The sequence below is a fragment of the Armigeres subalbatus genome, chromosome 1 (assembly GCF_024139115.2).
Source record: "Armigeres subalbatus isolate Guangzhou_Male chromosome 1, GZ_Asu_2, whole genome shotgun sequence".
Lineage (NCBI taxonomy): Eukaryota > Metazoa > Arthropoda > Insecta > Diptera > Culicidae > Armigeres > Armigeres subalbatus.
Genome location: NC_085139.1, coordinates 92,734,899 through 92,806,987, shown reverse-complemented (window position 1 = coordinate 92,806,987; position 72,089 = coordinate 92,734,899). Strand labels below are relative to the sequence as shown.

At 40.1% G+C, this 72,089-nt stretch overlaps 3 protein-coding genes and 1 long non-coding RNA gene across 7 annotated transcripts; 1 reads left to right on the top strand and 3 right to left on the bottom strand.

The window, feature by feature from the left end:
- Window positions 1-14,467: 14,467 nt before the first annotated feature.
- On the bottom strand, window positions 14,468-47,883 carry LOC134202500 (transforming acidic coiled-coil-containing protein 2). Of its 4 annotated transcripts, XM_062677516.1 has the most exons (6): window positions 47,690-47,883; window positions 39,887-40,038; window positions 32,963-33,103; window positions 31,988-32,143; window positions 30,390-31,032; window positions 14,468-15,757 (listed from the first exon to the last, which is right to left on the bottom strand). In XM_062677516.1, the coding sequence occupies exons 2-6, from the start codon at window positions 40,007-40,009 to the stop codon at window positions 14,673-14,675; spliced, it is 2,148 nt and encodes a 715-aa protein (XP_062533500.1). In that variant the 5' UTR covers window positions 40,010-40,038; window positions 47,690-47,883; the 3' UTR covers window positions 14,468-14,672. The 4 variants fall into 4 exon arrangements, with proteins under 4 accessions (XP_062533500.1, XP_062533489.1, XP_062533495.1 ...); XM_062677505.1 differs by lacking the exons at window positions 31,988-32,143; window positions 32,963-33,103 and having other exon boundaries at window positions 30,378-31,032; window positions 47,690-47,881; XM_062677511.1 differs by lacking the exons at window positions 31,988-32,143; window positions 32,963-33,103 and having other exon boundaries at window positions 47,690-47,880.
- A 968-nt stretch (window positions 47,884-48,851) lies between these two features.
- LOC134206350 (uncharacterized) lies at window positions 48,852-49,490 on the bottom strand. The gene has a single exon (XM_062682053.1). It carries the CDS (start codon window positions 49,488-49,490, stop codon window positions 48,852-48,854), a length of 639 nt encoding a protein of 212 aa, XP_062538037.1.
- Window positions 49,491-64,695: 15,205 nt separating this feature from the next.
- LOC134224432 (uncharacterized) lies at window positions 64,696-66,621 on the bottom strand. The gene is made up of 2 exons (XM_062703812.1): window positions 66,387-66,621; window positions 64,696-66,301 (listed from the first exon to the last, which is right to left on the bottom strand). The coding sequence occupies exons 1-2, from the start codon at window positions 66,443-66,445 to the stop codon at window positions 65,152-65,154; spliced, it is 1,209 nt and encodes a 402-aa protein (XP_062559796.1). The 5' UTR covers window positions 66,446-66,621; the 3' UTR covers window positions 64,696-65,151.
- A 41-nt stretch (window positions 66,622-66,662) lies between these two features.
- LOC134224515 (uncharacterized) lies at window positions 66,663-67,789 on the top strand. Its single transcript, XR_009982973.1, has 3 exons — window positions 66,663-66,873; window positions 66,937-67,122; window positions 67,185-67,789. It is a non-coding gene; the product is annotated as an uncharacterized LOC134224515 (long non-coding RNA).
- The last annotated feature ends 4,300 nt before the right edge of the window (window positions 67,790-72,089 follow it).

Here is a 72,089-nt window from a genome sequence, read left to right as displayed (position 1 = left end):
AGGTTCGAGAGGCAGCGTCTTGGTTAACGATCTGTCAATGTTATAGATAGAAAGCAACTGATGAAATTTCTAATTGGATGTAGGAAACGAGCTCTTTAGTTCATTTCCAATTCTAGCAGAAACGGCTAGAAAAGTCAAGTTGAAGGTATAGGAAAAGAAATGGAAATGGTATGGAAGTCCATTTCCAGTTCTAGCGATTGCTAGAGATAAATATAAAGAATGATACAAAGTAGGAGAATGGAACGGACTTTGGATTGAACCCACGACTTCCTGCGTATGAGGCAGAAGCAGTAGCCTTATGACTACCAAGCCCGCTCTCGTCTCCTTCTTTTTTTACTTTGTTAAAAAATATTGTTCACGATTACGCAACTGTTGAAAACAAAATGTAAGAAATGACGATTGCTTCGGGAATTCCGGTATTTCAGGAGGACTTCTTGGTGGCCACTCGGGATCAATGAATGATATTCGCAATCACGCGCTTAGAATCATAAGAGCGTAACTGTATTGATCGATTTATCTTCGACGATATTTTCCTTTTATCAATGTAGTGAATTGCGGTAGTTTGCCGAAGGTTCATTATTGTAATGAAGGATGATTGCATCTTCTACCTGAAGCAAATATAAAATCGATGAAGAGAAATCGATCAATACAGTTACGCTCCTATGATTCTAAGCGCGAGCAAAGACTGTGCTTCTATACTGCTAATACAAACGATTTTCGAAAGTTTCTAGAACGAACTGCAATAATTGACCACTGCTCTGGATGCCTCTGCATTTCTGGGGCACCATTTGGGGACCACCAGGTAGCCCTTGCATTAATTTTGTTCTCAAAACAAATGACGAATTTCAAGAATTAACCACTGCTCCGGATGATTCGGAGCTTCCCAAGGATAACTTAGTGTCCACCTGGAGTCAATTATGGCCCTGGAAACTACTTTACAACGGATTGTTTATAAGAAAAGGCGCAAATTTCTAGAACAAACTTTTTCGTAGTATCAGATAGAGGCCACCCAGGATCGAAGAGTAGTGCATGTATTGGTTTTGATATGAATCGATCATATCTCCGAGTGTCTGGAATCTTATGGTGGGTCTCCTGCTGGTCACCCGGCGTCAATGAGTGGCCATTGCATTTATTTTGCACTCACATTGCTAGATAAATTGATTTAAAAGAATGAGCTCTGAAAATGTTAATGAACATTCTTGACTCCTCGGGGAACCTATTCCGGAATTGGAGATCCGGGGTGAACTTGTTTGATGAACCCAAATAGATCAGAAATAAACGCTTGAGACAATTTCAAGAAGTTTGACACCCATATTGTTGGGCTTTCAATGAGAAATAATTTTGGCCAACCCCGGCGCCCGGGGAACCTGTTCCAGAATGGCCACTCCTGAGTCAACTTGTCTGATCATTAAAGACATACGCAAGAGTTAATTTCATGAAGTTTGATACCCATATTGTTGATGTTCCATTGAACAATGTTCATGGCCACCTATGACCCCTCGTGGAACCTGTTCTGGAATGGCCAATCGAAAATCTGCACTTCTGATGGACCCAAATCGATAAGAATCAATCTACTGATGAAATTTCTAGTATCATTTATGCAGGTCAGTATCATTTATGCAGGACAAGTTCCTGGAAATCCGGATTTTCCAGGAATCGAATTGACCGGATCGGTTCATCCTGGTAACATCTTTATAGAAGAGAAAATTCTGAATCGAATAAGCCCAAAATTGTTGAAATCGGTTGGAAATTTCCAGAGATATAAGCATTTCAGTTTCGTGGGTACCCGGGTACCCTGCCGGCATGTTAAGGGTTTTTTTTTTGCCGGTCACACAACGGTTAATAACTGTGGAAGTGCTTAATGAACACTAAGCTGCGAGGCGGCTCTGTCCCAGTGTGGGGATGTAATGCCAATAAGAAGAAGAAGCACTTTCAGGTGCTGTAAATTAAGCCGAGAATAAAACAGTTTTGCTTGGTAATCTTTTAATTAATTGATTAAGCGATCTACAATTCATATACTTTATCTATGGGTGTAGAAACGTGTATCCTGAAATTTGAAGTATTTCCATGGGTATATACATTACATTGTTACGCTCTCCGTGTAAAAAAAATCAGCTCGTTGTAGAAAAAAAAGTTTTTTACTCGTATCGTGCAGAATGAATGCAACTTTGTTAAACTTTGGAGTTTTTTTCACACAGTTGTGTAAACATAGAATCGAGGGTATTCCATTACCTATGAGATAAAATTGGCCAACCCTTGAAAATATATACACCCGATTAGAACTGGTATGTATTTTCTGCTAGAACTCACATGAAAAATTGATGTATTTTTTTACATTTATGGGCTATTTTACCCTACACTCCCCTAATAAAACATCCTGATTTTTAATTTCTACTTAGACAAAAAAGTTTGAACAGTTTTCACTAGATCGGAAAACATCAACTTAAGTATGCGAACTTTCTTTTGAATAAACAGTGTTGCAGAAAAAAGCGATTTTCTTAGAAATTCTTGAGTTGGCGCTTCTGAAGTATATATGAGATGAAAGATCTTTAGTTCCTTAATTGCCTTACGGGTTTAGTTTTTTATCCTAGATCTGTTGGTGAAAAATATTCCGTTTGGAAAAACGACAATTTTTGTAACGAAAAAGTTCATTTTCTCCTAAAGTAAACCACTTTATAACCATATTAAACACTTGGTATGAAGTACTAATTGAGTAGGAAAAGCGTGCAGAATTTAAACAAAATCGGTCAGTCATTGCCAAAGTTATTGCATTTTTAAGGTTTTTCGATTTTGGAACAATAATTTTTGAAGGGCCGTCTTACCCCACTGCCCATCAATGAAAAAATCTGAAAATTTGCCAAATGTCTTCTCTTGCATATATGAACAAACCCTGAAAATTTCATTCAAATCGGAGAATATCGATACAAGAGGGGGTCGCGCTTCTCGCGAACTGGCTCTTAACCTTCCGCAACTCGCTTCAACTTTCATAACACGAGAACTCGCGTGTTGTAAAAAGTACAACAGTCCTAAAATCCGTTATAATGAAGCCAATTCAAATGATATCAACGTGATTTTTTCGGGAAAATAATAAAGGGGATATATTCTCTCATTGAGGACATTTTTTAAGTCCAATGGATCTTCTGCTGGTCCTCCGGAAGATCCGGAACCAACGGAACACCGGTGAAAATAGTCCATCTTCACAATAAATGGCGCAATGTTTCTTATAAGAATTCTAAAAACTCTAAAAACTCTGAAAAAAATCTAAATCCATCTATAATCCCATGCGGCCCTATGAGTCAAGAAAAAAATGATTTAGAATTCTCCCACTGAGCGGCGCTAGTGTACATGAAAATACCAGTTTGGTTCGATATCTCGAGATCTATGGGATTTAGGAAATTTCCGTATTCTCAGCGCCGTAGCGTGTGGTTGGCTGGGTTGGCCCTCGCCAAGGGCGCCTGGCCTTAGGGGGGCGCCAAAATCCATAATTCCGCTATAGGAAATGATGACAAATTATTCAAAAATTCACCAGTTCAAAGTGATACAAATTTAACCTTTTATTACGATTCTCTCGGGGACTATATACATAATCAATACATTTGACGTCTTTCCAGAAGGCCCTGTTCCATCAATAACTGATACAGGTTGTTACCGAATGGTATCACTTTGTGTATGATGTTGGAATGCAGGGAAATTATTTGTCAAGTTAGTGTCTAAAGCCTGTCCACGTTAAATTTCGGACACCCATCATCCAATGCGATTTTTTTTAAATTTTCACAAACCACTGAGGAGATCAATTTACACGACAGTTGAATCTCTCCGCTTTATGTTATTCTTTCAGCGGGTTTTCCTTTTTGTCCAAAGAGATAAAATGGCTACAAATCAGTTAGACATTTTCTCGGTGTCCGAAATTTAACGTGGACAGGCTTTAATCGTAATTTAAGAACGGGCAAAGTGGGTGGCAAATGAATACGGTTATCAAAAATATGTGTTCCAGTGTCTTCGATGAAGAAAGGAATGAAGCGATCAGTCGAGGTACGAGATACTAAGAACCTACAGCCAACTCGCATCTTTGAAGTTTGTTCCTTTCCTCGTGAAACTCGGAATTTGATGATAAGTGGTTAATCAGCCCAAATAGTCAGTCTGATAGTTTGACGTTCGGGAACGAACTAAGTGGAAATCCAGCTACGTGCATGTGTGGTGATTGCGCTTTTTCTACGCCTCTTAACAACTGTAGGTGTTATTACCACGAGAACGCCATCTTGCAAATCGGCGTCCTGTTGCTGTTAGTTTTCCGCGTGCCTAAGTGCACCTCCGGAGCGAGGAATTACCATTTGGCTGGCCAACGTTTGGTTATTCGTTTCCGGGGTTGGCAACTGTTGGCCCCAGTTCTGTGAGACGACTTCCGTGGACCAAAGCTATCCGGTCGGCAGACGACTTCCAGTGAGCGGTGCGTATTGAAGAAGCCGATCGTCCCCGAGCTTGGCAAGACCTGTCAAGTGAGAATCACCGAGGTTGCCAACATTTTGCCCAGAGCTGCCGGGACTTCTCGTATTCCTGAGGGTACTTTCTCGTCCGGACCGACGGGCGGTACCACGCCACGAACGCCATTTTGTCATACGGAGTCCTGATAACGACAGCTATTATTCGTCCCAGCTTTTCTCACGTATCGTGCCAACTAACGCCGTGTTATCGGCTTCCGTCAACGGATGAAAATTCCGGAATTTACCTCGGCCATAAGATCGTCGAGAGGCAATACCTCGTGGACGCCGCAGGGTCATTCGACGACCATCTGACCAACGACCATCAAGCTACACATCGCGCCAGTACCTAACGCCATCTGCGATAGTGCCATTGCTAACTGACCAAGCCATTGCCACTGTATCTCATCGTCGCCCATACCGCTGAATAAACCATAAAGGTAAAGTGTTAAGAATAAAGTCCTTGGGACCTGGGAGGAAGGAGGCTTGTTGCGCCCACCCCGGAAGCTGCCGTTGCACACTGGTTCAGAAGCCCCCAAAACGTGCGTTTTTTGGTTTTCGACCTGAAAACTACATTTTAGAGTCATGATGTTCTCAGAAGAGTTGAAGGATGTTTCTTGGGATTTCTTTTGATAAGAAAATATCAATGATCTATCCACCTTGAAGGGCGTTATGAAATAAAAAAAATACGCAGATGTACAAAAGCAGTGGTTGTTCTCTACAATGTTATAAAGAATGTGAATTGGAACATCTTTTCTGAAGACACAATATTGGACAAACGGTTTTGTAAGGAATTAGAGCACGTTTTGTCTGAATTAAAATAGTCTTTAATGTACGTTTTTCAGTACAACTGTTATGTAAACAATTAAAAAGTGGCTAACATGATTAGTTATTTATTGCATGGTTACAATCTCGACAAATGACAGCCATTCGTCTTAAATGTGGCTGTTTCGTCTTGATGGAGATTGTTACTGTGCAATAAAAAACCAATCATGTTAGCCACTTTTTAATTGTTTACATAAGAGTTGTACTGAAAAACGTACATTAAGGACTATTTTAAGTTGATTCAAAACAATAGTGGAACACGACGGAACAAAACAAAACATTGTTCATTTGGTACCGTCGTGCGGGGCTTCTTTTGATTCCGGGGCTACTTTGGATTTTAATTTTTGAAAAACTAAACGGAAAAATACCAAATTTGTAACAGAAAGTTGCCGTCCAACTATCAACAAGACATCCGATTGGTGATAATGATAATTTTATAGTAATTTTCGTTATAATTCTTGTTTTAAAATGTCCAAAGTAGCCCCTGATTTTTCAAAAGAAGCCCCGCACGACGGTAGCTTAAAACCGAATCTTTCAGATGGTGGCTGTTTGGCTTGCCGCCTCTTGCCACTTTTCATGGTGTGTTGATGTGAAAATTGAATATTTATTCTAAAGATTCCTTAACAACTTTGACAGGTTTCAAGATAGATCAAAGTAGTCTTCTAGACAAACATGTTTTTTGTCATTATGCACAACTTTCTAGAATAAACCATAGTGCCTAAATCATTTCCAAAAAAGTTATGCTCAAAATATGATTTTTGGGGGTCATTCATATAAAAAGTGCTCTAATTCCTTACAAAACCGTTAGTCCAATATTGTGTCTTCAGAAAAGATGTTCTAATTCACATTCTTTATAACATTGCAGAGAACAACCACTGCTTTTGTACATCTGAGTAAATTTTTTATTCCATACCGCCCTTCAAGGTGGATAGATCATTGATATTTTCTTATCAAAAGAAAGCCCAAGAAACATCCTTCAACTCTACTGAGAACATCATGACTCTTAAATGTAGTTTTCAGGCCGAAAACTAAAAAACGCACGTTTTGGGGGCTTCTGAACCAGTTTGCGTTGGTCAGACCAGCAGCTTGGGATCTAGCCTAGTCCCTTTCTGGGAACTCCCAGGGTCATAATGGTCGGCATGCTCCCCTAATTTGGGAATGTCTTTTTCATTATTTACTTGATGGAGAAGAAAGTGGAGGGAAAACGGAAGGAACAGGAAATGCAAATGAAAAAGGCGCATGAAACAAGCTTCTGGGGAAGGAGCCCCAGATAAGGACTTCAATAAGCCAAAGGTGAAGCGTAAATCAAATAGGGTAAATCACTACTTGGGCCTATGGACCCGGTTCCCGGCTCACTGCACAGAAAACTAATGATTTAAACTGTTTGGAAGTCGTAGGTTTACGGTTGATAATTTTAAAAGTCTCCCATTTATTTTCACAATACTCAATATTTTTCTATCACTTGTTTTACTCCTAATTGATTCAATTGTAGAAAATAAAAATGTAGAAATCAAAATTTCACTCTCCGATGCCACACCACTGAGCCGGAGTGATTCTTTCCACTTTTACAAAACCGTATTATCGAATAAACACCTACCTGAAAATCGTCACAGTGCTCGATACAACCATTGCATGAAGCTGTTAATCACCACACCATAATTCTAAACACCCGCACTTCAATTATTATTATTTGTTCGTTTCACTAGAACTTATTTAAACATACTAGAATACATTTTAAAATGTATTCACAAACCGAACAAAAATTCACCTCGGCATAAGAACTTCTAGCCGCACCGTGCTGCCAAAAGGCCAGGATTATAAAAATGATCCTTCATTGTTAATAGGAAAATTGTCTAATACATTGACGTTATCATGTTATTTATAGTTCTCTCGATTTTAAAAGGTGAAATAAATATTGTTTTAAAGTATTTGGAAGAAATTTGGATGAGTTTATATATCTTCTCAACCAAATAAAAATGATTATGAATAATACCATCTGGCATCTTGTTGTCGTGGAACGTGCATATTTTTGTTTACATCGCATTTTCTACCGTCCTGTGAGAGAATGAGAGAAAAATGTTGAGAGTTTGAGTAACATTTTGCTTAGGCCGGGAACTGGTTTTTGTATGCCGGATTGGGAATTGCTATGACTGAAATGAGTGCTGCACCTCGTTAATTAAAATCAAATAAAAGCTTCTTTGAACGATATTTAGCACGAATAGCTATTTTTAAGCAGAAGGGAACCCCAATGCAGTATGATACAGCCTACAAATTTCAGAAAAAGTTGCTTCCTGTCATAAATATCAACTAAATAATGCAGTCGTACGCATGTTAGGCCGGGAATGGGGTAAGAAACCCTACATATAGTTTTTGTTCGCTACTCAAAAGTGCATACCGTTATCTAATAATAGATGTACGGAAGTCCTGATAAGAAGTTTGTGTGAATTTGAGATAAATTCGCTCATTTTTTGCCGATAAACTATGCGATCGCATTTGATCCAGTCTAATCTTTATAAACTGGTAAAGCTTTTAGCGGGAAATAGTATTTGAAATGATAATATGTTGAATATGAGAGTATGCATCAAGGGATTTCAGTAACGATGGCTAAATCAGATTAGGGAGAGGGAGGGAGATCAGTATCTGACTTTCTTTAAAGTAGAAATTTATTGCCACCAAACTACCGTCAGACCCACTCCAAAAACTCAAATACCTTGATCTGAATAGGGCCCGTTGGTTATTCTGGCCATCAATCAACCCACTCCGCAATTGTATTGTTCTTAATACGACTTGGACCAATCGCTATTCTCATAATCAACCAATTCACTCCAAAGTTGAAGTTCATTGAAAGATCAGTAGTTTTTGCAAACTCCGAAATTGAATTGTTCGTCATCGAAAGGGCTAATGGCGATTCCGATGGTCATCCACTTCATATAAGGGTTCTTCTTGATGTGACTAGGTTCAATAGCAATCAAAATCGAATAGCAAGCAAAAATTGAGAGCTATTTTATTTTCCTAATTAAATCCTTTTTTTGTCGTGAATCCACACACTACTGGATCCTTTTTTTTTACTTGCATTAGTTTATTAAATCTTTCAGAAAATCGTTAAACTTCAGCGGATTTCTAGAAATGTTCTGGTCTTTTAATAATCCTTACTTTCTACCTATTGGAACATATGCAGGTTATAGAGGCTTTAGGAATTCATAAAGCAAAAATTCATTAGACCCTCCTCGCAAAAAAAATTAGATTCTCTGCTCATAGCACGTTTTTTTTAACATCTGAGTAAGGGGCGCCTAATAAAGGTTTCGCCAATGGCGCTGGGAGTCCACGCTACGGCTCTGCGTATTCTACAAAGTTGTTCAAGGATTGGAAACCAATACGTTGAGAAGCTAATTAGTTTGAAATTCATCCGCAATGTGGCGTTACTGTATATGAGAGATGAGTTTGGTTTGATATCTATTGGTATTGGTTTTGGAAAGTTGCCATTTTCTATAAAGTTGTTCGAGCATTGGAAACCCATATGTTGAGAAACTGTTTAGTTCAGAATTGAGCCGTAAAGCGGCGCTAGAGATCAGTTTAGTTCGATATCTCGGGATCTGGATGTGGGATTTAGTAAATTGTCGTTTTCTACAACGTTGTTCGAGTACAGAGAACCAATATGTTGAGAAACTGAATAATTAATAATTCATCTGCAAGGAGGCGTTACTGTATATGAGAGATCAGTTCTTCGATATCTCGGGATCTGTGGCATTCAGAAAGTTACCGTCTTCTACAAAGTTGTTCGAGGATTGGAAATCAATATGTTGAGAAGCTAATTAGTCTAGAATTCATCCGCAAGGTGGCGCTACTGTATATGAGAGATCAGTTTGGTTCGATATTTCGGGATGGTTTTGGAAAGTTGCTATCTTCTATATTCTATAAAGTTGTTTGAGCATTGGAAACCAATATGTTGAGAAACTGTTAAGTTCAGAATTAAGCCATAAGGCGACTATAGTGTATATGAGAGATCAATTTGGTTCGATATTTCGGGATCTGTGAAATATAGAAAATTGCCGTCTTCAACAAGATTGTTCGAGGACTGAAAACCAATATGTTGAAAAACAGAATAATTTAAAATTCATCCTCAAGGAGGTGCTACTGCATATGAGATATCAGCAGTTCTTCGATATCTTGGGACTTGGGGGTATTAGAAAATTGCCGTTTTCTACAACGTTGTTCGGGGATTGGAAAGTTTGTGAAGTTTAAAATTCATCCGTAGAGTAGTGATAGTATATGTGAGACCCCCAGTTTGATTATATAACCCCGGATCTGTGATATTAGAGATTGGCCGTTTTCTTCACAGCTGCTCGAGGATTAAAACCATTATTCTGAAAAACTGTTTAGTTTGGATTACATCCACTGGGTGGTGATATATGGATCAACCAGTTTTGTTAGATGTCGCAGGATATTTCATATATTGGGATTTGAAAACCAATCTGTTCAGAAAAGTGTGTCATAAAACTACCGTTTCTGCCTCATACACAGGATGCCTTGGGTTCGATCTCAGGCCCATTTCATTTGCCTACTTTGTATCTTTTTGTATACTTCTCATGTTACAGCAATCGCTAGAACAGGAAATGGATTTCCGTAGCGTTTCCATTTCAATCGTGTACCTTCAACTTAACTAGTCTAACAGTAACTGTTAGTATTGGAAATGCAGGAAAAACTTATTTCTTACATCCAATTAGAATTCCGTATTTTGCGTTACTATCACATCCCAACAAAGTTTTTTGGCTGAAATAGCTTCTTTTTGGCCAAATAAGACCAATATCTGTCGAATTTTTAATATGGTTATTATCATCAATGACTATTATTTAGGTATTATTATGATAGAATTCATCATTCATTTGTTTGCGTAGTACATATATTTTTGGGCAATTATTATGCCTTTGGCGAAGGTGGAGAACTCTATACAATATTTGATGGTAAAGAGCATTGACTAACTTCCTGGTCACTATCAGAAATAGTTTAGAAGAAAATCGTTGGTCTAGGACGAAATGTACAAAACGACCATTCTCTGACGTTCCAGATTTGCGGAGAGGCCGTCTGATAGCCACCTGCGGCCGTTGCAGAGTAAGAATTGTGAATTAACACTAAGCCCACCATCAAAAATGTCTTAGAAAAAATTGCGCTACTGTAGGACGAACCATCCAAAATGACCATTTTACGGGTTTTCCAAATTATTCGGAAGGCCGCCTGGTGGCCACATGCAGTCATAGCTGATTAAGACTTTGAAATATCTCCAAAATCACCACCAGAAAAGGTTTAGAAAAAAATGCGCTGCTCTAGGAAAAACTTTCCAAAATCATCACTTCTACGGTCGTTTCGGATTATCCCGAAAGCCATCTGGTGGTCACCTGCGGTCATAACAGAATGATGACTGAGAATTTCATCCAAAATCACCGTCAGAAATGGTTTAGAAAAATTGCGCTGCTCTAGGACGAACCTCACAAAATTATCATTTTTAAGGATGTTCCGGATTTTCCGGAAGGCCGCCTGGTGGCCACTGCGGTCGTAGCAGAGTAGGAGCTGTGTATTAACTCGAATATCGCCGTCAGAAATGGTTTGCAAAAAATTACGCTGCTCTAGGATAAACTTTTCAAAATTACCATTTTTACGGACGTTCCGAATTATAAGGAAGGCCGTCTGATGGCCACCTACGGTTATAGCAGAATAAGAACTGTGAAATTTCTCTAAAATCATCATCATAAATGGGTTAGAAAAAATTGCGCTGCTCTCGGACGAACTTTCCAGAATGACAATTTTTACGGATGTTCCGAATTATAAGGAAGGCCGTCTGGTGGCCGCCTACGGTTATATTTAGTAGAGTAAGAACTGTGGAATATCTCTAAAATCACCATTAGAAATGGTTTAGAAAAAAATGCGCTGCTCTAGGACGAACTTCACAAAATGACCATTTTTACGGACGTTCCGGGTTTTCCTGAAGACCGTCTGGTGGCCACCTGCGGTCATAGCAATGTGAGAAATGTGTTTTAGCTCAAACGTCCCCATCAGAAATAGTTTAGAAAAAAATGCGCTGCTCGGAATGACAAGAATGACAATTTTTACAGACGTTCCGGATTATAAGGAGGCCCGTCTGGTGGCCACCTACGGTTATAGCAGAGTAAGAACTGTGGAATATCTCCAAAATCACAATGCGATGCAATTGCAAGAGAGTTCGTGGGGCAGTACCAGGTGGGTTTTATGGGCGAACGCTCCACCACAGATCAGGTGTTCGCCGTACGTCAGGTCAGGTATTGCAGAAATGCTGCGAATACAACGTGCCCACTTATCATCTATTTATCGACCTCAAAGCCGCATATGATACAATCGATCGGGACCAGCTATGGCAGCTAATGCACGAAAACGAATTTCCGGATCAATCGATACGGTTGATCAAGGCGATGGACCGGGTGATGTGCGTAGTTCGAGTTTCAGAGGCATTCTCGAGTCGCTTCGAAACGCGCAGAGAGGGTTACGGCAAGGTGATGGTCTTTCGTGTCTTCTAAATCAACATCGCTTTGGAGGGAGTAATACGAAGGGCAGGGATTGACACGAGTGGTACGATTTTCACGAAATCCGTCCAGTTATTTGGTTTCGCCGACGACATTGATATTACGGCACGTAACATTGAGAGGATAGAGGAATCCTACATCAGCCTGAAAAGCGAAGCTAAACGGATCGGATTATTAATTATTAACGTCGAAGGCGAAGTACATGAAAGGAAGAGGCTCAAGAGAGGACAACGAAAGCCACTCACTACGAGTTTGTAATGGTGGTGACGAAATCGAGGTGGTTGAAGAATTCGTGTACCTATTGTGCTCACTGGTGACTTTCGATAACGATACCAGCAGAGAAATTCGGAGACGCATCATGCCAGGAAATCGTACGTACTTTGGACTCCGCAAGAAGCTCTGATCGAATAGAGTTCGCCGCCGTACCAAACTGACAATCTACAAAACGCTTATTAGACCGGTAGTCCTCTACGGATACGAGACCTGAATGATGCTTGTGGAGGACCAACGCGCACTGGGAGTTTTCGAAAGGAAAGTGCTACGTACCATCTATGGTGGGATGCAGATGGCGGACGGAGGAGGCGAATGAACCACGAGTTGCATCAGCAGTTGGGAGAACCATTCATCATTCGCACCGCGAAAATCGAAAGACTGCGTTAGGCCGGGCACATGGCCAGAATGTCGGACGGTAATCCGGTGAAAATGGTTCTCGACGACGTTCCGAGGGGAATAAGAAGTCGAGGTGCACAGCGAGCAAGGTGGATCGATCAGGTGGAGGACGACGATTTGCGGACCCTCCGCAGACTGCGTGGTTGGCGACCTGCACTGCACAGGCCACTCTGGCCCTGTCTGAGAAAAAAATAGTGAGCCACCCTCACCAATTTAGCATCGATGGGGCTGACGAAATCGAGGCGGCGATAAGTTTGTGTACTTGGGATCACTGGACGATCAGAGTGAAAATCTACGGAGCTGCTGCTATAGACAGAGAAGAATTAAGAAAAAAAACAAATGGTTGCTCTGATGTCGATAGAAAAAAAAACAAAAAGTGAACCGATCTACCAGGTAGGTACATCATATTTGTGGATATTTTCTCAATATATATCAAAGACTCTTAGTTCACAATCAAATATTTTTTTTACATATTTTTTTTATTACCACTAAAATTAGACATTCCTCTTTTCATGTGTATTCGCGACGTTGATGTTTTCCATAGTGAACAGTTGGCATTGCAAAAGTAAATGCTACTATGCATGAATTGATTTATGAAAAAATACACTCTCCGCACATTTGCACTCGTTTACATATTTACGATCATAAAACAACCGAAATAAGGGTTCAAAAGAACTCTGAGTTTACTTTTCGTGTTTTCATCATTATTCATATATTAGACTAACTATTCTCAGCATCGAAATTAATGAGAGGAAATGCCCCAAGTTACCTACAAGTGATCGATACCGTTTCATTAACTTTACAATTTCAAATACAATTGCCGGTTAAGTGTTACAGTCGATACAACTTATTTGTCTTACAAGTTAAAGGATTGTTCAAAATTATGAATCATATCGCGGTAGCGCACGTCGTTATTTCAGCAAGAAAGCTAGCAACGGAGAAGAACACGGCTGTCCGGTGCGCGTCCCCAATCGTTTAAGCTTTCGACTTTGGGCGACCTCGGGGTTTTCCACTGGGTACGTACGGTGGTTGGGGGCCGCCCTTCTTCGGGGGTCGTCCACGGCCGCGTTTCGCTTTCGGCTCGTCGGAGGAGGCAGCGGCGCCCTTCTTCTTCACTGGGGAGGCACTGGCCTTTCGCTTCTGTTGGGGATTAAAGAAAGGGGTGTTTGGCATTTAGATTACAAAGGCGCGGCTTTTATGTGTGCCGACTTACTGGGTCCGATGTGGGTTAGATCGTTCATTTAACAAGTTCGAGTGCCGTACAAGCGTACGTGGTAGATTATATATCATAAAACTTAATAATCTTTAATGTTGTATAATGTATTATAATATGTAGAGTGGTCTAAAAATGTGGTCCAAATTCCAAATTAGCTGTAATTTTACAATCAACATTGACAGTTGATGTTTAAAGAATTTTATTCATTTGGATAGGCTATTATAGAGGAGTCTTAGTAAAAATTAATTTATATAACAGCTAGAAACCTTGAATTATGATACCACAAAATTAGGAAACAAGTAAAGTTTATAGTTCAGACTATGAGTTTCTTCATATGATGGAGTAACTTGATGTAAAAGTTCATACATCTGATTATCACTGCAAAACAATAAAGTCTATTACGTACTTCACACACTATACAGCTAAATCCATCTAACAGACCATTTGTGCAACATTCATACCAACAGTGCATAGGAATCTCACTTTTTTGCCATGATGATGCCATGGCACAACACTATGAGTCATCGTTTTACCGCAACCACGGACGGTCTCATGTTAAAATGGGAAATATCCTTTTTCGTATAGCACCACAAATTCAAATTGCCGTCGCCCCGTTGGGCGCATGGGAGCAAGCCACAAAAGGAAATCGATAAAAGTAAAAGCACACATTCATTTTATCCCACACCGTTCATTCGTTCGTTCGACATTGTCGCATCAAAACAAGGCCATTTGGAAGACATCCATAGTACAGAAGGAAACGCACTTTCCTTGCTTTTTATTGAAGTTGAAGGTTTAACATGTGTATTTCAGTATTGTTTCGAGATTACCGTATAGTAAATTCAATGTCTTATCGCTAGATTAATTCGTTCTGCATTTTTACCGAACTTCGCACACACAATCACTAACATATTCGCGCACCAAAAACCAAACTTCTTAATTCGCAGCCCCATTAATTAACTCTTCACATATCTTCACCAGCTCTTCGTTCTCTCGCGACTTCTGGCTAAGCTGCTCGTTCACCGAGGCCCGATAAATTTCCTCTTTCTTCAGAAGGGCCTTCAGCTTTGTCACCTCCTGGGCATGGTTCCGGACCAGGTCGGCCAGTTTGTTGTTTGCAATGTCTAGCTGCGTCATGGCGTGGCTCTTCATGTTTTCGTAGCGCTTTTCCTGCATCCGGAGGCTCTCCTCAAACCGATTCCGCTCGTTGACAAGTTCCTCCTCCCGTTCCTTGTAATCGTCGGTGATGACCTTCATCCGTTCATACTTGGCATGCAGATCGGAGAAGGTTTTCTCCAAAGACTCCAGGTGCTCCGCGTTTATGTCACTATCCGCCTTAAGGGCTTCGCAAGTTTTTTCGTAGCTTTGCGTCGTCTGTTCCTTCTGGGTGATCAGATCGGCGATGGCACGTTCATATGCTTCCACTACGCCGCTCATTTTGGAGATGGTTTTGTCCTTGTCGGTGATTCGTTTTAGCAGGGCCTCCTCGCGGTGCTCCGCATCGGCGAGTTTTTTCTGCAGCTCTTCGATTTTCAGGGATTCATTTTTACTCTTCTTGCCGACCACTGTCTCACTGTTGGCACTGCCGGGACTAACACCGGTGCCATTTGAATCCTGATCCGGCTCCATGTAGCTCATGTTTCGTTCTGCCAGCGAGCAGGAGCTTTCGCCCCCGTCCAGTATCATCGTATTGTCAACGCTCATTTTTTCGTCCGCTTCTTCGTCATCTGCGCAGTGGGGCTGTGGGATTGTTGCCTCCTCGTCGACGTTCATACTCATGTCAGTCGTGCAGGCGTATGGTGAAACGGCGGCAACGGCTATGAACCCGCTCGTTTCCAGTCCCGTCAACAGAACACCCCCACCTCCAAGTTCGCCCACGACGCTGCCGCTTTCCTGCGGCGACTGCTGCTGCTGTTGTTGTTGTGGTTCGGGGCTTTTGCCTTCGCCGTCCTCAGCTGCGGGAGCAGTTTCTACGATTATTGGCGGCGGTGGATTGCTGCTGCTGTTGATTTCTATGACACCTACACACGTACCGGGGGGAAAAAGTTTGTATGTTCAATATCTCGGGCAGGCTTTGCCATATGCCGGGATAGGGGGACAACAGAATTCCGTGAAATATTCATTATTTTGACACCCAATTTATATTTTTCAAATTCATCTCAATTAGCATTCATTAGGTACTTAATTAGTAAACATTTTCGTACATTACAGAAAGAAGATCTTTTTGGACAGTACTCCAATACCCGTCCGCAAAATTTATTAATCTTCTGCATTCAAATCGAATAGTTGATTCATAGTACATGGTTAATATCTTAACAAAAATCAAATTAATTGGTTGTAATGCGAATGAGTAATAAGAGATAAGAATAAGGGGTGCTGGTGCTACCCAAGTAGATCTGCTCCCTGTTATATAAAAAGTAGATGAAAACCGCCCAAACTCAGAAATTAATAAAACGATTTTTCCTGTGATTGTAACTAGGGTATTTCCAGAACAACTGCAGTTCATCTCCGATCTTCAATGATAATATGTTTGTAAGCTGCGAGACGGCAATGTTCCACTGGGAATGTACTGCCGATTAGAAAAAGAAGATGCTTGTAACCGTATGTATATGCAGGGCTACTACAAACTAATCAAATTTCGATCCACGACTTGCAAAATAAAATTCACGATTGTAAAAATCAAACCGAGCAAATGTTTTTAAATATTTTGCTTTTAATCTATCGCCACATTCATCAACCAAAGAGAAAAGGTCAGAATATTAGCTGATTCATTTAATGTCCATAGTTAACGTCTCAACCATATTATTCTGTTGTTCTGGTAACGTTTCAACCATATTATGCGATATAAAAATTTGAACGGGAGAAACTCATTTTAATTTTTTTCGGGGAACCCTGTTTGCATTATACACACTCGAATTGACTTTGACACCGATGCGCTTTAACCTTTCGTCTATGACCCCAGACCACTTTGAGTGGCCACCATTTTTTTAGTTTTCAACCAATTCTCCTATTTTTTGGTAGTTTAGTAAAACTCGCCGAGATCTGTGCTTTCGGTGCAAATTCGCTTAAAAAATATTGAAAATATTATTTTACTTATATTTGAAAATCCTACCCATTTTGAACTGCACCCTGTCAAAAATGTTATGCAGGAAGGCGTGTGCTTTGACATGAGGCATTGAGGCAGTTTAGATCTTGGTCGTTAGGTGGCGGTATATTTGAATAATTCATTATTTTAGACTACACCCGATTTTTTTTTTACACGGGTGGGTTTTAGTTGATTACGACCTTTAGCGTTGATGAAACTATGAGTTAACCCCATGAAAAAAATCACAAAAAATCGAAGAAAATTCAGGTGGTATTTAGAAAGCTGTGAAAAATCAGGTTACTCGGGAAATTAAAGAATACCAACAGTGTAAAAAAAAATTGGGTGTACTCAAGTAATTCCGATATGTGGAATTTTCCTCATTGTAAATATTCTTATCGCACAAATTTGAAATTTGTAAAGATGACGTCTTCAACAAAGTTCTAGTGGGAATGGACTGTCATGTGACGGAATAAATAATTAGGAAATTTACAAATAGGCGGCGCTAGTGTACTTGCAATATTCTTGCATATTTGAAATTTTGCTTTATACCTACACCCAACTTGTATTCGGCAACATTGTTCAGGATGTCCAGGACTATAAAGCGGTGCTCAATATAATAAGCACTTCTCCCAAGATGCGGCGCTAGTGAGCTGTTATATTTGCGTATATTGTTGGTTTGTAGCATTTTTTGCAAACATGAATGTTGTGGTAGAGTTCATCACAGGTTTTCTTTGTATTCAACCTGCTCCAGCGATGCTGCAAATAATAGAATGTGTTCACAGAATATGTTTTAGGTCCATTTTATCAAAAAAAAAACCTGGAATTAAGGCCTTTGGGTCTACATGCGTAACCAAAGATCAATTTGCCGCCTATTTATAAAATTCCCAATTATTACTTCCGTCACACGACAGTCCATTCCCACTGAACAACCTTTGATCAAGACGCCATTTTAAGAAATTTTAAATTTGTGCGATAAGGATACTTACACTGAGGAGAACTCTATATACCAGAATATCTTGAATAGTCTAAAATAATGAATTCAAATATACCACCTCCTAGCGGCCAAGTTCTAAACTTATCAACGCCTCATGCCAAAGAACACGCCTTCCTGCATACCCTTTTTAAAAAAGGTGCAGTTTAAAATGGGTAGGATTTTCGGATATAAGTTAAAATAATCATGAATAATCACTGTTTTTGTAACTAAAACCCCACCCCGTGATGTACCCGCCCACCAATAGTCAATACTCGGTTACGACCTGACAGATGATTAAATTATCTTTCGAAACAGCCCCAAAAATCCAAAATCGGCCAAACAATAAAAAAGTTATAGCAATTTCAATTTGGGGTCAATTTGAACCAGAGCACAGACAATGTTAGGTTTTTTGAGCACAGACAGAAGGTTATGCAAGGAAATTGTGCAGATGGCAGGCTGCAGTCATATTGTCGGCGTAGCATCAACTTAGAATTCGGAAGTCGGGACTTCCGAACCGAACTTACTTCCGAAGTTTTATCTGTCAAACTAATCCAGCGCACTACTTTCGAGGTTGGGAAAGTTGCATATATCTGGAGAAAAATCCAACTTCGGTATAAAAAGCGTTCTAATTTTGTTCCGGATAGACAATATACAGAGATGATAAGTGAGAAACTTACTCATACATATACTGCCGTCCCAAGCATATCTGTCCCATGTCGATTTTTATCATTTTTGAGTTTTATGCACCAAAAGTTCTAAATTAATGTATATTTTATTGTGAACAAATAAATAGATATAGTTTGTTTAAAAACTAGGCGAAAAAATATCGGGTCATTTTGTCCCATCGTAGAATTTCCAAGCATAACTGTCCCATTGAAACAAATTTCATACAACATGTATTAAATTACTTCGATGAGGCCAATTTTCATTATCAAATCATTCAGAGAAAGAATATGGGTTGTAGTATAGTTTCAATGGGTAAAAAAGGTCAATCCACTTAACATCGTTGATGCCTTTCTTGTGCATTATGAAAATTGAAAAGTAATAATTGAAGCATATTAAGATGATTTATATTAAAATCTGAGTGAGAATAGTCTCTCATTTTTATTCGCATTCTATGTATTCATTTAGACTTTTTCCTCTTTCCTTGTTGGCATTACCATTTTTGCATTCGTATATGATGAGGCTAACACGACAATACTTTTATGCCTAATTGCACCCGAAAATTCCTTTGACCGTGAGTCCAACCAAGCCTCCTAAGCATCGTCGCTTTGTAGTCGTGCTTCTAATCGCATGGCTATAAGGTAGGCCCAATTAATTTACATATATACAAGATTTTTGCAATAGCTTCGGAAGTGACTAATCGATTTTCAATAGCAAACAATGGGGCCGAATTTCCCGTCGAGTGCAACTTATTGCGAAAAAATGGTCCTTAACATGTGTTTACAAATGTTCACACACGCACCACACACAGGTGGAAGTTTCCACTCGACACATCAGATGCTAATTTGAAATAAATTTTATAGGAATCATCAAACACCTTCGCAGTATTGCGGTATTGAGTTACCACGTAATCTGATTTTGATGCTTCTTCCAAAAATCCATCTGCGCTGAAACATAATTCACCTGAACCAGTGGCGTAGCCAGAAAATTGGTCTGGGGGAGTTTTCCGAACATTTTTTCTTCGAAAAAAAAAATCTTCTAAACATTTTGTCTCTAAGGGGGGGGGTTAATGTCCAAAACCACCCCCATGGCTACGCCACTGACCAGAACTTATTTCAGGATTAAATTATGTATAGGAACCAATTCTCACTGTCCTTATACTTATGTAAGATATAATATCTCTGGGGTTTTCAGACACACTCGTCCCCATATCAGCTTTTTAATACATATTTTTTCTATGGAGCGTAAGCCCCCTCCCCCAAAAGCTTACGTTATTAGTGTACGGCCCTTTACTACAATACGCTTTGAAAAGACCTAATGCATCTAATTTGAAACAGGTTGTTATCCAGACCCAACTAAACTTTTGCTAAGCGCAAAGTAATCTGATGATACTTTAGCACTGGGACAAATATGCTTGGAATTATCAATTTTGTCTTCAATTTCGCAGCATAAATGTCCCACTGAATAAATTCCACTAAAAAAACAGTGTTTATCTTTTGAAACATACTAAGCCATTAGAAATACACTATTTTCATCGATATACGTTTATTAATCAAAATTTCATGGGGCAATTTAGCTACAAACTAAAAAATATGTTTCCAACTTCAATCGCATTTTTCTCAGTTGCATATTTTTTGACATGGGACAGATATGCTTGACACGGCAGTATAGGTAAACGCCAGATTAGGCTACCCCAAATGGCATAATGCAGTTTGGTATAACGACCGTTTGGCATAATAACATAATAATCATTAAAAAGAAAAAAAAATGTATTATTTTGCCTTATTCCTGACAAATGTGATTTTTTCAAGAAGTAGTCAATTACTTTTGCAATTTTACGAGCATGGTTTAAATTGAGGAATGATCTGCTCTTCAGAATTCTGTGCTTTTTCCGGGCGATTGCGATTTTTGCCTTTCTCATACAACAAAGTTGTTCAGAAAGGCTGTCATTTCCAGGGGAGAAGGTGGAGTACTGAATCCCTACCCCAACATGTGCGACATCTGGATTTGGTTCTAAACTGTAAACAACAGTGTTAATTCTCTACCACCTTTTTGTTATGGCGAGGCAATTTTTATGCACACTTTTGTTTTCGATATTTTATCAAAATTAAGCACTCAATCATGCAGCAATATAACGATATGGTATGCTTGAGATACCTGCTTGATTATAGGGACTCGAAAAATAATATATTTGCAGTAACTAACCGAATATAAAAATGTTCACATTAACGATTGCGCCCTAACACCGGTTCTAAGCTTCGATGCAGAGTACACGAGCTTTGTTCGCCAGTGACAGGCGTATGAGGCCCTTGGTCATTTCACTCCGAAAACGAACTTTTTATAGAAGCTTATATACCAATCGACTCAGCTCGACGAACTGAGCACATATCTGTCTGTCTGTCCGTATGTGTGTGCACGGAAGCTAAGAAAAACATTGGACAACTTTTTATATACCGTGCACGCACCATACTTTGCGCAGTTAAGGAAATGCAAAATTGAATCAACTTGTACAACTTACAGAAAGTAGCTATCTGTCTGAAATAGTTTCCATGCTGTAGTATTATTATCATATTATTGTTTGAGAACTAAATTTGGTACAAAAATTTGAAATAAATAGTAAATTGAACTTCAAAGCAGACCCTTTATGATATGCCTAACTTTGCGCACATAACATGGAAAATTTCTAACACGAAGCAAGCGTCTATCATACAATTTTCCATCCAAATTTTATTTTTTCAGCTAATACTACTATTACAATTCATGTTCATTCCATTTGTAGGCATATTTGAGCATATTAGAGAATATGAGGATGCCCAGCATTATTTTCTTATGATTCGACATACTTAGTATGTTTTCACGTCTGTTGGTGTATGTACAGCCCCATTCATGTACATTGGCCACAGCTAATAAAAATTTCTTTTTTTAGTTAACTCTTTTCCGTCGAGGTATATCATAAATGTTGAAAATATCGAAGATATACGAGTTGTGCGCAAAATTAGGTACACTGTATTGAAAAATTGTTCCTAACATTGGGCATCATATATTTTAAAGAAAAATGTAAATAACAAACCAAATTCTTAAGAGATGGCTTCAACAATATTATAATTATTGGATCCATGTGTAATCGGTTGTCAGCGAATGTGAAAATTTACAAAAAATAAAGTTTTTCTGGTAAACCGTCACTTGGCATTTCTCGCGTGATTTTTGAAAACGTTATAAGTCCAAAAGAGTTGCTCTCTTTGTTTACTTTCTCTTTGATTATTACAAAGCCATACTAACATTTACATTGGATTTTCCAGTACCGATCTGAAGAAAATAGCTTTGTCTAGTATGCTGAAGTGAAAATGTGGCAACAAATTTTAAACTAGCCTAGATATTATCAAAAGAGAGCGTGATGAAAGAGAGTCTCTCATTTTTACTTACGACGTTTTCAAAAATCACGCGAGATTTGTGCTAAGAATTCACCATTTTGGTCATTTTCACTGTTTTCAGTACAAGTTTCGACTATTTAAATGAAAAATGTGTCATTTAACAGCGAAAAAATGCATGCACTGTTATGATAACATGTATTTTGTGCTGACAAGTTATAATTATATTGTGAAATTCAATTTAAACGCATTCTATTACAAAAATAACTGCAAAATGCGCAAAGTTAGGAGCTGCGCAAAGTTGGGTGCGTGCACGGTAGTAATCTTCAGCCGATTTTCTCGCAACAAGTTTAATTCGACAGGGGGCAAAGTCTAGTTGACCTCTATTGAATTTGATAAGGGGTCGTACACTTATTACGTAAGCAATTTGTCTGGGTTTTTTTACCCCCCCTTCCCCCCATGTAAGATTTTTTCCATACAAATGATTTTTTATTTATATGGAACGTAAGATATTTACCGAGCAAATCCGGAATTCGAGTTAGGATCACAGTGACCATTGCCAAAAGTTGACGTTCTTTCTTTCACTGCTGATTTTCCCCAAAATTTTTCAATTCAATCAAACTAAAATAATTGGGAATTATTTTGATTGTGAAGCAACTTGTACTATGGAGTGTTGAAAGGATGGAAGCAGTAGTGAATCGTTTGATATATCAAGCACGGCGCTGGGGCCGAAGCTATTTTGCGGATGAAGCTTTTGCGAGGAGGATGTGCAAGGGTTTCGGAAGAAGACGTTGAAGGAAATAGCATTCACGAGAATGAAGTCTTATGAGATGCAGGATCACGGTGAGCTCTTTCCAATTTGTTTACTATTAAATGTATAATGAATAAAACTAAATGCGCGCTGAATTCAAAATATATTACATATATTTTGAATCCGGAAGTTTGATTATGTTACCTTTATCCATTTGATAAACGGTAGCATAAACAGGCGGGGCTTACTATTAGTGATAGTGACCTCGGAGTGGACATGAAATACCAGACACTCTGAAATGGGTCACTGGAGCTGCAGTAGAGCTAACGCTTTCTAACTCCCGGATTAAATCTGACTGTTTTAACAGACAGCTTTCTTCCATAACATCACTGCCAGACAGTGGGGGTTAGTTTGTACACACGCACGCATATGGAACGTAAGATATTTACCGACCCACCCAGGGTTGTTAATCGATAAATTATCGTCGTTAATTTAACGCCAACTTCGATAACGATACCGGTTGTACGATGATGCTTCGTTGACGATAAAGTGAGCGTTGAATCAACGTTATCGTTATCGAGTATTCGTTGATTTATCGATAATTATCGAGTTAACTGTAACAGGTACTACAGTTAAAAGTACAAATATTCACTAGTTGTGTTTGCAATATCTATTTTAAATATTGTATCGCCTTAGGAGCTGTACATATACCACGTGGACAGGTTTTGGTCAGTTTTAGACACCCGCCTCTCCCAGCGTGGACATCCGCTCATATAAATTTTACAAAAAAATTATGGATCGTGGACATTTGCCATACACCTCCTCCCTCCTAAACTGTCCACGTGGAATGCGCATCAGTTTTCGTTCGAAAGCGCATTCGAACGTAAACAAGAGTAAGGGTGACTGTCTATACTTAATGTTTAATGTAGCATTATTAACAAAACTTCTATTTGAAGATCCGGAGCATCCAGTAATATGATTATTTTATGACTCACAGAGTAGACCAATCTCCTTAGCCTTACCGAATCATATTGAATAGGTGACAAGGATAACCCACAAATATATTGAGAGTATATTTACTCGGTACTGGTGCTCTATGCCTGGAATGCAGCACTACAGATCGGTGCATCAAATAAATTTCTAGTACTTAGATATATTATATTGCCGAGGGATTCCGATTCCAGCTGAATATTCTGGACAAAGGAAAGTCATTATGTGCTCTCAGTAGATCCGCCTGGGTAGTGCAAATTTCTGTTGCATAGTGAAAAAAAAAATCACTTAACCACCAACAGAACACCTCCTTTCCCTTCGCTTCATAGAGTAGCAGGCATTAAGCAATAATTCTAGAGTGCCCGCTTCAATTAACTCTGGTCAACCAGCTGCAAACAATTTGTTCCATTCTCGGCTTCTGTCAAAATTTTACACCAACTTTGTTTGCGTAATCTAGTAACCCCATTATCGCAAAATTATCGAGTTAACTTACGTTAAATTATCGAACTCCGATAATAATTCAGTTGATTCATCGTTATCGTAGCAAACGATAACGTTGATCATAATCAACTTTATCGGCGATAACGATAAATCAACGATTAACAACCCTGGACCCACCATCCCCCCATAAGTGCTTACGTAATATGTGTACGGCCCCTAACGACCGACAGTTGCAGTTATTTTATTGTGGGCATTACGCCGAATGGTCGTTATGCCAAACGGCCCACTGTATTTGATACATCTTTTCAATAATATGATGCTAAAATATGGTTAGCTGGTTAAATTGAAACGGCTGATACGTGCAACGCTGAACAGATCGAATGGTTATCCGGTGGATGCCGATAAGCGACCGCATTTGCGTGTTAACGAAGGGCAAATTTGTCAAATACAGCATGATCCGCATCTTTACCGGTAGATGACGTGAAGGATGTGTTTAAGCTGTGTAACTCATCAATGTCTTGTTCTAGTATGTTCAATGTATTGTTGTGTGAATGGAACACAACATTATGTTAATCATTCTAAGCCTGTAAACCTTTCAAGGCTCTAATCCAGTTTTCCAGTTTCTGACCAATGTGGCATAAAAGAAGGTGCTGATGAAGTGAATTTAAGCCTTCCTGAATACCACATTGATCAAAATGCTCGGAACCGTAGATGCAGTTGACCTCCACAACCGTCAAATCAAAGACTAACCCGCAGGCAAGCTGGCGGCCATTACCGCTCGCGGAAACTGGATTAGAACATTGAAAGATCTACACGCTGATAAACACAATGTTGTGTTCCATTCACACAGAATTAGTCGTTGAGTCATGAGGAGTTTGCCGAGAAAATTCTGAAGAATTTTTCAAGGAATATTCCAAGAATTCCCTAAAACTATTTGCAGATTTTCTTTACAAAATTCCAAAGTTTTTCCCGAGAGATTTCTGAAGAATTTCTCAACTAGTTTGCGAGAAATGTTTCGAAGAGATATGGAAGCCTCCGAGGACATTACGGATGATTTATCGATAAAAATTCGGACGACATTAGAAAGGATTAAAAACATGTTTTGGGTGGATTTTTATAATTTATCAAATTTTATAGCAGAATTTCCTGAATAGCTTCCGGGATTTTCGAAAGACAAGTTCTGTGCAAAAATTGTGTGTGGCACAGACGTATTTATCACGAGCAGCATCAACTGCTCGGGAGCAATAAGACGCGCGGCTAGGCTGTTATTTATTGCAGTTGAAGATAGCAAAGTCTGAAAACATAATGAGAGCATATAGAAAACATATTTTGATTTTGACGTCAAATTGAAATCATAATTTGTTTTCAAATATGAATCATCATGATTGATAACACATTTTGATCTCATTTTGCTGTAGATTTCTAGATTGTATGATCTGACATCAAAATGAGTACCTATTTTGTTATCGGAACCAATATCAAAATTATTCGATTTGCTCTCATCGATAGCAGGAATAGTTTTCGATTTGATGTCACAGTAAGATTTTTCTGCTATACATTTTGATATTTTAACCGTTAAAATGACCAAAAAGCTTTCAAATTAAGTAATCATTAACTAATCATAATCGGCGATTTCACAACATCAAAAAAAGTTATCGATTTGCTCTCAAGCTTTGCTCGGGCTGAGGGCGCTAAATGTTCAGGGTGACTGGAAACGATTTGCCCAGGATCGAGTCCAGTGGAGAAGGATACTCCATTCGGCGTAGGTTCATCGAAGAGCTGTAGTAGCCCATCAAGTAAGTACGAGATTACACGTTTTTAAGAAATGAAGTAGATCAGCAACTAAATCCCCTCATACTCCCATTACCGGATAATGTTGAAATGTTCGATTACATGTCCAACGGGGATGAAGCAGAGACTGTACATTTCGAGGCGACCTTGCTTTTAGCTCGGAACTCGGAACTCTCACCAAAAGAACTCGGACCAAAGATCGAAAGAAAAAATAAAAGACAAGCGCCAATCAGGAAAACTTTCACAAAAAGAGATCATACGTCTAAAGATCCTTTGTTTGAGCTGTGAAAGCAATTATCCTGCAACCCTTTTCCTTCAGGAGAAATTAAACAGTGCTTTGGAATGCTGCTCATGATAGGAATTGTAAAAATTTCATCTTTTCGAATGTATTGGGCTGCTATGGGGATCAAGTAGCGTAGCGGATGGTCATGGGTTCGGTTCCCAGTACTTCCACCAAACCCTTGTCAGTCGCCGGATGCGCGCCCTAGCGGTAGCGTATTGGTGGCCCAGTAGCGGTTAAGTTAGACAGAGTGCCTATCAAAAAGAAAGGTATAAAAATTTAAAAAAATTTTAGGCTGCTGACACTTGATCGCTCCTATCGCCGATGTTACAGGGGTTAGACAAAAAGGTTGAGATAGGTAAAATTATGTCGAAATTCAAATCATCATAACTTTGCGTACAATAATCCGATTTTGATAAAATAAGGACCATCAGAACCGGATGCTTTTCTAGTATACTACCCCCTTGCAAAACTTAAGATTGGTCCTTGGCCACCGTAGATGTTTCGGGTTTTCCGAAGGTATGTTCAAAATGCATTTTTTCCACTGCTTGGCATTTTATGTGACGTTTACTTTCATCATGTTTTAAGCTTTAGCATAGCATAGCATATGTGATTGTACAAATCGTGGGTGGCTATACAATGCTCAATTGAGCTATCTACTGTATATTGTCGCAAATTGGTACTTGGGATTAGTACCTTTTCTTATACAGTAGCAGTTGTATACCTGGCCACGTCCTTACAATCACGGAAGGAAGGGAAGGAATGTTAGTTCAACATCTACTAGCGAAGATGCAGGGAACCCATACTACCTTCATAGATGTCTCGGGAAGGAAAATTTGTGTTAGTGGGAAAGGTGAATAATAGGGAGCTCTATTCGACAATATAGAGCGTTTGTCAATAACAGTATATGCTGTAAAAATAATAAAATATATTCATCAATTTACTTACGAACCGTCCTAAGGAAAAACAAAACAAAACACAAAACTTCGGCAAATCGCGCGATCGTTCCGCCGTCCGAAACAAGAGGCAACTCGCACTGCACTAATTAACTTTATTACCGACCGCGCAATGCAAAACTCAAAATTTCGGCAAATCGCGTGATCGTTCTGCCGTCCGAAACAAGAGCCAACTCGCACTGAACTAATTAACTTTATTACCGGCCGCGCAATGCAAAACACAAAATTTCGGCAAACCGCGCGATCGTTCCGCCGTCCGAAACAAGAGCCAACTCGCACTGCACTAATTAACTTTATTACCGGCCGCGCAATGCAAAACTCAAAATTTCGGCAAATCGCGCGATCGTTCCGCCGCCCGAAACAAGAGCCAACACGCACTGCACTAATTAACTTTATTACCGGCCGCGCAATGCAAAACACAAAATTTCGGCAAACCGCGCGATCGTTCCGCCGTCCGAAACAAGAGCCAACACACACTGCACTAATTAACTTTATTACCGGCCGCGCAATGCAAAACACAAAATTTCGGCAAATCGCGCGATTGTTCTGCCGTCCGAAACAAGAGCCAACACGCACTGAACTGGTTAACTTTATTACCGGCCGCGCAATGCAAAACACAAAATGTCGGCAAATCGCGCGATCGTCCCGCCGTCCGAAACAAGAGCCAACTCGCACTCTTTCATCATGTTTTAAGGTGATTATACAATCAAGCCATGTGGTGAATTTCGAATTCACCACACGGTTTTCTACTCCTATTATCAAAAGTTCAAATCTAGCGTAATAATTTTTGTACAATGCTGAAATTAAAGTCGATTGTTTAGCATTAGTTAGCAAACGATCTACGGATGTTTCATCGCCATGGGCGTTGTGGTTCTTTCAATTCGTGCTCTTGAAAAACCACTAGAAAAAGCACGTGGTTTCCAAGATGGCCGATTTGTGGCTTTGTTGTATAACCACCTTAAGCTTTCTCCAAAAACTAGAACTAATATGCCGGCCAATGGTGGCTGTAGATCGAGAATCCATCAAAACTAAGCAGAGATATGGCTATTTCCGTAAAAACGGTCCCGGGTACATGATGAAATGATAACAGATCGGAATAATGCAAATATGAGTATCTAACTTCATGGCTTTGCGAGACAATGTTTACAGAAACATTTCCTGAATGATAGTGTCCACTGCCACCCTTATAGCAGGTTCTAAGGGCCTTCCAGGAGGGGCCGGTTTTGGCACCGTCTGGAACTATGCATATATGGGTGTCAAAATTCATGTTTTCCCAAGACGATGAATATAGGATCTTTATTATAGATACATTATGGTGACTGTAAGACTCTCTGGCCAATTTGTAACAGGTTCCGGGTGTTCTGCGAAAGTGACATTTGTTCAGGGTGTATGGCCAATCCCGTACCGATTTTACGAAAATGGCCATATCTTTGCGTATACAACACGAATTTTCGATCTGCAGCCAGCATTGGTCAGCTTATTAGTTCTAGTTTCCAGGGAGAGTATAAAACATGATGGCAGTAAACGTCAGATAAAACGACAAGCAGAAGAAAAAAAATCATTTTTAACATATCCTTGGAAAACCCGGAACATCTCCGGTGGCCAAGTGCCAATCTGAGGTTTTGCATGGGGCCAGTATACTAGAAGAGTTTCCGCGTCGGAAGGTCCCGGTTTCATCGAAATCGGATCATTCTACCTTTTTGTCTAACCCCTGTATGTGTCGCAATCGTTTCAAAGAAATCAAGCGATTTCTTCTTTTCAATGATAGTTTGTCAATGAAACTTCGCGGAGAGCCGGGGATACGATAAGCATTTCAAGATTCGCCCTTTCATTTATGCAGTAAGAGCAAATTTTCTGAAGATCGAACCCGAGCCCGAGGGCAGGTAAAAGTGGATTCCTGCATGATTTTGAAGTGTATGAAGATAAAACCGACAATAACGCTGCGCAGAAAATATCATGGGCGGGAAAGGGTAACTTATAATTATAAGGATTGCTGCAGATCCATTGGTAAAGTTTAATTTTTTTAACAGATATTTAATTTATTCTCACAATTCAGTTCTATCCCGATTTTATAAACCTCCTGGTGAATTCTGGGGTGATAAAAAAGGAAATGTGACAAAATCGGATAAAATATTTATATAGTTTTTAAATTTGTTTCACAAATATGGATCAGTTTACTGCCGTGAATCGCATATCTGTCCCATCTTTGCTGGGTTTCCTATTCATATGGGACAAATATGCGATTCACGGCAGTTTATGTCTTGGGGAGGCAAAATACGTGAACGGAACCCATAATTTCTTGTCGAAAGAGCTTAAAAAATTCTTGACTGATACTAAGAAATGATTCATAATAAACTACAGGCGGTGAAAGTAATTTCATTGAAATCATTGTTGTTTGCGGTATTATTTACAAAAATAATTTTGTTTTTTTTTTGTTGCGGTAGAATTGGGTCGATACTGTAGTGACTTTTACTAGAAAAAGCAAAAACTTGAGCGAAACATTCTTTTAGTTAATTAGAAAAGATCATCACGTCACTAATTTAGTTAAGAAATTTTTTTGTCTTTCTCGTACTCTACTATTTTTGTAAATTGAAATTATAAATTTCTAACTATCAGCGAATTCCGATTGCTAAAATTAAAAAGGTTGTACCTTACTTAGCAAGTAAATATGAACAATAAATAAATAAATAAATAATTAAATTTACTCGCTACTAGCCCTATGAATGATCAAAACAGCATATGCATAAGAACATTATTTAGAGCTTTTTAGTGGAAATGTCTTTACTTGGCACAAGACTTATGCCAAGTGAGAATATGCATGATTAGCAGCAAGTATTGATTTTCTTTATCACCCAGCATCTATTCCAAACTCCAGCTTGGCACATTGATACTAAATTCGCATGTTGCATATCCTAGTAGAGCCAAGCCAATACTTTCATTAGATTGTATTCGAACCGATTTTTTAAATTATAAATCCTACTTCTTAGGCAAGATTTTTTTGTAAATGGTACATCTACAGTAGTAAATAGATTTGTTCAGAACAGCTCAAGCTATTGTCTCTACCTAAGAATTAGTCTTGTCAGGATTCATACTTAATGTGAATTTTGCCGATATTTCAACAGAAATATTCGAAAATCACTTTACCAATTTTCTATGATTTTTTCTTCTTTCATATAGTAAAATTTATAGAAGTTCTGTAAAATAATTACTAAAACATTTTTGCTGCCTCATTTAAAGTGTGAACAGCAACCAAACCCCTTTTTTGATTATTTAAAATGTTGCTTGAAAAAATAGATATTTCACAGAATTCTGTTTGCAAATCCCAATATCAACCAACACCAACCATCTTCACTACCTTCAGCAAAGTCCGGCAACTGCTCCAACTCTCCGGCGCCAACCTCTTCCGGTGTTTCCTCCCGAGTCACACTGAGCCGCTGGCTGCTGATCAGGGGCGCGGCCTTCAGCAGTGGATCGAATTTTAACAGCAAAGAATCGCGCGGTCCATCCACCGCCTGATCATCTCCTACGCCGCCCTTCGACAGCAGAAAGTCGAAATCGGACGCCGCAAACTGGAAGTTTTGCGCTGGCTGGAACTGATCGTCGCCGTCGGTGTCGATTTCGATGTTCGTTACGAACTGATTTTCTAGCTGCTGTTTGGGTAGGTCACCCAGCGCAAAATCCGTCGACGACGATGTCGACGATTGAGTGGGCGATGTATCTGCGATAGGCGACTGCTGCTGGGGTGTTAAGAATAGCGATGCATCGGATACCTTGAATTCGATATTGACTGGTGCTTCGGTTGAGGGTGGGGCCGCGGATATCTCGTTAGTTTGCAGTGATTCCTGCGGGAACTGTGGTGGCTCTTCTTTTATGAACGTTATCGTACGATTTACGGCTGGAGAGTACCACTGCTCGGGGGAGTGTGCCTCTTCTGGAGCGTTCCACGTTGTATCGCTTGCCACCGATCGATGCAGAGTGACGGTGTCCTCCTCTGCGGCCTGTTCCAAAGGAAACAAAATCAGAACACCGTTCTAGAGCACCTCTCGGTCAAAGTGGACATACGTAAAACTACAAAGTTAGAACAGATGGCTCACCCACGCTCGGATTGATTATGTCGCGATGATTGTGTTTTCGTCTTTCCGTGGAACACAAAAAGATGGCGATTTCACATCACACACAACACAAGCTGACTGGATGGGATTACACTACTTGTATGTATATAATTTATTCGAGAGGGTTTCCTTTAGTTTTGTTAGTTTATTGTGTTACACTACGAATAGTTGACATGGCATGACACTATGATGCGTTGCTGTCACAGACTGAACAAATTCCGATGAATGAAGTCAAAGGGGCCAGTAGACCCCACTGGATTGTTGATGGAGTTGGTCACACATCTAATCAATGAAATGAATTGCATGGAAGGTGGAGCTTCATTGGAACTATGATTGTGTGAAACGCAAAAGACTTTGAAAGGCCTGCTGTATGAGTTAGCTAGAAGCTGTTCCACACACGTGCCGTTACATCCACTACGGAATGAACGCCTCTCCACTCGACAAGCGGACTGATATGTTCGAAGCAAACGAGCATTAAGCATAAGGTATTATGTTATGTTGCTATCTACACTACACAACCAGAACTGGTCGCTTGTGGAACGTGTATGAGTGAGTCGAGTGTGCCGACCGAATGGAGAGACATGAAAACATCACACAGGCCAAAGCACCGCACATTCCAACGGTGGAATTCCATGCGAAAGCAGCACAACATTCGACCAACCCTTTTCAATTAATATGAAACTTGTTAATGTAGCGGTCCATGATAAACGGATATCTAATAGTCAAAATTTAATAACAATCTAAACAATCTATAAAAGATTCTATTTTTTTGAAAAAGAACAAGTTTCATACCAATCGATCTTTTCAGGTGATCTGGCGGCAGTTTTGTAGCCATACTCACTACTGCAATATCACACGGTGGAGTAGAAAAACGCTCGACCAAAGAAGGGATGGCGTCGCTGCTCTGCTCGGCATTGGTTGAAGCGGGGGTGGCAGCAACACCAGCTACTACAACAGTGGCTGGGCCTGGTAGTGGTGGTACTTCATCATGTTTTGGCTTTTGGCAAATCATGTGGTAAGTTCGAAAGACAGGGAAATCAAACAAAAGGTAAAATTAGATCGTTTATTGATGATTTGACTTGTCGAGCTTCTTGATATTTCACACTTTTAGAATTCGGTTAGAAACGCTTTCCATGCAGACGGAGAAGTGCGCACAATTTTAATAAACTACTTAAAAAAATGATTAGTTGTTTTCTTTTATAGTAACGATGCTAATGAGGTGAGCCAGCTGTTCTAATTCTGTCTACTTTTAGGTATGTCACATACGACCTGATGTTTTTGGTTAGAGCAGTGCAAACAATTTTGTAGTCTTGGAAATTGGTAGGCCGAAAAAGACGCATTAGCTTATGATTTATAAAATACGGAGAAGCGGAGCAAGATCACCATACGGGGCAAGTTAAATTTAACATTGAATATCAAAAGAGTATTGGAAATATGTGTTGAAGTCGGCCCTCTCACATGGCGATCTCCAACCGCTTTCCTTTATTTACTACCCAGGGCACAATATATTTGAGTTTGTACTTCTTCGTGTTTTAGCAATATAAGGTTGACTGGGCATTTATTAATTGAATCATGCATGCTCCCCTCCTCCCCCCGTTGTGACTCAAATATGACGTCCGTTAATTTAAGATTTTTATCACTCAGAGAGATCGATTACGCTCGCCAAACATTGGATTCTGTTTTTCACTACCCCTTCCCCTGATTAACAGACGTCGTTATTTAATTTACTTTGGCTAAGCGCAATTTAGTGCGAGCGATGATGATGATGATGTCACACAACTTGATTTACATTGGGCTTAAAAGTACGATTACCAACCCCAGAAGAAATGCGGTCCATCTGTGGGACCGGCGTTCCCGGTGCTGCCGAGTGGCCCCACAGGGAACCCTTGAATGCGGTGAGCATCGATTCCAGCTTTCCAATAACAGCATTCGCACGGAAGCTGCTGCTAAGTTCGCGCTGAAGTATATTTGATTTTTATTGCATGTTATCATAAGGAAGGACTGATTATACATTATCAAAATTTACATAAATAAAGAACAAAAGAAAAGATCCTCATTGATTATAAACACCTCTCCCAGGACAACTTATCCCACGTCGTCTGACTGACTTTACATTGAACTACAGTTTTGTGTTTCTCGAATTATAATACGACACCCGATCGTTGAATTGTTTATTATTATTTTATTATACCTACATTAATAGGCTTGTTAACGGACGTTGGATGGGGTAAAATAGGTAAATAGTCATGAAAAATAAAACATACAAATCTTCAAATCGAGAGAACAAAAACCAATGTAACTAATTAATTAGTTTGGTCAATGAAAAAACAATAAAATTTACGCCGGAATACCTCTCGTGACGAATGAAAACCGAATAATGGGGACACTCGGTTAAATATCCGCTGCAAACCGTCTCAAGCTCCTCCCCATTGTAGTTCATACGATGGAGTTCAAGACGAACCTTTGGACAATGCTTTGGTGACGTCTCTTCTAACTCGCAGTGTCAAGGTTGATCAGCGGCTTTCGTACCTTGGTTACCGGAGAGGGTCACTCCAGGACAGCCACCGAAGTGCAAACCGATGAAAACTTATACATCAGTTTTGAATCCAGGATAACCTCGAGATCCTTCACACGCTCGATTATCGTTCCTCGTAATTCATAGTTGAACATAATCGGCTTTCTTCCGAGAAATAGTAATAACAGAGCACTTTGCCGAGTTGATCGATGAACATCAATTGGCGACGGCGTCGAGTTGACGTTGCAGCTTTACGCAATCTGTGCATAAGCGGATCTTCCGATACATTTTGAGCTCGTCTGCATAGAGCGACAATCGTTGACCTATTGGCACCACAAGGGAAGTTAATCGTACCGGTTTAATGAAAACACGTCTGTCTTCAGCTGTGGTTTGATAGGAAGTAAATTTATGGGCTGCAAAATGGTGGGTTGACATCAAGGAAGGAGCGCCCAACAGAGCTCTGGTCCCCACAAGTTCCTATCTCACGATTCCACAGGTCGTCCGATGACAAAAGACTGCCAGCTAAGGGTTGTGTACTTAGCTGGTAGTGCAGCCTGGGCACTGATGTCCTTCTGACATCAGCTAGAGTGAGAAGGTACGCCTCGAGCGTCTGTTCACCAGGAGGTTCGGCTCAAACAGCGTCTGTCTGGTACCCAGCGGCTGAACAACGAAATGTTGTATCGCGTGCGTCAGCTATACCTAAGGTGGCAGCTTCACCAGCGTGATGTAGTTAATGCGACCCCGGTAAGGTAGCTTACTGAAGCCTCTCAAAATACCACGAAAAATGGAGATAAAAGAAAAAGAGAACTTTATTTTTGGCAACCGTCCCGGCAACGGAATAAGGACTATGTTTGGAAAATCGGTACCTGGAATGTCAGGACCCTAAATGAACCTGGACGAGTGAGCCTTCTGGCTCGCGAACTGCAGAAGGTTGGAATGAACGTGGCCGCTATTCAAGAAGTCCTATGGCCTATATCCGGAGAACGTGAATTCCGAGCCGTGGAGCCCACGACCAACACTGCATTCAAATATAACATCTATCACAGCGGCAGCGGAAATGCAGAGCATGGAGTTGGTTTCGTAGTGATGGGCACGCAGATGAAGCGAGTGATGCGGTGGAAACCCATTAGCGAACGAATCTGTGTGTTGAGGATACGGGGCAAATGCTTCAATTACATCCTAATCAACGTTTACGCACCGACAAACGATAAATCCGACGACGTGGAGTACACGTTTTATGAATGTCTTGATAAAGCCTATGGAGAGTGCCCAAAGCATGACGTGAAAATTGTTATCGGAGACGCAAACGCTCAGGTCGGTAGAGAGGACCTTTTCCGTCCCATAATTGGTAGGGAGAGCCTTCACTCCGCTACCAATGCCAACGGCCTACGGCTAGTAAATTTCGCTGCTGCCAGAGGAATGGCCATCAGTAGCACCTACTTTGCACGAAAGAATATCCGAAATCACACCTGGAGACACCCAAATGGTGAAACTTGCAACCAGATAGACCATGTTCTGGTGGATGGGCGTTATTTCTCGGATGTTATCGACGTGCGGACATTCAGAGGTCCGAACATTGACTCTGATCACTACCTCGTTGTCAGTAAAATTCATCACGGTTGTCGACTGTATCGAACGAAAGATCACTGCGAACGATGCGTTACAATATCCAGCGATTGTCGGCGGAAGGAGTATCGGCTGAGTACCGCCAGAAGCTCGACGAACGTTAGCGACAACATCAACGATCTATGGGAGTCAATCCATGGAGCGGTGAGCACTATAGGCACTGCACAGAGGCGACCCAGGACGGGTTGGTTCGATGTGGTGTGTCAGGAATGCCAGACGAAAAGAACGTTGCCAGAAACCGGATGTTGGTGTCGGGTACCCGATCAAATAGAGATCGGTACAAGGAAACAAGAGCAGCCGAAAAATGAACCCACCGCAGGAAGAAGAAAGAATATGAAGAACAAGTGATTAGCGAGGCGCAGGAAAAAATGAAACAGAACGATATGCGGAGGTTCTATGAGTCTGTCAATGGCGTGCGGAGAAAGACAGCGCTATCTCTCGTCATGTGCAACGACCAACAAGGGAATTTGCCGACAGATAAAACCGAAGTGGCTGCCAGGTGGAAGTGACGGTGCATCGGTGAGCAGAATAAATATTAGCGACGATGGACAAGCTGTGGAGTCGCCTACACTAGATGAGGTTAAAAAGCTGAAAAACAATAAGGCTGCGGGGAAGGACCAGCTCCCGGCTGAACTTCTCAAACATGGCAGTGAGCAGCTTTATGAAGTTCTGCACCATATTATGTCGACAATATGGGAAGACGAGGAAATGCCTGCTAGCTGGTTGGACGGCCTCATGTGCCCTCTCTTTAAGAAAGGGAGTGGGTCAATTATCGAGGAATAACCCTCCCTAATTCGGCGTACAAAAATAAGTCCCGTATTCTGTTCAAAAGGTTGAGACCGCTTGAAGAGTCCTTCGTCGGCGAAAACCAAGCTGATTTTCGTGAGGGATTTAAATTTTTTCATCAATTAACATATATTGCATTCATTTATATACCTACATCGCAGGCAAAAAAAAATGTGTTTTCCAAAAACTCCATTGTATATGCATAGATACGCAAAAAAAAACAAAAAAAAAATTCCAATAAACTATGACTAAATAATTAGATGAAAATGCATAAAAAACAGCATTAAAATAAGTTTGTTGATTCGTTTGTTGATAATCTCAGTGATATTGAACGATTTGTCAATAAAAAGAGAGTGCCCATAACCGAACCAATAAAGGTGCCCACAACCGAATTAAGCAGAGTTTCAGGAAAGTGATGAAAAAAAAAGTTGAGCTGTAATTTTGATTACAATCGTTATTGAAGCACAAAATAGACTAAATTCACCGTATGAATACGCATTAGAACTCATTTTTTCAATTCAATTACACCACTTTATAACACTTTGAAAAAGGTCAAACAAAACTTTCGTGTTGATTTTCATGTAGAAAAAAATCATTTGTTCATAGTTCAAAGTAGAGGGGTCTGGTATTCTGCACAAAATATCGTGTTTCGATAGCAAATAAATGACAGATGTTAGAATGACAGTAACTGCTTTCTGTCAAAACATACACACTTAGTTTTTATGTCTGCAGCTCGGCAAAAATCCGCACAGCCGTGCGCCAGCAAAATAAAAAACTGATATTTCAGCAAAAATGACGTTTGTTAGCTGATTTTCGGCAAAACATTTGCTGATTTTCAGCAATTTTGACAGAAATCTCGGCAAAAAACATGTTTGCTGGGGCACGGCTGTGCGAATCTCGGTAAAAGTTCAACATTTTGCTGAGATCCCGGTAAAAAAATTAAGTGTGTACCTGGGAATGCTCACAACCGAACGGTGCCCACAACAGAACCACTTCCCCTACCGTTGAGCTTCACAGACGACTTTTTAATTTTTCAGCAGCTTGATCGATTCTTCAGTAAAAACTCAATTTAATTCACCGAGTAGTGACACTGCCTTTCTTGCATTTAGCCAAGACATCAACCTTATATGGTGCTAATATGGTTCGATGTACTATTTTCTTTATAACTTTTGAAATAACTGTCGAATGAACATGTTGCGAGAAAATCGATTAAGGATTACTATATAAAAAGTTGTCTAATGTTTTTCTTAGCTTTTGTGCACACACATACATACACACGGACAGACAGACATTTGCTCAGCTCGTCAAGCTGAGTCGATTGGTATATATCACTATGGGTCTCTGATGCTTCTATAAAAAGTTCGTATTCGGAATGAAATGATAGCCTTTCCGGTACAACTTTGTTGTACGAGAAAGGCAAAAATATCTTCAAACTTCACCGGTCTTGATTCGAATGCTGGGCCCATAGCCTATTGGCACCGCTAGAGAAGTTAGTCGTCAGAGGTCAAAAATTCATCTGGGACGGAATTCACCAGAATTCCTGGGTAAGGAATAACCCTGTATTCTTGTTATATAAGTTCCCAGAATTTCTGGAGAAAGAATTTAGCAGAATTCCTGGGCGAGATTTTTCTCAGAATTAAAGAAAAGGAAGCCTTCAAAATTTATAAAGGTGCAATTCCTTTAAATTTTTTGAGTGGGAATTCTCCAGAACTCTTGGAAGAGTAATTCCTGCAGAAAGAAACGCTGGTAGCGGGACTCCAAGAATACCAGAAGTTAATTTTCCGAGAGAAGAAATTGGTCTGGAAGGGTTTCCCTTAGCCGTGATATATGAATGGTAACTTGGCTTACAAACCTCGCCACACACAACAACTGTGGAAGTGCTTCATGATCACTAAGTTGTGATGCGGTAATGTCCAAGTGAGGGATGTAATGCCAATAAGAAGAAGAAGATCAAAAGGAGCAAATAGATCTTTCGTTATGCGTATTGACCCTTAGAACTGTACTCCAATTCTAGAAAATCTTGGGTGGTCTGAAGTGGAACATGCATTCAATCCAAATAGAATTTGGTTCGAATGATTACAATATGCAGCATGTTCCACACACTTAAAATAAATCGCCGAATTCGGTAAAATTTTACCGAAATCTCAACAGCAGAACTGTTCGGCAAATAATTCAACTGGTTTTCGGTGATTTTGACAGTTGAGCAATGGAAAAAGTTACAAAAATCTGTAAAATAAATTACCGAACAGTTCTGCTGTTGAGATTTCAGTAAAAATTACCGAATACGGTGAAATGAGGTAAGTGTGCATATATAAAAGGAGCTTATAGATTTTTCGATACGTGTATTGACTTTAAGGCCTGTTAGTTTTTGGAACTCTTGGATGGCTTGGAATGGAACATGCATTCAATTCAAATCCAATTTGGTTCACATGATCACTAAAAGCATGTTTCATTTTTTAAAAGGTGCGTTATGCGTACCTATAAAGACTGTTCAGTTTATTGGGAGGACACTTTTACATAACAATATGAAACAGTCAATTTTGATGGAATTTGCTTTCATTTATAATACACTGTCAATAAACTGTAATTTTTAAAAAGTGATAACTTAAAATTCAACAAAACGGCGCCTTTTGTAAGCTTCTCATAAGTAAATATAAGTAAACATAAGTTTCCCAACAAAATTTTTTATAAGCATTGTTTGCCAGTTTGAAAAAGAATGTAGTTCGTCATTTCATCAAAATCATCAAGAAGATCGGAAAGAAACACACTGTCAATGATTTGTAGATATCCATAAACAGTAGAGCCTGTGGCAGCCCGAAAACGGTATATAAACGGTTGGAGCTGGTGAAAATCCAAGATTGTTATAAACACCGCAAATTGTTTGGTTGATAATTAGAGATTTCATTTCTAGAAGGTCAGATAATCAACGAAAAACACAGATTTCTCAAAAGATTGATGGTTTAAAAGCATCGACAATACAAAGTGTACTGTCATAAACTTTATAAACTGAACAGTCCTTAAACCATAAGGACTATGTACTCCAGAGAATTCTTGGGTTACCTGGAATGGAACACATGTTGGATGTATGTCCATTTTGATCCATGGATCTCTAGGAATATTGATATATGGTCCATATAGGATCCGGCAATTGAAGTGCTACATAAGAAAAAACAGACATATTGATCAAAACAAAAATGTTTCGCTTCAATTTCATTCATTTTCACAAAACATCTCTTTTTTAAAGACAATCGAGGAATGCATCGTGCAAGGCCCGCAAGTGCTCTTGTGGTATTTTACTAGATGCCACCAGATGTTGTTTCAGGACTTGCATAATAGTTTAAAGCAGACGCGGCCTCCGACTCTGTTGACAGTGAAATTCGTAGGGTTCAGGTCCGGTGAACTCGCTGCTCAAAGCGCGAAGTGAACCCGCCGCCTTAAGCGCGAAGTGAACCCTAAAAACTTTGTCGTAAGACCCAACCCCTGGTTTTGAAATAACGACGTGCCCGCGGTTCCACGACGTTTTGTAGAACTAATTTCCAATACTTATTTTGTGTTTGATCTTCAAACATGCCCATTTCGTACCAGTACCTTGCATTATTATTTCCCCTTATCAAAACAATCTTTTTTTTAATGTCTGTCTAAAGAATTGATTTTCTAAAACTAAACCAATCACACAGTAAATCAAATCGGTGTAAGTATTATAATTAACAGATTTGGCAGCTTTAATTGAACCGATCTAGGGAATAACTACATCGAAACCAGTAAGTAAACATTTCATGTAAATTTAAGGATATTCCGAAACAATCGACTTACCTCAGCGCTGGATGGGGTCGCGCTGGTTTTTTTCGCCGGACGACCGCGTCCCTTCTTTGGGGTAGGCGCTGGCTCCTCCTCTTCCTCCTCTTCGCTAGTCAGTTGAGATTCCTCTTCGGACATTATGGTACGGTGTACTTTGTAGAAAGTTACTGGAATAAACAACAAACAACACAATAGGTAACGTAAAGGTAATTAGGGGGGAAATGAAGTAAAAAATCTGATATTATTTCTAGGGGCACGCAAATTCCACTTGGGTATTCTGAGTGTGTCTAATCATAATTTCAGAAAAAATATCCCGCGCAGATATGAAATAGCCATGTTTCAAAAATCCTTCCAAAGAAATTGTTAGTTAGATTTGGCAATTTTACTTGGAGAAGTTTAAACAAGTTAGCCATGTTTTGTTTGTTCTTTGAATGATTGCACTAATTCAACAGACCCATTCGATTTTGGCAACAATCTTATTTTTTATCTTTTTAGATTTCAAACGTCACAGGAAGGTGATCAAAGTCAGCATGAGTTACCAATTGGCCACACAGCTGACTTGAATCCGTTAAACTGAATCAATTGTCGAAGGATTTCGACTAAAATGGAAACAAGTTGGTCCATTTGGATGTAATATCCCGCAGAACAATCTAGGAATTGCTTTGAGCATTAAACCATGAACGGAGTTGGGCATGGAGTCACCAATTCTAAAAAAAATGATTTGTTGCGAGTTAGAATTCGAAGATCAGCTCTCAACAAATTGCTTTGCTGCCCATTGTACTGGAAAGGCAAGTAGGCAGTAATAAAAGAGTAATGTCAAAAATTTGTTTCAACAGAAACTCCCAAGGTTTCAAAAACTTTGGTTTCGAATGAAGAATATAATTTATGTTTGATACGTCTGTTAATGACAATGGCGACCTCATCACAGGCACTGTCAAGACGATCATTTCTGTAGAGTGTAGATGAAATAATTTGGGTTTCTTTTGACGGAGATAATCTCACTGAAAATAAAGCAGAGGCGTCGCGTCCGCATGTGCAACCTGTGCACTGCACAGGTAGCAATTTTGTCCCTAACATTTAAACTCTCGATAGATTTCTTGTCATTTTTATACAAATATATACTTGGATTATGCGCATTTGTCATATGTTTATTGATAGTTTTTCTTGCCTTGTGGCTGAATTTAAAAATTTAATTTTCATATTTTCTATGACTTCATCAAACTTGTTTGCTTTTTCTGTTTTAGCGTCTAATTTAAAAAGATTTCTTCGTACACCTTCGACGATTTCAGCGCACTTTTTTTTCAGGATAGTGAACATTTTTAACCTCACCTAAATCTATAGGCGAAACACGAATGGTCTGAACAGATGGCATCATTGAGTCGCCGGCTTCGCTTTGTTCTTCCTTTTGGGTTAGGTGAGCTCTTGAATCAATATGTAGACGGCAAGACGAACAAATACGAAAATCCTTGGTGTGGAAAATCCAATTGATTTTAGTTTTTGGATGATACCATCCGTGAGATATCGCAGCTCTTTCGAACACTGAATGTCTTTGAATGGGCGAATACATCTTATTTTACTCATTTTGTAATCTGTAACATAGAAAATATTTTCCAATTGTTAGTTTTGTAGAAAATATTTTCCAATTGTTAGTTTTGTACGAAATAACTTGTTCGTGGAATCGCTCATTTGTGGAATGATTCCTGTTCCCTGTTTCATCACCCCAAAATTCACCAGGGGGTGATAAAATCGGGATATTACTGTATTATATTCGGATTCGGATATAAAAAAAACATTAGCATCCAATCAATTTAAAAAATATCTGAAATCCCAATTTTTAACACGATTTTCGCGACTGGAAGAGGAAATCCGCGAAAAACGCGAAATCCGCGACTGTTGTAACAGCCTTGTTATTTTTGTAATTTTTTTTTTCAGCTGTGAGTTGCCAAAAAAGAAGCGACAAAATTGGTGCCGTTTTTTTTTTGTTTCGCGATGACATGAATACAGTGTTGACACGATTTTGTCACTCCCCGATTTTGTCTACCCCCGATTTTTTTCCCCTGTTCTTTCACCCCGAAATTCACCAGGGGGTGATAAAATCGGGATATTACTGTATATGTTCAGTGAAATAGAGTTCCCCTATTAATTATCTAAAAAAAATCCAGATGCTGTTCTGCAAATTATTACTCAGACACTAATCACTATGAATCAATCCATTAATTTTGTATAAATTATGCATACAGCGATTCTGAATAAATTCAATTTTTCATTATTTTTTAGAAAATTAAAGGCTTTCAGTACTACTTTACGGTCCAAGAAAGAAAATATGAATGCTTAAACCTGATGTCTACCCTTTGCAATATAATGGGAAATTGTTGATCTTTTGCGAACAAATGAAGGGATATGAAGCAATTTATTATGATTTGCCCAGTCTAATGTGAATTCAGTTTTTATCAAATTTGTTAAAATTTATGCATTTACAACCTGCATGGGGGAAAGTGGGGCAAGATCTCTCTCCTAAGCACTGGCTCCTGTGGAACACTGAAAATCCACCACATACTGCGGATTTGTCTCCTAGTCATCTATTTTGGATCTATTCTTTAATATTAGCATGCAAGAATATTGATTATTTAAGTTTAAATATCTTATAAATAGGATTTTAAAAATATGTTTTTTCGAAGTGTTTATTCACTGTACGGGGGCGAAATTCGCCACCCCCTTGGGGCAAGACGAGCAAGGTCCACCCAATTTGAAAAAAAGGTTTTGAGCTAAATAAAACATCGGTTATCATTTTTGCACTTTAAGGTATTATGCATGAATGATGTTACTTCCAAAATTGTCGTTTCAAATATCAATTTTGTGGTTACTGGTCATAAATTTGAATAATATGGTAAACTTTATATCCGTTATTTTTAATCAACTCTAAATTTAAATCCAAATTATTCTGGTTCTTTTGTTAGCACTTGGAGATGTATTTAGGATTTGGATATAACTCATTGCCTTTAAAATTTTGTTTTTAACACAACTGGCAGTATTACCCCAAGCCGACAAAATTTCTAAGTTTCCTTCTATCGATCTCATCCAGTTCAGGGTGACCACTCTAGTCGACAAAACAAATTCCCGGGTTTTTCTCGGTTTTCCCGGTAGGCTTTTAGAAAATTTTCCGGAAATTTTTAAAAGTGCCTGAGAGGGTTTTGATTATGTAAAACAATGTATTTTATTTGAACAAAGAGAATAGTTTCTTGGTATATAAAATGTACAACATTATTTTCATGTATCAATTCAGTTATTGATAATAAGCATTGAATTCTAACATTCTAACAGACTCATGACTCGCTGTAAAAGACTGCAAGTTCTAACTGCTGTATTGTCCGAAAAGCTTTTGATTGCACTCTGAAAGCTAAATATGTGGTAAGAAAATAATGAAAAGCGCACATATCGACAGTTTCGTGCAATACTGGTACAACACAAAATACTTTTTTTTTAGCGAGACTTTCAGCCCTGGGCTGGCTCGTCTCGAACACAAAATACTTCATTTTTGACATTTTGATGGCAAAGCACAGAAAACAGTATAAAGTTTCACCTGACAAAGACCCAGGTCGAAATTCCCAATGCATCAAAACGACGACGATTTTTCGAAAAAATTGTATACCTCGAGTTTATTGATTTTCTCACATTGAAAGTCTAAAATTGTCTAACAATCTAACAGACTTTTGCTGTAAAAGGCAAACTAAGACTTTATTTTCAGTAAACCTATCTTCTAAAAAGAAAAGAAAAGAAGAGAAGACAGAATCACCGTATTCGACCAATGGTCGCATAGACTGAACAATTAACATCTAGCATGAAACAACGGACAGGACATTCACACAACACCCAGTGGACCAGTGGAGAACTTTTCAATTTACGAAAAGTTTTCTCCTTACCGAGGCGGGAATCGAACCCACATGCGTCTAGACGATTGACGTCGCTAACCGCACGGCCACGAAGCCCTCTACTCCTTTACTGTTCTGTACTTGGTAGATCTTATATTTTTGCAGTACCTTTAGTAAATCTTTCGTAGGCGTACTTTCAAAAAGATTATGAAATAAAGATAGGAAGGTTGAACAGTTTAGCTTGAGCTTGATTGACTGCTCGTAGTTGCTACTCCATTATGACCAGATCAGCTGTTCTTGCACAGGGAACCAACAGATGTTTGCTTGGGACTAGCACACATCTTCAATGTATAAGTACTGGTGATCTCATTTGTTAGGTCATACTGGCGCCTGCCACGTCAGAATGCAAGTCAATGTAGAGAAGGGGGAGGAAATGATGATGCAATCACTCGCCCACTGCAAGCAGAATATACCTCTGTACTTGCCACGAGTTCATGCGGAATTTGTTGGAATTTCTGGGTTAGGTTGGAGAGGCAGAGGTCCGTCTTGGTTAACGAGCTGCCAATGTGATAGATAGGAGAAGGTAACTGATGTAATTTCTAATTGGGTGTAGGAAACGAGCTCTATAAGTCCATTTCCTATTCTAGCAGATTACTGTTAGAATACTCAAGTTGAAGGTATAGAAATAGTAATGGAAACGGTATGGAAGTCCATTTCCAGCTCTAGCGATTGCTAGGAAGATACAAAGTAGGAGAATGGAACGGACCTGGGATTGAACCCACGACCTCCTGCGTATGAGGCAGAAGCAGTAGCCATATGACTACCAAGCCCGCTTGATAGGAAGGTTGAACAGTTTAGTGTGTAAAAAATGCATCAAACTGCAGTATTAAACGACAAGCAACCATAAACTGGTAATTGGGAATCTGCGTAAATTGCAGAAGCTCCCAAGAAATTCCAAAATTCGAATAGACTTCAAGTTCCTGAAAATATGGAATCTTCACAATTTTATCAGAATATTTATGGTAAAAGCAGTAAGGATTGCTGTTAAAATTTAAGAAAATTATTTAAAGCTCGTAAAACTATTTTGAACAAACACTTGAAAATAAGCAGGAATTAAAAAAACCCAGATTAATCCACCTAGCGGCGATGATGCCTTTCTCGTGCATCGTAAAATGTACTGAAAAAATCACATAGGAAAGGTCAAAAAAGCACTTTAGAGGGATAGATCGCATATTTTCTATCATTTTGCATGTTTTTGCATTAATTACTATCAGGGACAAAAAAAGTCATTTCAACTACACTCAAATAGCTGACATCCAACACACAATCAAGTTGCTAGTCCTTCCCGAATTAGATTGTGCGAATGAATAGGACAGCATGTGCACGAACAGCAGCAAGCGACGACTCTCGGTGTCAGCGTTGTATTGTGCGTTGTCAAAATTAATCTTCAGCTTGGTACATTGATATTCAATTTGAAATATCAAAATATCATTTAATCAAAATATCAATTTAATGAATATCATTTAATGCTGCGGTGCATGGATTAAACATTTTGAAGTCAGATTCCTAAAATATATGCATCTGTTAAGTATATAAAGTAAAATAATCATCATCTATCGGTGCAAATCAAGCGCAATTCAAAAAATTCATTACAGCCCCGGTAGATATTAATTTTTACGCTCGATTATCAATCGGCTATTGAGGATCGGGCGGTAAATTTGGTATGGAAGTTTGACAGCATGCTGCGAGATGTTCGTGCCTGCATTGCCGAGCATCTGATCAAAACAAACACGAATCAATGACGAAGCTGCCTACTGAGCATCGATGCAACTGATAGTAAAACGAAGATTTCCGTCCTTGATTACTATGCATTGCCACCATTCTTGAAAAAAAAAAAATTTTCGATTTTGAAATTTTTTTTCCAAGGGGGGACCCTTGGGAAAAAACAATGATTTTTCAATAATTCCAAAATGCAATGTCCGATCAAGCCAATTTTCAATAGCAAACAATGGAACCGCATTCCCCGTCGAATGCAACAAAAGTGTGTCTACAAAATTTGTACACATACACACACACACACACACACACACACACATACATACATTCACACATACAGACATCACCTCAATTCGTCGAGCTGAGTCGATTGGTATATAACACTATGGGTCTCCGAGCCTTCTATCAAAAGTTTGGTTTTGGAGTGAAATTATAGCCTTTACGTATACTTAGTATACGAGAAAGGCAAAAAGCGGTAAAACTTTATTTAATATCTAGCATTACAGTAAGTCGTTATCAAAATCCCTAAAAAAAACTTATAAGAAAGTAATTAAAGAAATTCTGATGAAATTATACTACTGAAAATTCAATCAAATCAATATTTACTTAATCAAAGCATTGTTTCGGGACTGATTTGCGATTCAATTCTGCGTAGAATGCAAATGTTTCCCCTAAAACTAGTTCTCTTTTCTGATAGAGGAAAGCTTATTCTGTTGGATACATATCGTTATTTCCTCAGGAAATGCTCGCTTCAGAGTAAAATCTAGACCAACATTTGAAAAGGGCGTAACAGCCAAAATTTATTCCTACTAATCCTTTTCCTACATATAAAGCTATATAGGGTGGACAAAGAATCAATGGGAATAAATTTTGGCTGTTACGCCCTTTTCAAATGTTGGTCTAGAAATGCTCCAGTGTATTTTCAGAGCGCACGCTCCTGCGGCTCTGGCGTGCTTTTTTTACAGATTGATATGACATTTTTAATATTTAAATATCCCTCTATTAGTCCTGGTTTGTAGATGTTTTTTTGAGTCTCATACTTCATTTCAAATATACAGCCTCGAATTCAAGTGCTTTAAAGTTATAATCAGTTCTGCTATATTATAAAATAAACATATAGGTACTTTTGGATTATAAATTCGAAAAAAAATCCCGGCGGCTTCATCAAATTCCTGGGGTTTTCCCGGCTTTTTCCCGGTGATTTCAAATTCCCGGGGTTTTTCCGGATTCCCGGGAGAGTGGCCACCCTGCCAGTTATTAGTGTGGGTAAACTATTGGGCACATTATAAGCATTGCTGGATATCATTTTTTCAACTAAATGACTAATTTTATATATAAAACTTTAAATTAGGTGATTACGAAGTTATAAGAAAAACTAAGTTTATACTTAATTAACTTCTAACGAATATTTTAAGAGTTATTTAGGTTGAAAAAATGTGTTTTCTAGTTTCATTACCCTTTTACATTTTAGAGCATCTTCCCTCGTATTAATAATGTGAAAATAATGCTTACTGATGCTACAAACGTTGTTGGCGATCTTGCACCACTTTCCCCTGGTGGGTTTGAGAACCTCTGCAAACCATAAGCAAACGTAAACAAAATCAAAACCTAACCTCACTTCCTGGTCGCTAATAATTCAATTTATAACGGATTTTTCAACTTTTTGGCAAAAAATATGGAATTGACATGAAGTACGTTACTACCAAAAAAATGATTAGAGAATAGCCCTGTATGATTTTTTTTGTTACGATGGTTACAGTGTTGAAACGACATAAACAACTTAACGGAACTTCATTTATCTTATCACCACCTGGAACGATTCTCTTCCGATTTGCGATGCTAACATTTTGGCATCGTAATTTCATTTTCAAAATTCACGAAAAAATATTTGAATAAATTGTTTTGGCTCCCTTGCCCAACCAAATACGACATAAGCTCACCAGTCCTTCGAAAAATGCTTATTTTTGGCTAAAATAAATTTTGCACCATCTGTTCGCACGTTTATTAATACTTCGCCTTGGCATCGAATTCCAAGCGACGCCATTATATAAAATTTTTGAATACCGACCGGTGCCGTTCCAAAAGTATGAATATCAGTCAAATAATTTATATTTTAAAAATTATGCACACTTCCCGGAATGCCGTTCGAGCTGGGAAACTAAAAATCACTTACCGAAACGACGGGAAATCACTGGAAAATCACTTTTCTTCGAGAACACCAAGCCGTGAAGCGCACTTTATTTGAATTATGTACTTCAAGACGATTGTCGTTGTCCGCGGATGACGGTTCAATAAACAATGAGAGAGCCGCAACGATCTTTGCTTGGTTTGTTGGTGTGGTGGTGGTGCGAGCGATTCAGCATAAAAAGAGCGCGAAATATGAACGAAAGCAGCGACACAAATAAATCGGAAAGGTCAACACTCGAAGAGAGCTAAATTGAAAACAAGCCTAAATGTTTTGTTCTTTTTGCAATTTGCAAAATAATTTGTTTTTATAACATATCAAAAATGAACTAAACATTTTTAAATTAAATTTACGTGCTATAACAAAAAAACACAAATTTAAGTGGCAGCTTTTAGGTAAGTGGAAACTGTATACAGACTTCATAAATGTAAATTTGTTTGCAGGAATGTAAATAATTCATAACAGAAATAGACTGAAATAAGTAAAATAAATTAACAATAAAAAAAATCCAAATAAATATTTTTTTCTTTTATTTTTTTCATCATTCTAATTAGTGTGCCGCAATAATGATGCAGATCTTTTGAAATGTCGTACGACAACAATAACGGTTGAGCTATTGCACACCGAGCGAAAATTAGTTATATTTATCTTGACTGCTTTCGAAGTTGTGCAATTTTCTTGAAAGTGAAAACCAATTTTGTTTCAATTTCAAAATTTTCTGTGTAGCCCAGGGATGTCACATCCCGAATAATAATCCGGTCAACCATTCGTCAAACTTCTTCAAAGTTATTTATCTAAAATTAAATAGTTTTGTTGGTATTTCTTTACACTAATTTATTCACAAAAATGATACAAATCTTAATGAATCGTTATCACAGTTCATATAAAGTATGATATCAAATCAATGCAATGATATACTTTGAAAAAGTATTTGAAAGATGAACATCGCTACATCTTTACCTATCTTTACCATCAAATTAATCCAATAACGATACGAATATTCATGAAACTATTGGGCAGAGCTAATAAACGACGCGTGTGTTCTAGGTAACGGACAAACTAGTAATGAATTAGTATATTGCAATTACAAATATTAAACATATGTCATGGGTTGCTACGAATGTAGATTTGCATCTGCTAACACTCCTCCTCAACCCATGGGTCGTTGTAATCCCATAGCTTCACGACATAAATCCATCTTTGCAGCTAGTAATGGTTTGGTCAATCCGTCGGCGGTCTGCTTGTCTGTGCTGATGTAAGCAATCCTAACTTCGCCCTTCTCCCAAGCATCACGGATAAAATGGTGACGGATATCGATATGTTTGGTCCTTGGTTGATACCCACCATTCTTTGCCACGGATATTGCGCTTTGATTGTCACAATGGATCATAATTGACTGCTCCTCCTCGAACAAACTTCGCAATCGCTTCCACCATAAAGCTTCCTGAACCGCAGCCGACAAGGCCATATATTCGGCCTCACAGGTGGATAAAGCCACGGTTTGTTGCCGTTTGCAACACCACGATATGGCTCCTCCTTGAGCGGTAAACACGTATCCCGTAGTGGACTTCCTATCATCATGGTCTGAAGCCCAGTCGGCATCCGAAAATCCTTCGATTATTGACTGCTTGTTGCGACGGTATACTAGGCGATATATGGAGGTTCCTTTTACATACCGCATCAGATGTTTCACTGCATTCCAGTGTCGTTCGCCAGGATTGGAATTGAATCTGCTAAGCACATTAACCGCATAGCAAATATCCGGACGTGTACTTTGCGCTAGGTACATTAGGCACCCCACAGCCTCCCGATATGGAACATTCTTCATTCGTTCTTCTTCTTCTGTAGTTGACGGACACATTTTTTCGTCAACTTCTCGCTGACATTCATTGGTGTACTGACTGATTTGCACTTAGACATTTGAAACCGTTCAAGCATCGAATTGATATACGATTCCTGATCCAAAGTAATAGCTTCGTTGGTTCTCTCGATCCGTATACCCAGGACGTGTTTCGCTGGTCCAATGTCTTTCATCTTAAACTCCTGACTTAACTTAATTTTAATTTCTTTCTTCCAGCGCTTGCAATTACTGAAAATGAGGACATCGTCGACATATATTGCAACGAACAATATTTTTCCATTGCATATACGATAGTATACGCAGGGATCATACATGGTACATTCGAGGCCAAACTTGCGGAGGGCAGCATCTAGCTTGGAATTCCAGACACGGCTGGATTGTTTTAGCCCATAGAGAGCTTTATTAAGGCGGCAAACTTTGGACTTCTTGCCACCGTCCACGAAGCAGGGTGGTTGCTCCATGTAAATCTCTTCTTCAAGCTCGCCTTGCAGAAATGCCGTTACTGCGTCCATTGGATCCACGTCGAGGTTCCATCGCGCTGCCAGGGCGAAAAGATATCACAGGGAACTATACCGGATCACACGAGGTAGTAGGTATCCTCATAATCCACTCACTTTCGCTGCGAATATACTTTAATGACCAGTCTGGCCTTGTATCGGTCAACATTTCCATCTGCATCAGTCTTCTTACGGTATACCCATTTGCACTTTATGGGCTGCCTTCCTGCCGGTAAATCTGTCAGCGTCCACGTTTTGTTAGAGATGAGTGCCTCATACTCTTCAATCATGGCCTTTTTCCAGTGCTCACCATCGGCTCGCGACAAAGCTTCATTGTGTGTCATCGGCTCATCCGGGATCGTCTGAGGATATTTGGCACCAGTATCGGAACATTCAAAAATAATATCATTTGAATACTTGCCTTGGGGCAGGCGCCCCCTATCGCAGAGCATCAACCGCTGTTGCATATTACCGCTAGCAGGCCTTTGATTTGAGCACGACGGGGGCGCAACGATATTCTCAGTCACGGATGTTGATGGCATAGTACGTTCATCTATTGAATCTGTAAATTTTGAAGACGGCAAGCCTTTGTTCACAATTTGAAAATCTCAACGCCACAGGCGATTTTGAAGATGTCTACGGTGGGAGCGCAGGATCAGATGAATCGTTCGCATCTTGAAAATTTAATGATTCACCGCTTTCATCGCCGATCGAGTTTACTTCTTCTTCTTCTTCTTCTTCATCTTCTTGATCGGGATTATTAGTAATAGCCATTCTTGGTGATGGATTGTTAAGCACATCTTCACTGAATTCGAGCCTCACAAAATTTTGATGTTGGTTGTTATTTTCAGCTTTTGTCAGGTCAGTAGTTATGACCCCTTCTTCAATAAAAGAAACGTCACGGCTTTTGAAAATCTTCCTATTCTTCAGATTGAACAAACGATAAGCTTTCGATTCCTCGTCGTAGCCGGTAAGGATGCACTCGTTCGCTTTCTGATCCCACTTCCTTCGTTTTGCTTCGGCACATGGGACATAACCGTAGTACCAAATACTCGGATATGAGACAGATTTGGTTTATGACCTGTCCAGGCTTCCTCCGGAGTCGTTTCGATCCCCTTCGCTGGTGATCTGTTGATCAGATATACAGCGGCAGCCACAGCTTCTCCCCAAAATGCTTTTGATAGTTTGGCTTCATATAGCATGCATCTGGCTCGTTCTACAACTGTACGATTGACCCGCTCAGCGAGTCCATTCTGCTCCGGTGTGTACTCCACTGTGGTTTGATGACGGATACCCAGTTGCTTGAGATGGTTTTCAAAATTCCAGTTCTTGAATTCCCAACCGTTGTCTGTTCTCAGAATCTTCAATTTTTTTTCCTGTTTGGCGCTCGGCCATGTTTTGGAAGTCTTTAAATTTTTGCAGCACTTCTTCCTTTGATTTAGTGCGCAAAAAGTATACGAAAATTTTACGAGTTTTATCGTCCGTAAATGATAGGTAGTACCGGGCTCCTCCCAAAGATGCTTCTTCCATTGGTCCACAAATGTCTGAGTGGACCAGTTCGAGTACCTCCTTGGCCCGTGATCCAACGTGTTTGAAGGGCAATCGTGTTTGCTTTCCAACGGCACAAATTTTGCAACTTCCACCATTTGTGCCATCGTAGTTGACACCGCTTGCAAGTCCATTCTTGAGTTTTGCCAATCCTCCAGGGCTCAGATGTCCCATGCGTTGATGCCACAGCTTGGCAGTCGCTTGAGATGAACACGTCAGCACTTCAGAGTACTTTTGCTCTAACTTAAACAACCCATTCGAACGGCATCCAGTAGCGATTAATTTTCCGCTGTGCTTTATAACTTCGCAACCAGTGTTTTTCTAAAGGTAATTGTATGACCTTGGTCAACAATCTTACATACTGACAGAAGATTTACAGCAAGTTCTTGAATCAGCTCGACGTTGTGCTCTTCAATCGTATTTGGATTACATCTGGGCTGTAGCTTGACAGATCCTTCCGCAACAATTTTCATCAAATTTTTTGTTCGCCGCGTAGATACTGCCTTCCGCTTCACACATGTTTTCTAACAGACTTCCGTTGTTGGTAAGATGTTTGGCAGATCCCGAATCAAAATACCAATTGTTGTCCGTGGCAGCTCCACGAACAGACAGCACAGTGCAAAAAGCATCTCCTTTCTTTTCTTGTTGATTTCGCTTCGGTGGTAATTTAGCTTGACAATTTTCGCTATGTGACCATATTTTCACAACGTCGACATCTCGGTCCTTTACCTTTTCGTTGGTATTTGCGATGCTATGGTAACCGTGTAAATATTTCTTTGCCGGAATAAACGCCGGTTCCATAGTAGGCGCTGACAAATCCGTCTCCTGGAGCAACTTGGTTTTGATGATGTCACCTGTTATCTGTATTCCAGAATTTTCCAGTCCCATCACCATGGGCCGATATTCCTGCGGTAGCCCCGCCAACAGCAGCATACCAATCCATCGGTCGTCAAGAGGAAAACCGATTCCAATCAGCTGGTGAGCAGTCGAAATCATCCGATTTACATACGCCTCCATCGATTCAGAGTTCTGCAAATTCGTCGTGATGAGCTTGTGTAGTAATGCCCACTGGCGGGTAAAACCAGTGTCTTCGAAGGTGTTTCTCAGCTTCGTCCAGACTTCCGCCGCCGTTTTGACTTCTTCGACGTGAATATAGTTCACCGGATCGATCAGCAGTATTTTTTTACCTCGCGCTATCCTGTCCTTCCTTGCATCTACAGCTGGGATTGTTCCGTCTGGATTGAGTTTCGGCTCCACCGCTTCCCAGAGATCTTCCACTTCCAGATAGGTCTTGACTGCAAACTTCCACGTTCTCCAGTTCTCGCGACCGACCAGCCGCTCAATTTGAGGGTGGCTCTGTGTGTTGAAACTCTGCGGCTACGCTTCTTCTCGTACGCTATCACCGGATCCACCACTTCTACGGACCTTAGGCATTTTTCACTTCCGCATCCGCTAAGTACGTTTCTCTGGGCCCACAACCTATTGGGCAGAGCTAATAAAAGACACGTGTGTGCTAGGTAACGGACAAGCTAGCAATGAATTAGTATTATTGTAATTACAAATATTAAACATATGTCATGGGTTGCTACGAATGTAGATTTGCATTTGCTAACAGAAACGTTATCAGATTTCGCAGATTTCTGATAAAGTACACTCAAATTATTCGCGTGATAAAATGTATGTGCAAAACTTGCATAGAAGCCATCAAGAGGGAAGAAATCTTATTTCAAATGCGTTTAATGCAAGTTAAGTACGAAACTATTTAAAAACAAGATCTTTTGTAATACCTTGTAATACATTTTATGTGCAATGGTTTCAAAACGAGTTCTATAAGCTGTTGCACATAAAATGTAATAACAAGCTAATGGCATATACGACACTGAACAACAAAAGACAATTTGAGGGAAAAAGATACTTTGCGGACAGAAGTTCATGGTAGATCATATATAATTCGAGAGCAAAATTTAGTTTGGAGAATCAAATTCAAAGGTAAATTCAAGTAGCTTAGATATCAAAATATGTTAATCCTGTTTAGTATCCTGTTTAGCTCTCCCAGACCGGCATGCCGTTTCCGATCCCAGAAAGGATGATTTGCTTGTAGACAGCAAGCTTATTTTTCAGGGACAATGACGACCGACGGTTGATCAAAGGATACAGTAGTTTTAGCAAAACGTTACACTTTGTCACCGTCTTTTTTTTCCAAGTTCGTTTATTTGGTAGGCTCAGGCGTGTATAACACTTTACGGAGCCATGGTTCTTTGTGATATATACAATCAATATCATTTTATTATACAGTTAATAAGAGAGGAAGGAGCCAGCGTACTCGTGGCGACTCGAGGTTAGTTACAATATTTAAGGATGGACGGGGCTTAGGATTTGGGATAAGGAAATTTCAGCTTCTCATCCGGGCATTTGGCGTCAGTGACGATGTGGCGTGTCGTCATGCTCGAGGAATGGTTCGACTGGGAGCATCTTCCGGATGGCAAGAGCTATGGAGCTCTACGGAACAAAAGGCAGAGACTAAACAAAAAAACTTTGAAGAAAAAAAAAAAAAAAAATATTAAATTTTGATGTCAGAAGCACAAAGAAAACTATAAATGGCCTGCATATAGACAACATCACGATCTCCCAAAACACCTCGAACTTCGCTGAAGGGTTGTTTACCTCAGGCCACAAGGGTATCCAATAATTGCTCTCTGGAGGCGTCATTTTCCGAGCAGGACCAAACTACGTGATCGATGTCATCATAATCGGCTCCGCACCTACATAAGTTGCTATCGACAAGGTTTATTCTGTACAGATGTGCGTTTAGTGAATAGTGATTGGACATAAGCCTCGACATCGTGCGAATGAAGCCTCGACTTAAGTCCTCACCTCTGAACCACGCTCGCCCAGAAACTTTTGGAACTATGGAAAATAGCCACCGTCCAAGTTCGTTGTGTGTCCAATTTCTTTGCCAACTTTGAAGAGTACTCTGACGGACTAATGGGAAAAACTCGTTGCTCGAGTATTGTCTATCATAAACTTCACCTTCCTGTGATGTGCGCCGACCTTTGCCAGCGAGTCTGCCTTCCCATTGCCGTAGATTGAACAGTGAGATGGGACCCAAACAAAGGTAATCTTGAATGATCTTTCGACCAAAACACGCATCTGCTCTCTTATGTTTGTAAGAAAGTAAGATGCGTGCTTAACAGGTTTCATCGACCGGAGTGCCTCGATAGAACTAAGACCATCCGAGAAGATGAAATAATGGTCTACGGGCTGATTGGAAATTATCCCCAAAGCGAAGTTAATTGCTGCCAGCTCAGCAACATAAACCGAACACGGTTCCTGAAGTTTCCGGAAGGTGGTTGAAGTTACATTGAAAACACCGAAGCCAGTGGATCCGTTAATGCGAGAACCATCAGTGAAATATCTGTTGTTGCAATTGACATGTTCATATTTTTCTGAAAAAGGGAGGGAATAGATATTTGTCGAAGATGATCTGGTATTCCTTGAATAGCGTATTTCATGGACAGATCGTATTCAATTGAGGAACTGTCGTTGGTGAAGTGAACTCGAGGTGGATTATAACACGGAAGACAAAGATCTGAAGAAATGTAGTTGAGATAGACTCTAAGGAATCTTGAACGACAAGTCAGTTCAAGCATTTTATCGAAGTTATCTAAGACAAGTGTGTTACTTGTTCCACATTTGACGAGTATTCTAAGTGAGAGCTCCCAGTAACGGTGCTTTAAAGGAGTGACTCCAGCAAGCACCTCCAGGCTCATGTTATGCGTTGAATGCATGCAGCCAAGGGCAATACGCAAACAACGATACTGAATTCGTTCCAATTTGATCAGGTGGCAATCAGCTGCTGAGAGGAAGCAGAAAGAGCCATACTCTAAAACAGAGAGAATAGTCGTTCTATAGAGTTTGATGAGGTCTTCCGGTTGAGCACCCACCAGGTTCCGGAGATAGAACGTAGAAAATGGATCCTTTTCCGGCATTTTGTATCAAATACTCAAAATGGAGTTTCCATGTGCATTTAGAATCAAACACGACCCCAAAGTATTCAGAAGATAAAGATTGGTTGATGTCATCATTCAACAGTTTTAGTTTCAGTTGAGCTGGGTACCGCTTCCTAGTAAACACAACCAACTGAGTTTTTTGCGGTGAAAACTCGATCCCTAGATGTCTGGCCCAAACAGTCAGATTATCTAGGGTACTTTGCAATAGTCCTTGCAAGACAGCTGCACATGGACCTCTTAGAGAGACCACGGCATCATCTGCAAGTTGTCTGAGCGTGCATTGTCCTTCCAAACAATTGTCAATATCTTTAACATAGAAATTATAAAGCAAGGGACTTAAACATGATCCTTGGGGAAGGCCCATGTAGCTATTTCTGGAAGTTGTCAGAGTGCCGAGTGTGAAGTTCATTTGTTTTTCTGACAACAAATTATACAAGAAATTGTTCAAAATGACGGGTAATCCACTACTGTGCAGATTGTCTGACAGTACTTCTATGGAAACTGAATCAAAAGCGCCCTTAATATCCAAGAATACTGAAGCCAATTGCTCCTTGTGCGCAAAGGCCAGCTGAATATCTGAAGAGAGCAACGCTAGACAATCGTTTGTTCCTTTCCTTTTCGAAACCCGAATTGAGTATTTGAGAGTAATGCATTTTGTTCGACCCAATGGTCGACTCTTGAAAGGATCATTTTCTCTAATAACTTTCTCATGCATGATAGCATGGCAATCGGTCGGTATGAATTGTGATTAGACGCTGGTTTCCCAGGCTTTTGAATAGCTATTACTTTGACCTGTCGCCATTCAGGTGGCACAATGTTGTACTCCATGAAACAGTTGTACAGGTCAAGTAATCGTCTTTGCGATATCTGGGAGGTTTTTAAGAAGATTGAATTTGATGTTATCGCATCCCGGAGCAGAGTTATTCGATGAAAGAAGAGACATAGAAAGTTCCAGCATTGTGAATGGTCCACCCAAAGAACCGGGATCAGTGACTGATTCTCGAAATAGCGGTTCTGCTGGTACGGAATCTGGGCAGACCTTTTTGCGAAGTTGAATATCCATCGATTGGAGTATTCTTCACTCTCATTGTTGGAAATGCGGTTCCGCATGTTGCGAGCCGTTTTCCAAAGTGTTGTCATTGAGGTTTCTCGTGATAGTCCCTCGACAAAACGTCGCCAGTAGCTACGTTTTTTGCCTTGAGAAGATTTTGAGTTTCTTTCGAGCCTCAAATGCTCTTCAAAAGCTCTGACCTTCCGTGTTTACGGAAGGCCTTGAAGGCATCAGATTTCTCAGAATACAACTTAGTACATTCATCATCCCATCCAGGAGTGGCTGGTCTTCTGATGACAGATGTACTTGGAACGCGTCGTTTCTGAGCTTCTAGTGCGCTTTTTCGAATCAACTCAATAAGGAAACGATATTCATCCAAAGGTGGAAGAGTATCAGTTGATTCAATACCAATTTTTACCGCCGATGCAAATTTTTGCCAGTCAATGTTCTTCGTGAGATCGAAAGGAACATTAACTGGCTCAGATTGTTGATAGCCACTCTTAATTGTGGTGACTATCGGCATATAGTCACTACCATGGGGATCTTGAATTACCTTCCACGTGCAATCTAATGATAGTGAATTTGAACATAAAGACAGATCAATACGGCTTTGTTGACCATTTGGTCCTATTCGAGTTACTTCACCAGTGTTCAAAATATTCAAATTGAAATCGTCACACAAATCATAGAAAATAGGCGCTCTATAATCGTCATACGTTTCGCCCCATCCAATACCATGTGCGTTCATATCACCCAATATCAATACTGGAGATGATAGGAGGGAGACTGCGCTCCAAAAATGTCGACGATTAATAGAGGCATTTGGAGGAATGTACACTGAAGCTATGCAAAGATCTTTATTCTTCACATTTACTTGGCATGCGACGATTTCTAAGCCGGGAACAGTCGGAATGGGAATTCTGTAGAAGGAGTAGCATTTTTGATCCCCAAAAGAACGCCACCATAATGATCATTCCGATCTTGGCGAATAATATTAAAATCGTGGAAGTTGATTTCATCTTCAGAAGAAAGCCATGTTTCACAGAGTGCAAATATATCGCAATCGGAATTGCGAATCAAACTTGAACACGTCTAATTTATTTTTCAGACTATGACAGTTCCACTGCAGCACAGTGATTGTACCTTGGGTATTTGCCGTATTATCCATCGAAAGATACAATTCCTGCAAGAAGGGGCCATGAAACAGTCAATTGGTTCAGATAACTTTCCACTGTTGGTATAAAAGGTCAATGATAGGCCTCAATGAATTCGGAATATTGAATAAATTCAAAAAACGGTCCACAAGGTCCTTAAAGGCGATCAATCCTCGCTTGGACGGAATACTTTTACTAGAAGTGCGAATTACTTTTTTCTTTCGTTGATTCTCCTAGCCGGATGTTTCTTCGAAACATCGGATTTTAACAATGGCGGGAATGCCTTACTGCAACTAGGATCAAAAAGAAGCAGTAGGGACAGGTTGCTTCAGGATTTTAAATAAACCCCCATTACCTTCAGATTTTGCCAAGCTTTTATGGATGATTTTTGTTCTCTTGCGGCGCGATCCCGGGGAAGACGGTTGCTTTCTCTTTTCGAGCACGTGTACCTCCGCAGGATCATCCATATCGGCTGCGGATAAGGAATCATCAATGGATAAGGAATCATAATAATCACTTACACGAACGGTGGCTGAAATAGCAGTCGATGCAGTGGCTGTGGCGGATGTGTCTTGCGACTTAACCATTTCCGCATACGACTGCTTGGAGCGCTGTACCAACGAGCGCTTCACTTTTTGGGTGCGCTTTTTGTACACCGGGCATTCCTGCAAACCATGGGGAGGATTCAAACCACAATAAGCACATTTTGTTGCCTGTTGCTGGCAGGACTCCTCCCGATGCCTTTCAGAACATTTGCCACAACGTGGTTTGTTGTCATAAAACTCGGCAGTGTGACCAAGTTGTTTGCAATTGGTACAATTAAATACCCTTGGCACAAAAAGACGCACCGGAAATAGCATGTTTTCAATATCAACATATTTTGGGAGCATCGAACCGGCGAACGTCACCCGAAGCGAACCTAACTTGGAATATACCCTTTTCCATCTACCGTGGCTGCTGAATGCAATTCCTTGCAGTCCAGAATATCCACTGTAGGCTCCATTGCATTCTTTAGGCGGCCTTTTCCCGCAAGTACATCCTTGCAAGTCAGGCTCGCTGCGTTTATCACACCTTCAATTTCGACCTCCCGCGAGGGGACATAAACCATATATTCAACATTGTACGCCCTGTCGCCAGCAATTTCATTCGCCACCTGGTATGTAGGTGCGGTGATGCGTAGTTTGTTCCTGTTGATCTGGCTAAAATCAAGCTTCGGAAAACGACGCGTCAAATCTCGTTTAATGCCGAGAAAATCTAGGCTTTTTACTTTCTGCCGAAAGTAAACAACCCAAGGCCCAGGCGAAGCCGCATGGTACAATCGAGTGCGCCCTCCATCTTTAGTAGGCACATTGCCTTCTCCTGTCTCGGCCTCCATTCTCACCCCGCAAGGTGGAAGGATAATTTTGCTTATACTAACTTAAAACTAATAGCAAATTAGAAAAAAAAAACTTAAAAAAACTAATTTGATTAATTCTAAGCAGTCCCACTCTGTATCAAACAGAAGGGAGAACAATAAAAAGTTTTGCCACTTATCTGCCCCTGCTGCTGTAGGTAGCAGCAGTAACAATAGCCTGCTTCACTGGCGTCGCCAGAAGCAGCTACTTCACTCGCCGACAGCGATCGCCTTGGATCCGTAGGTAGGAGCACCACACAATAGCCTTTTCACTACCGAACACAATCCGCGATGAGACACAGCACACACGTCTGGCTCGTTCGAACTATCGGCACGGAATGATTGTCACCGTCTTGTCAACCTGTTGCCTGAAAATAAGCTTTGCTGTCGAGGGTCAAGCCAAGGTAGTGGGCCTCATTGGCTCATTCCACAGTCGTGCCATTGAGGATGATTTTACAGTCCCCAGGCGGAACATGTTTAGTGGATTTAGAGTGGGGTAAAATGATGACCTGGGTCTTCGCCGCGTTGATATAGATTTTCCAGCTGGTGAGGTACTCTGTCAGGGCATTCAGGCCTCGTTGGAGTTTTGCCACTAGCTCTCTGATCACTCTACCATTGTAGACGATGGAGGTGTCATCTGTGAACAGAGACAGATGGGCTTATTCTACGAGTGGAGTGACGTGAGATTGCTCTAATGACGTGAGAAGAGTCGTATAGCCCAATTTGAATAACATGGTCACCTCACGTGAGAATTGCTAAAATCGACTCACCTCACGTCACTCGACTCGTAGAATAAGCCCAAGAATGCCACCTTCTAGAGGTTCTGGCATGTCGGAGGTGAACAGATTGAAAAGCAGGAGCCCGAGGATACTGCCCTGGGGGACGCCTGCGACGATGTTGTGCGCATTGGAACTCGCTCCGCTGATTGAGACCCGGAATGTCCTTGCCGACAGGTAATGATGATTTTCACCAGGTAGCTGGGAAGATTGTAGCGTTGTAGTTTGTACACTAGGCCATCATGCTACATTGTCAAATGCCTTCTCAACATCGAGTAAGGCCATGGCGGATGTTTTTGAGACAAACTTGTTCCGTCTGAGGACTCGAGTCAGTTGGTGTACAATTGACCGACCGCTTCGGAAACCAAACTGTTCTTCGAGCAAGATGTTGAGATTTTCGGCAGACTCAAGTAACCGGCGATGAATAGCTTTCCAAATAGCTTGGAGAAGAGAAGGCTGATGGGACGATAACTTTTGAGGCAGGGAAGATCCTTCCCAGGCTTCCGGATGGGGATGACTTTCTCTGACTTCCAGGACGATGGGAAGTAGCTGAGCCGGAGACACTGATTAAAGATCAGCGAAAGATGCTCGAAGAACGGAAACGGAGCACATATGTGTTTGAGCTCGAGATTTAGGATGCTATCGAAGCCTGGGGCCTTCGATGATTTGATATAGGTCGTCAATTCACCAGCTGAGATCTCCATCTCCTCCGAGAAGTCGTTGGGAATCAAATGGATGTTGTTAGCATGCTCGTTCACGGCTGCTTCGTCTGGACTGACGATGTTCTGACCAAGATTGTGTGAGCTGACGAAGTGACGACCTATTTCAGCGACCTTCTCTGCAGGAGTTATCAAGCGTTCCTAAGAGCCAATATTGTCTAGTGGGATCAAAGGTGGAATGGGCCGAGGCTTGGATTTAAGAATTTTGGTCATTTTCCAGAACGGCTTAGCATAATCTGGGAGAGTGCGGATCTTATTCGAGAAGTCGTTGTTTTTGAGGTCCACCATTCTGGCCTTGATAATTTTTGTGATTTGATTGCAGCGTGCCCTCAGCTCAGGCAGTCCAGTACGCTGAAACTGCCTGCGAGTGACATTCCGCAATCGAATCAAATCTTTGGTGAGTGTATCGATGTTTAAGGAGTTGCTTACCTGCCGAGCCGTCGGGACATGCTGCTCTCTGGCCACCGAGATTGCCTCATCGATGGCGCACAGCTGGCGGTCGATACTTTGCCAGTTCACTCGATGGTAGTTTCGCCGTAACCTGTTCGGATAGTGATCCGAACTGAGCTCCTGGTAGACGACCGGCTGCGAGACGTGGTCGTTCATGTTGGTTATGTATAGGTCGAGGGTTGCGTGGACATCGGACCGACTCAGCCGAGTGGGGGAATCAGGGTGGCCAGTGAATATTGGATTATGAATTCCCGGTTTTTTCCCGGTTTTCCCCCGATATTTCGAAAAATTTCCCGATACAAAAAAACGAATTCGTAAAACAATACCAACATTTTAACAGGGCGAAACTGATTTTGTAAAAGAATGTTTCTCACGTAACCACGCAGTACAATACCATTTATGGAAGCAGCAAATCCTCTTCTTTCAATCAATGGCCCTGGATTGCGTGGATGCGCAGTAAGGTGCATCCGGTTCTGAATACTCAGTAGTTTATTCATATTGAAATCTCATTCATCCATTCCTCATCGTTTCACTCATTCGTCAAAAAAATTCATTTAAAAGGCATTTAAATTCAATCAAGCCGCAATTTATTGTTTACACATGGAATATTCTTACATGTCATATAACAAAACTGGCGGAACAAAGTCTAAATAGTTGTAGAAAAAAAATCCTCAATTTTGATAAATCTCAGCGAAAACTTCCAAGTTGGATGAGTTTTATTAATGAATTCATGGAGAAAATCCATAAGTAATTACCGAAGAAATACTTAGAGAAACTTAGGCATTTCTTTGGAAATGTATTTAAGAATTATTTCGGATATTCCTTTAGTAATGCTCACAAAAGTTCTTGTCGAAAACTTGTTCGCGTTCTCCATAGGGAATTCCTACAATAATTCATTCAAAGACTCGCAAAGATTCTCCCAGAAAAACTTCTGGAAATACTTTTGGATATTTCTCCAGGACTTTCCACCAGAAATAGTTCAGAATATTTCGAAAAGAATTCCTCTTTTTCCATTCTCCCAGGGATTCCAACGAAAAATCCTCCGGAAATGCCTTTGCATTTTGTTCCAGAAATTTCTTCGGAAGTTTCTCAAGCAACAGGTTCTAAAAAACCTTGGAGCGAAGTCTAGGAAACCATGCAAAATTTCTTCAGGCATTATTTCCAAAAGTTCCAGAAGTTATTTCCAAAATTCCAATTAAATTTATTCAGGAAATTTACTTGGAAGAATTCTTACGAATTCTTACTTTTTTAAAGAATAAAATAGTTTACAATGGAAATTCCAGAAGAATTTTCAAAGAAATGTCTAAGGGTATTCTCGAAGGAATTCCTTATCGAATTTCCAAAGGAACTCTTAAATAATTTTCTTAAGGTCACTCCTGACGGAATCCAAGTTTCAAAGTGCTCGCGTTTTCGGGGGCACACCACTCGATACAGATCCGTGAAACCTATTAAGGAAAACTTGTTCAATTGGATTAAAACAGGATATCAAAATCAAGCCTAGTCTAGTCGGATTAAGCCCAACTTGGATTCCGTCAGGAGTGACCTTAAGACATTCGCGTAAGAAATTTTCTATATCCCCTCGATGCTTGAGATTTTTACAGTATTTTGAATTTTCCCGGTGCTTATTCGAATTCCCACATATTTCCCGATATTTTTCCGGTGATTTTCAATTCCCGACTTTTTCCCGGTTCTCCCGGTTTTCCCGGTTCGCTGGTCACCCTGGGGAATCCGGGCTCAAGATCGTGTAGTGGCCTTCCTCCATGTCGTTGCTCCAGATGGTGCCGTTTTGATTGCCGCGACTGTTGCCCCAGGCTTGATGTTTGGCATTCAGGTAAGCTCCGCGTAAGCTTGACGATGTCCCTCCGAAGGGCAGCCGATGATCCATCGCCAGCTTTGGCTTGCGTTGAACAGTACGCCGCGATGAGCGTGATTGTGCCGACAGAAGTGGTGATTTCGACACCGATGGCCTCGATGACACTGAGCTGGAAGCTTGGAACCAGAGCGAGCAAGCGTTCCAGTTGACCAGGCCCACCCTAGCAGCCATTTTCAATGATGAACATGCCAAGAGTGAAGACCTGGTCGAATCGGGTTTTGCAACCACGCAGCCGAGTGGCGAGCTGGGAGAAGATTGGCATCAGCTGCTCCGGGGTGTAGAGCGGAGCAGATTCTTCCGGCGGGACAGTTTGATTCTCCGGCTGCCGACGGAATCCAGGAGGAGGAAGCGGGGGCCATTCGCTGGAAGATGGAGCTGGATGGAGTGGGGCTTGAATCGATGCTGCTGCTGCGGCCAGTCGCTTGTGCGGCTACAACGGTGGAAGTACTGGTACCGCTCGTCGGGGAGCCGTGATAGCAGGAAGGTTCACATCGTCGATCACTGGAACACAGTTCCTCTTTGAATGTGATTTGGTTGATGCTTTCCTTTGGATTTCCAGGAACTCCGCGCGTTTTGAACAGCCTTTCGTAGTGGCCCGATGTTTTTCGCCACAGTTGGTGCACTTTGGATCGGCCACCTCCATCTTGTCGCACTCATCCGTCGGGTGCAGTTCGCCACACTCGTTGCAGCGCGCGGCCAAGTGGCAATTCCGGGTGCCATGCCCGAAGTTGAAACATTTCGTGCACTGCGTCACGTCACGATGCACGGGCCGGTATCGCTCCCAGCCGACGACGGTGTAGTTGATTACTCCGATCAGCTTCAGGTCCTTGTAGGAGATGGAGCCATGCTCCAGGTAAAGCTGATCTCGGTACTTTCTGGCCTTGTCGTGGCGAGCGATTTTGTGCACGGCGATAGGCTTGAGTGATGTGCTTTCTAGCTCTGTGATAAGCTCTTCCTTCTTCATGCTACATGTGTTGGGCAGCTCTGTCAGCACTCAATAAATTCTTTACATAATTATCCTTGGAATTTTTTTCCACCTCTGAAATCGGTTTTCCCCAATGTGCAATCGTTTTTTTTTCGCGCTTAACCTACGAAAACTTATACAGTGTGCGACATCCTGACATTCAAACATCCATCAAGTTTTACCAACAGCGGCACGAACAATCAATTTATTCGACCAACCATATCACACACGAACGACCGAAGCGCCAACTTGAGCACCAACCATCAAAAAATATGGGGTTTGTGCAACAACTACAAATGCTCAAGCATGTTCGGCGAACCTTGACTCCACCCCCGACAACTCAAACCAAGATCAAACCGTTTTATTTTTTTCCAACCGAGCCGACAACTGTCAAATGGTTGGTCGAACAACCTCACACGCGTTCAAACAAAGCAGCAACCGAAGCGTTTTCTTGGGGGCGGAGTCAATAGTGCTGTCCAAAGAGAGCTTGAAGTAGCTCGAAGTTTCTCCCTGTCCTGCTCATGCCCATTTGTTGACAAAAAAGAACGAGCAAGACGGGAACAACTTCGAGCTACTTCGAGCAGCTCATTGGACAGCACTAATGTTCGTCAAACTGCTTGATTGGTGTGTACGTTGCATAATACGGAAGTCATCTTTAAATCATCATATTTGCCTTACTGCAATAAAATACGACAAAATTTTGCCTTTAAGGCTTTTTTTTATTAACTTTGCATTGTGCTCGTTAGTTTATACTCTACCTGGATATGGAACAATCTTGCTTCAATACCATATGGACATAGAGGCAATCCGGGGGACCAGCGATACGATCTAACACCAATGTTGAAGGTGTCTAATATCTCTCTACCCTTTTCTCGGGTGTAAAGAGCATAGAAATATGTATATGGGACTTATAACAAAATGTACAAATACAATACCCTAAACATAGCTTTTGAAACCACATAATTGATTAATATAAGGAAATACATTCTTGTACATCGATACATCAGTTGAGATGTAAGTTTTAAATATAAGAATAGTTTATGACCAAATTCAAAAGCAATAAAATTGTAAAACGGGTTAATTGAATTTAAAACTCTGCTATACAGCATAGTTGCTTAAAGTAACTAAGCGTCTTAGTAACTTCAACCAAATCTTTAGTAATCATCGATTTGCACAACATTCTCACCGTGGTACTCCTGTTGGGTGGCTTCATCCGTAACAACCACCACATCATCGTCCTCTTCGATATCTTCGACGACAACGGTGCTGTCGGTTCCGGTTGTGGCAGGTTTATTTTTTGTCTTACTAAACCGTTTGTGAACAATCTCCAGATGGCGATTCAGAGCTTTCGTCTCCATAAAGAAGCACTCACAGGAAGCGACCCTACAGGTGATTTTACGACAATCGTCGAAGGCGCCGTGATACCGCCAACGGTGCCGCATGACGCAATGCCTGTTGCTTAACAGCGTATCGCACAAGTCACACTTGAAAAGGATGCTCTTTTCATGTTTCAGCGCTTGCAGGTCGCTTTCTTTCGCTCTGAAGAGATATTCTTTTGATTTGTCGCGCAATATTTGCGCTTTTTCTGGATGTATGTCCCGAAGGTGGTCCACCAATAGGATGAACGATTGATACAGGCGGGAGCACATCTTGCAGCAGTACCAATCGTTAGCCATCTTAATGAATGGATCATCGTTCTCCTCGCTCAGGTCGAACGCAACCATAGTTTCCATAGCGGTTACTTCGGTGCTGTTCGCAGCGCGATCTTCCTCGTCAGATAGTTCGTGGACGATAAAGGATTCTGGAGCAGCGCCTTCCGCGACAGCAGAAGCTTCAAGTGCTGAAGGTTCAGCAGCAACTATTGTGGCACACGTTTCATCCGGCAATTCCATCGGTATAGTATCACTGGAGGTGGTTTCAAGTTGCACATCTGGTGGTGCTGGAGCATTTGGTATCATAACCATTGGTTCCAAAACAGCGGCCGGCTCAGCAACCCCATTTTGATTGTATTCCACAGCCGCTGTGTACTTAGCTGCGGCTGCCGATTCGAACTTTTTACGTCGGTACACTCGATCCAGACGCTGGCACAGCTTCCGGAAGCTAAAGAACTCGTCCATCGTGAGCCGACACTGGAGGCAAATCGAGGCCGGGTTGTCCGTTTTGGGGCTTAATTTGATTCCGGTGCACATCTCCACTATGCCAACCACCCGGTAGTTGTCCTGGTCCTGCCGGCTTGCGAACAGCGGCTCCAGCTGGGAGATCGAGAAGCACAATCGACAGTAGGCAGAAAAGTCTGCGTGCGGCCTGGCGTGGATAATCGATGGAAGGATAAGATATTGATACACATTGGGATCAGATTAGTCGGGAGAAACTATTTTTGTCAACTTACAGTTCCAGATTATCATCGTTATAGGCTTCGTCTACGAAAAAGGCTGGTCGCTTGTTCATTGCATAAAGTTATACTTTTTTGTTCTGATGGTATTTAAACTAAGAAAGTAAACTATTTCCTTAATTAATTTTAATTATACAAGCTGTGCTTCACTTTTTTGATTTTGGTGATTCTGTTTTCGTAAATAAAACCTGCGAAAGAAAACCAGCCCCCACAAAAATATCCGACGAATCGGTGATACACTGTAAACCTGACAAAACTCATTAAAGAGTAAAAATGCCTCATTTTTTGGCAATATATGAAGCTGTCAAAATAATGGGTATTTTATTTTTTTCAATAATGCGTACTTTGTATCCTTTTTATCGAATTATATATTTACTCATTAAAGGGTGAAAAACTTCTTGTGTGGATGGAATTGTTTTGCAAATTGAAAATGCAGTCCGATATTTTAATAATTAATGGTGAAGAAAAAACCTCAGGATAAAACGTAAGAAAGAAGTGTTTTTTGATAGAGATAGTATAAAGTATTCACAGTAATCCTTTATTCTAGCCCAAGATCACAGTCACACAATGAGAGGAACTCGTAGAAAAAAGTATAAATTGCAGTGTGGATATCGAAAACTGATCCGAAGGCGAATCCTATAAATAGTTCACCAGCTGTTTCCGCTGCCGCTAAGAAACCGGAGCTCAACCTAGCTCATCTTGGACGTGAAAAAGAATCTGCTTATTGAATAAGGTAAAACAATTAGATTTTTTTGCACGGGAATTCAACAATCCATTGATTTTATTTTATTTCAGCGGTCTTCCACGACAAAACGTACAAATCTTTTCGTCACTAATCCCAAAGATCGGGATCCGGGATGCGCTAGCTCCAAATCCAACCTTTATCCTGTAATAGTTTCGCCACGACCACGAAAAGCCGTAGGCTGTGATTCCTGATAATGATTCCTTTTTGATTCCGGCAATGATTTCTGACCTGATGCAGCTGTTGGCGCTATAGACTAACCCGAAACGGATGGCCACAAGAAGCCGTAGACAGTTGCTGACAATCAGGAAAGGTTTTGGTTCCGTAATTGATTCCTGATGCAGGCGCTCCGGAGATCGAGATGACGGTGGTCGGCAAAAAAGGAAATTCTTTGTTTGCGGTACTGGTTTTTACGGCAGCTGCTGGAGGTGCTCCGGAAATCAAAGAAACCGGAAGGCGATTGTCAGCAATAAGAAATGCTTTCGATTCTGGGTCTGGCATTGGTTCCCGAGGCAGCTGCTGATGGTGATCCGACTGTTTAAAATGCATAAATACCACGCTTCTACGAAACTTTAATACTAGTCAAGTATTAAATAATATTGTCAATAATATGTTTATCATGAGGAATAATAAAGATGTTTTTATTATAATTGGAAAACCCCTCGTATTCAAAAAATATATTAACTTTTTACCGCGGAACTAAAAAAAAATGAAATTAAAGAGTAAAATATACTCATTTTGACAAAAACTTCAAGTGGGATAATGGGTAAAAACTACCCCTCAATCTGACGTATACGCCTTTTACTCATTAATGAGTAATCGCTGTTTACTCATTTAATGAGTTGAACTATTTAAGTCCATAATGGGTACTTTTTTACCCATTAAAGTGTACTTTGGTGGCACTCCGACCGAGACTCCGACAATCACGATCAATCTGACAGTTTCGCTCACGCAACTTTTGAAAAGAGAGAATCCTCTGCAGGGTGGCCAGACCTAACGATTTTTGACTCACCTACCGATTCACAGACAAAAGATCGAAAACATACAGATTTTTCAAAATTCCTATACCGAGAAGCCGAGAACTATATAGTTATCGGTATACCGATTTTCAACCCTCCTAACAAAAACACGGTCAATACTGAGTGCTGCGGATAGAGCCGCTTTTCTGCTCTCAAGCGAGGGATATTTTGAAATCATTCCATCGAGCAAAATTATTTTGCAGTTTCTTAGCTGTCAAACATTTTCCGCTCTTCGAATTTCTCTTTCCACGCTGCATGAAGGAGCACAAATGCGCGAGACTCTACATGACATATTTCCACCAGTATCTCCATGTATGAAGGACAACTCAGCAATTTAAAAATGGAAACTGAACCATTGCGTTCTACTCGACAATCAATGATACAGCTTCTAACAAAATCGAATCGTGTGAATGTGATATAATTTAAACTGGATTTTGGATGAATTAATGCATTACCAATCCATGTTTTATTCAAGGTTATTCTACTTTATATATACATCCCATCAAATCGTACAGTTGTCCCACGTGAAAAATGTTAAAATCCAAAGTATATTAAGCCAGTCAAGGAGCAGAATTAAAACAATTTATGAAATCATGTTTATTTATCAAATATATTCGTTTTACAACCATTCCTACGTTTTAAATTGTCTTCCGCATTGGCCCTTGAACTTTGAAAATTTATTCGATTTTTCTATTAAATCTAGGTTTAAGTTAAATACTTCATGTTAATTCTAGAGAGCATCTGTTTTTTAAACAATTCATGTTGAATAAGTGGAGAATAAATAATTATCATCATTATTTTTCATCATATAAAATGCTTTCCACAAAACCATCACAATCCGAGTTATTCTTCAGCGCTCAGAAGATTTCCAACTAACATGCATTCGACCCTGCTGCGACAGAAAGAGCATGACTGTCAACTACGAAACGAAATGAAAACAGAGAGAATTTTCTCTCTGGCAAAGAGAGCGTGACGCTTGTCAGTTTTGTTTTGTTGAATTTCTCCCTGCATCCCAGTTAGAACGAAAGCTCTCTCGTAATAATTGTTCGTAATAAATTCTTCATGACTCTTTTTAGCGGGTATCTTTGACAGCGCAAAATGTATGGAATATTACGTAAATAATGACATCATAAAGCGTATTTACCCTGAAACGCCAATTATTATGTCATTAATGGCGTAATCTGAATAGGCTATCAGGTGGATACTGTTGAAGAAATTTCATTTCAAATTTTTACTTTTCCAATTCAGTAAACGGAATTTAACATGGGATTGGGATAGAAGAAGGAATTTCTTTTGAACACGATACCAATCTTTAAAGAAGATGAACCATGGAACGTGTGTAGAGTGAGACGTCTGTTTCTCTATGTTATACTACACACAAAAAAACAAAAATGGTTTTATTAAATCTAGATTGCTTTGAGAATAGGTCGTATGTGCAAAAGAGAGGCTCTCTTTGTTCACGCTCTCTTTCGCTTGTACATAAGCTAGTTTTGCATATTTTGCCACATTTCCACTTCAGAACGCTAGAGCAAGCTAAAATCTTCTGATATCTGCCAAGAAATCTGAAGTAAACTTTATTATAGATCTGTAATAATCTAAAGAGAATGGAGGCAAAGAGAGACTCTTTTGCACGTACGACCTATTCTCAAAGCACTCTAGAAATATTTTGAACTTCTGAAAACTGTTTTGTTTTCTTTAGGTTGGTATCGTGTTCAAAAGAAATTTCTTTTCTATCTCAATCACATGTTAAATTCCGTTTACTGAATCGGAAAAGTAAAGAATCGAAACAAAATTCTTTCAACAGTATCCACCTGACAAGAACAAAAATCAAAATTGGAATTTGTAAGGTTCCCACGCAAAGTAATGGGAGCTGTCACTTTACTTTCGGAAAAATATTCTGCTCGATTATTCCGTAAGTACAAGTGACATTTTGCTCCATGCAGATCAGTTGTCAAAATTCCGCTTGGTAATATTGAACAAAATTCCGGAACCTCTCTACTTTTTAAGTCGATACTGGCCTTTTGAAATGAAAGTAAAATTGTTTGAAGTAAATGTCTTTTATTGGATTTGAAAGTATTATTCACCTTAATATAGATTATATTCAAAAGTTCATCCTTTCAAAAATAAAACTTTAGAACTGTCAATTCACCCACAAAAAAATTGCATCGCTCACTGTGTCAAACTCGTTGACGAAAATGGTAGAGCAGAAGTTTACCAAAACAATCTCTTCAGAGCTTATACTTTTTTTTTTTATATATTTAGATAAATATTTTTAGGTGAAAATAAAACCTTCAGCTAGATAGATATACCCGAGAATATACCTGAAGTCGTGGATTAAGTTCTGATGCATAAGGTAAGTCGCAACCCCCATCAGTAAAGAAAATGCGTTTTTACGAGCACATGAGGATTCTTCCAAGCAGATTACGGGACGTCTAATGGCTTCAATGTTGATGGAAAGGTGTATCAGACCGGACGGTTTTTGTTCGGAATCGAACGATTGGAAACCCGGAGTTCGCCAATCAGTCCAAGAACTAGCAGATGAGCGTCACAATAAAACATCACAAAGTAATTGCTGGACCATGTTTTGAACGATGGTGAATATTTAGCTCACGAGTGAGAACATTTTTTCATTTCAAGCTCTATCTGGTAAAAGGGCGAATGTCGCAAGAGAGGATTCTCTTCGTCGACTTCCCCTCTTTTAAATAAAAGTGACAAGCAGAGGATTTCATCGCGGTTTATCACCTCAGAATGCAAGTTTTCATTGTTTTCTTTCGTTCTGAGGGAAAACCGCAACGAAATCATCTGCTTGTCACTTTAATTTAAAAGAGGGGAAGTCGGCGAAGAGAATTCTCTCTTGCGACATTCGCCCTTATTCCAGATAGAGCTTGATTTATGGTTTCTATTTCTCGATAGGTAAATTCAAAAAACAAGTAGAGCGAAACGCATCTCGACGGACGTCTTCTCCAGCGGCTAAAAGATTGACGACAAAACAACCCTATTCATCTACAGTAGCCGTTCGATAACTGCAAAATGTTTACTTTTCAGTTCGATGCCGAATGCCGTTCGATAACTGCAATGCATTCTAGACGTCAAACGGTTGTCAATCGACGTCAGATGCAATAAAAGTGCATCTAAATGTGCAGCGCATTGCAGATGTAATTGAGTTTGACATCAGTTTGAAGTTTAGCGGTCCGATAACTGTTGCAACTATTGAATTGCAGTTAAAAAGCATTGCAGTTAAATGACTTGCAGTTATCGAACGTCTACTGTATCCATATGTCCTGCAAACCTGGCCAACTTAACAACAAGTTCCTATAGGAACTATAATAATGAAGGTTATTAGTTCCTATGTTGTGAGATCTCCGGTAGCGGTAGAGCGTAATTGCCAAAGGCCAGTATCGACTTAAAAGTAGACAGGTTACGGAATTTTGTTCAATATTAAGGTTGGTATCGTGTTCAAAAGAAATTTCTTTTTCTATCTCAATCACATGTTAAATTCCGTTCACTGAATCGGAAAAGTAAAGAATCGAAACAAAATGCTTACAACAGTACAACAGTTTTTCCGAAAGTAAAGTGACAGTGACAGCATTACTTTGCGTTGGAACCTTACAAATGCCAATTTTGTTTTTTGTTCTTTTCATGTGGATACTGATGTAAGAATTTTGTTTCGATTCTTTACTTTTCCGATTCAGTGAACGGAATTTAACATGTTATTGAGATAGAAAAAGAAATTTCTTTTGAACACGATACCAACTTTAAAGCGGACAAAATGCACACAAACTGGAGGACAAATGCTCATTCAATACATATATTCGAAGCTCATTGGTGTTTCTTCTACTGCTCCTGTCATCTAATGTTCCCTTTCTCTAAATTTTCTGCTTACAAGCTAACATCATGCGTACTCACGAATTTTCATCTTGGGTGCACCCTGGCCTACCA

What these genes read in the sequence shown, in the direction of transcription:
- LOC134202500 (XM_062677516.1), bottom strand. Translation starts at nt 40,009, where the DNA reads ATGTCCGAAGAGGAATCTCAACTGACTAGCGAAGAGGAGGAAGAGGAG. An exon ending in TGGACCGCATTTCTTCTGGG is followed by an intron (nt 32,144 to 32,962) that starts GTTGGTAATCGT and finishes ATTTGCCAAAAG; the next exon opens with CCAAAACATGATGAAGTACC. An exon ending in GTTGCCGGACTTTGCTGAAG is followed by an intron (nt 15,758 to 30,389) that starts GTAGTGAAGATG and finishes GTACGTGTGTAG; the next exon opens with GTGTCATAGAAATCAACAGC.
- LOC134206350 (XM_062682053.1), bottom strand. Translation starts at nt 49,490, where the DNA reads ATGTACCTAGCGCAAAGTACACGTCCGGATATTTGCTATGCGGTTAAT.
- LOC134224432 (XM_062703812.1), bottom strand. Translation starts at nt 66,445, where the DNA reads ATGAACAAGCGACCAGCCTTTTTCGTAGACGAAGCCTATAACGATGAT. An exon ending in AACGATGATAATCTGGAACT is followed by an intron (nt 66,302 to 66,386) that starts GTAAGTTGACAA and finishes TATCCACGCCAG; the next exon opens with GCCGCACGCAGACTTTTCTG.